The sequence below is a fragment of the Anolis sagrei genome, chromosome 2 (genome assembly GCF_037176765.1).
Source record: "Anolis sagrei isolate rAnoSag1 chromosome 2, rAnoSag1.mat, whole genome shotgun sequence".
NCBI classification, from domain to species: domain Eukaryota; kingdom Metazoa; phylum Chordata; class Lepidosauria; order Squamata; family Dactyloidae; genus Anolis; species Anolis sagrei.
In genome coordinates, this window is record NC_090022.1 from 56,123,071 (window position 1) to 56,195,159 (window position 72,089).

Consider the following 72,089-nt stretch of genomic DNA (forward strand, 5'->3'; position numbering starts at 1 on the left):
TTTTTTTTAAGTGTTAAACAAGCACTTCAGTCCCCGTCCCCATCTTAAAAGATCGACCATTTTCTTCTACTCTTAATCTATTTTCCCCCTGTATTTTGACATCAAACGCTGGCTGTAACCTAATCTTCTAGGTGTTTGATGTGGCCTTAGAGACACGACAATTAAGCACAGCTTAAAACATTAATCCGAACAACAGGATCCAAAGACAAGTAATGTCAGGACTCTCTTCACCAGGAAGGAGAGCCCTCTTTCCCCGCCTTTAATTGCAAAGAAAATGAGTTGAAATAGATTCAAAACTGCAAGACTCTAAACAGCATGGGTCCCAAACATGAGGGCAGGTTTCTCCCATATAAAGCAGATCCCAGCTACCATACACTCTAGTTCAAACTGTTGAGTCAACTAATTTGAGAGCTTTGCACTATCAGCAAAGACATTGTGCTCCACTAACCAAAAGACATGTTTAGTAAGAAGGCTAGGCCAACTACTTCAATTGTTTTAACTAAAGAGTTGTTCCTCCTACCCCATGGACAGAAGTCAACTTGGCGTGCATATAGACAGTAGAAGAAATGCAGCTTGACAACACTTTAACTGGGCTGTTGTAGGTTTTTCAGGCTATAGGTTTTTTGGGCTATATGGCCATTTTCTAGAAGCATTCTCAGATGTCCCCCTTGTAGACACTGGACTGCACATCCCAGCAGCCCTAGCCAATGTAAGTCTTACATCTGCCTTGAGTCCCATGGTGGGACAAAATGCAGGATGTAAACTGAGCAAATAGACACATTATTCATAGCAAGGGATGCTAGGGCTTGCAGATCAACACATGAGGGCCTTATATTTCCCTAAAATAAGTATAGGCCATATTTTACCATGATTCCCATCTCTAGCTTAATGGAAAGGAGAAAGGGCATACATTATTGTTGAGGCAGCTTTGCTGAGAGAATGCTTCTAGAACATGACCATGTAGCCAGAAAAACCTACAACCACCCAGTGATTCCAGCCATGAAAGCATTTGACAAAACACTTTAACTGCCTTTGCTCAAGGCTATGGAATCATGGTGGTTTAGTAAGGCATCAACACTCTTTGGCAAAGAAGGCCATGTAAAAGTACAGTTCCTATGATTATTTCACATTGAACATTCATCCTCAACTACTGACAGCTGAATCTCTCTTTTTAGTAGGCAACAAACAGGGTAGCCTATACCAACCTGAATGCAGCACAATAGTTTGTGGGTAAGATGGCAGGCCAAAGAATACACACTATTCTGACCTCCAATCTCTCTCCAACCGCCCAGGCACAGCCTTTGCTACCTGAGGGCCCTTCCACACACAGCCATATAACCCAGAATATCAAGCCATATAACCCAGAATATCCCACAATATCTGCTTTGAACTGAGTTATCTGCGTCCACACTGCCATATATTCCAGTTCAAAGCAGAAAAAGTGTGATTTTACTCAACTGTGTGGAAAGGCCCTTAGGCAACCACTCATGCTACCCAACAAGAACTAGTCCTGTTAGCAGTAGTCACAAGCCCTATGGAATTGCCTCTTTAAAGAGGTGCTCCCTGTTTTCCCATTTGCAGTTTTGAGATACAAGGGTGGAAGACCTCTCTTCCTTCCTCTACGCTATTTATGACTGATGTGCTTACCTTTCTTATCTCTGTGTTGTTGCTATCAGTTTTATCAATTGTTTCATGAAGTATATGGTGTTTGTTTAGTTTTAGTGTTATATTAGAAGATGTTTTTATTGGCAGGGCTGCTCCTTGGGCATGCAGAAAAACAACTGTAAATTTTAAAAATAAATAATCTAGAGGTGGGTTTGTAAAAATACAACAGTAAAAATAACTAAATGTCATATATTTCCCTTATTTTATTTTTATGATGAAATTTCAGTTGGTATTACCTCCTAGCTTCTGGTTTCCTGATGCTAAATTAAAAAAAAAAACCTTCAGTGGAATAACTATATTCAGGTAACAAAAAGCCAGTTTGGATTTTTGTGGGTGAGGCAGCTGTGCAGATGCTAATATAATGCATATGATATGACATAATGCCTTTTAACTTCATTGAACTGCACTATATGAGTCTACACTGACCATATAGTGCAGTTCCAAACTGCATTATATGGCAGTCTAGATGGGCCCAAAGTCTTACAACAGACCTCACAAATTCCGAGGATACCTGACACAGATGCAGGCAAAATGTCAGGAGATAATGCTTCTAGAACATGGCCATACATCCTGAAAAACTTACAACAACCCAGTGATTCCAGTCATGAAAGCATTGACAATGCATCTTCTAACAATATTGTAGGGCTCACCTGTTAGATTCATCATCAGTCAGACTTCCTCAAGGGCAACTGTCTATTTGGAAGGTTGTCATTTTTTTCAGTGAAATGTACAGGGCCACCTTACCAGTTATATCAGGATGTAAACTTAATGAGTTGTTCTCATAGAGCAGAGAATCAGATCTATTCACATTCCTTTGTTTAGCAAATGGCTGTGGTTATTCAATGGCGCTGGAAAGTTCCTGAGAGTTACCTAAGAACATAGTTTGTATGTTCCAGTTCCAAAGTTGAGCATTTGCAACTGAATCAGGTTCTGGTATTTCTGCCATGGAGAATGTGCCCTGGCTTAAATGTAACCCTTCTTATTACATCAGATCACACTTCTCTTGGCCTATCATGCTAGACCAAAGGTTTTCACATTCTAATAAGAGTAGAGTCAGTCATGGATTTTCCTACAACCAGCTTTCCAAACTAACTGGGGAAACAGATAAAACATTGCAAGGAGCCTGGATATTAATCATCATCTCTAATATAGCAAATTGCTTACTCAAAATGTAATATTTTCCACCTCTTTTTCACTTTTAGCCACAAACAAAAGGCAATTTGACTTCTCTTAGGGCATTGGATTTGAGTTAGAAGGAAGTTGCTAACTATGGCAGAGGATGCTAAAGGAACGGCTCATTTTGACATATTTGCCCAAACCACTGTTTATTTGTGTAGGGAAAGGCTTTTGATGATTTTCCTCAGCAAAGCTACCTCAACAAAAATGCATACCTTTTCTTCTTCCCATTAAGCCAGAGATGAAAATCCTGGTAAAACATTATCTATACTTATTATAGGGAAATATATGGCCCCCACGTATTGATCTGCAATCCCCAGCATCCCTTGCTATGAATAATTTGTCTATTTGCTCAGTTTACACCCTGCATTTTGTCCCACCATGGGACTCAAGGCAGATGGTGAAACTGATATTAGTGAGGGCTGCTGGGATGTGCAGTCCACCATCTACAGGGGGCACATCCTTCCCTTATGTGTCCCATTTCTTGTTCAGCCCTACTACTTTGCAAAGCTATAGCATGTTAATCAACTGAAAATATTTTCATTTACTTAAAAGGGCAATAGCTATTCTGCAGTGTTTAAAGTTACTTTTTATACACACAAACTGAAGCATATAAAAACTGCAAAGGCAATAACAAATTTGTAAATCTTGTCCATCTTTATGATAGCACAGGACTCTGTTGCTTTGCTATATCACACTAAAGCCCCTTCCACACAGCTGAACAAAAAAACCCATTTTCTGCTTTGAACTGGGAGATGTGGCAGTGTGGACTCAGATAACCCAGTTCAAAGCAGATATTGTGGGATATTCTCATTTGATATTCTGGGTTATATGGCTGTATGGAAGGGCCCTAACACGGCAATGTTGCCATAAACATTTTAAAAGGGTCATTCTTTGCTGTGTGAGAGAGGATGAAGAGTACTTCTTCAGAGATTATATTGTCTCCAAACACACCTTTAAAATATGGTTCCAAGCTCACTTTTCCATTATTAGGCTTTTTGACATGCAAATTTCTACAGATTCAATCAGAGAATTAACTAAAACAAAGGTAAAAAGCCTCCTTCCCCACCCAGTCCTGCAGGGCTTCACCATCCTTCTTCTGTTGTCTCCTCCAGTCAGTGATTGGAGACAAAAGATAAGAGGCGATTTGCAAGTCTGGGAAAATGTTGTATGGCATGGAGTTCTGGTTTGTAAGTCCTGAGCAGGCATGCATACAATGGAGCTATTCTCTGCAGGCCTGGAAACTCTTGCCCTGGGGCTTACTCTTGAGTAATCATGCATAGGATTGGTCTGTGGATTGAATACTAGGTGGGGAAATGTGCAAATAGGTAAGAATTGTATCTGGCCCTTGCTTTGGCCCCAGCCTAGCTATACCCTAAAGCACCACACTGACCTGGTATGTAATTCCTGATACTTTTTCCAAATTGGAATGTGGCCTCTGAGGCTGAAAAAAGGAGTCACACCTCATTTTTTTCATGTCAGGAGCAACTTGAGAAACTGCAAGTCAATTCTGGTGTGAGAGAATTGGCTGTCTGCAAGGACGTTGCCAAGGAGATGCCCGGATGTTTGATGTTTACCATCCTTGTGGAAAGCTTCTCTCATGTCCCCGTTTGTGAACCTGGAGCAGACAGTGGGAGCTCAACCTGCTCTCTCCAGATTCGAACGACTGACCTGTCACTCAGCAATCCTGCCAGCACAAGGGTTTAACCCACTGCGCCACCGGTGGCTACACCACACCTCATACAACTGTAGCGTAAGAGTCATTAGCTGAGAGTTTTTGGGTGCTCTGATAGTCCCATAAGGCCCCTTAGAAAATACTTGTAATTCAACCTGATCTGGTCTGCATAATGATATATAGGACTGGATTCAGCACTTGTTGAATAGGGAAGACCTGATTCAGCTTAGTATTCCAGTGAGAAGTGAGCAAAATGCTGGTCCATAATGCTTTCCCCTCCTTTCAGCTTCATGTTGTCCTCATTTTTCTCTGGGGGGTTATGGGGCCATCCAGAAAGGATGTAGAGATGTAATTGAGAGTGGGGAAAATTGGGAAAATTTTAGTCAGTAAAGGTTCTCACTGTTAAAAAAAACTGGAGCCAACTCATTATAATATACAGGAGAAGTATATAGATGAGGCTTCCATAGTATGCCCTGCCTCTATACACTTGCTTTCTGTTATCTTTCTCTAGCAATTCCCTAGTAACATTCATTCCACCATTCCCACCCAGATCACATCTGATCTCATCTGAAATAAAGCAGGGTAGGCTCTGGTTAAGACTGGAGTGAAAAACAAACCAAGATCTTGGAAAGTCACAGCCAGAACTGGGCAAAGACTGTGGATGAATCCTGCCTGAGATCTTGGAAAGCCACAGCTAGAACTTGGCAGTACTAGACCAGAGTGACCAGTCGCCTGATCTTCCTACCTTCCTATTTGTCACTTATAACATTTGTATGGCATCTATTAATCAGATCTGTCGAAAAGAAAAGCAAAAAAAAAAGTAAAACATCAGGGAGTACAACAATAAATACACTGAAAACATTCAGGAGATTTAAAAAACCTCTAAAGCTAGAGAACTGATGCCAGACTCAGTCATCCTTAAAGGAGATAATTTGGAATTAGTGTGGCTGAAGTAAGTTGAAACTAAATTGCCAAGTTGATTTTGGTGATTCAATTCCAAGCCTGGGAATCAATGTGGTGTAGTCATCTATGTGTTGGAGCAGGATTCTGAGAGATCCAGATTCAAATCCTCATTCAGCCATGAAAAACCACTGGGTAACGTTGGGCAGATCACACATTCTTAGCCTTAGAGCAAGACAATGACAAAGCTCTACTAAATAAATCTTGCCAAGAAACAACAGAATCAGAGGTGATTTGAAGGTACATAAAAAAAAAAAAACCTCTGAGAACCCAACCCAGGGAATTCGAAATGCTTGGAAGAGAGCAGTTTTCAATCACTTTACTGAAACTTATTTCAGTGTATTGAACTCTTGAGACCTTCAGAGGAAGGAAGTTTTTGAGGCTTGTTGTTATTGTTGTTTATTCGTTCTGTCACTTCCGACTTTTTGTGACTTCATGGACCAGCCCATGTTAGAGCTCCCTGTCAGCAGCGGCCACCCCCTGTTCCTTCAAAGTGAAGCCAGTCACTTCTAGGATACCATCCATCCATCCATCTTGCCTTTGGTCAGCCCTTCTTCCTTTTTCCTTCCTTTCCCCCCAACATTATTGTCTTCTCCAAGCTTTCATTCCTTCTCATTATGTGGCCAAAGCACTTCATCTTTGCCTCTAATATCATTCTCTCCAGTGAGCAATCAGGGTTTATTTCCCAAAGTGTGGACTGGTTTGATCTTCTTGTGGTCCAAGGCACTCTCAGAACTTTCCTCCAACACTGCAGTTCAAAAGCGTCTATCTTCCTTCTCTCAGTCTTCCTTATGATCCAGCTCTCACATCCATAAGCTACTACGGGGAATACCATTGCTTTAACTATGCAGATTTTTGTTGCCAGTGTGATGTCTGTACTCTTCACTATTTTATCAAGATTGGTCATTGCAATTACATGACCAATCTCATAGCATGACAAAAAGGTATGAGAGGGCCTTTTTTATGGTGTCTCCTAAACTAGGGGACTCCCAGTGAAGGCCAGGCTGATTCCCTTCTTGCTTCATTTCATGAAATGAACAACTTTCTATTCCAGCAAGCAATTAGAAATCCATTGTTTTAGATACAGTCCTCTGCAATTACATGTTGATTTTTGTGGATTTAATCATTTGTGGATTTACTTTTAATGTTATCGCTAGGAATCTCTATCTCTTTCAGTGCGATTCCATAGACAGTGTCCATCAGTAGTTTGCCATAGAGTCATGCTGGAGGACCTAGAGAGATATTCTCTCAGGTTAAAAAATAGCAAAACTGATTTATTTGCAGTTTCCCCATTTTCCCAGGAGTCCTGATTTTGTGAAGGGCTGATTATAACTGGGTTTTCCATGTTAGAGCAGTACCATTTTATTCTATACCTTCAAATTAATGTTTCACCTGGTTTTTAACTCTGTAGGCGGTTGCTATTTTAATTAAGCTAGCTGCAGTATGGCCCCATTATCCATGAACACAATCGCCATGATTCCACTTACATACACTCCGAAAAATAGTCTCCCCTCCCTAGAGAAGTTTGTGGGCCTCTCTAGGTCCTCCACTGCTATTCTATGATACAGGTCCTGATATCATCTGCAGTTTCAAGTATTGACAAGTGGCCTTGGATTGTATTTCTCATGTATACTGGGTTCATATGGTATATGTGGTTGTACTTGTAATATTCCTTGTTGTTGGTTGACTTGGAGACATTTGCCACATTAGTTTATCATGTTAAACCATGGTTTATGTTAACAATGGTTTCTTGATATTGTCACGAATTGTCATGCACATGATCAATTGTCATGAATTGTCATGCACATGATATGAGTTTTTTGCTTTGGTCCAGTATGAGGTGCAATCCTAAGGAAAGGACTGTCCCTTAGTAGTTCGGTTCAGAAAAGATGAGAGGGCTGTGATGGTCATGGATAGCAATCAAGCTCTTGCCACTATGAACTGGAACTGAAAGGTTACATCCAATAACCTATCATATCTAGAAGGTTTTTACAAGGAAGTCCTACACTGGCATTTCATTTGATGCTTGGGACTTTGGGATATTAGATATTTGTTGAATTTAATGTATAATTTATTGTATTATTGTTTTAAAAATGATTTGATCTGTAAATTTCTTAAGTCACTGTGATTATGTTTGCAAGAAAGAAAGTGGCACACAATTTATTTTCTCAATTTTTGGTTTGTTTCTCTTCCAGTCTTTTTATCAGTTCCTATATATTAAGGGACACAACTGGTGAAACAATGAGGCACAAATCATAGGTCATAGTTTAACCTAAGCAATTATAAACAAGCAACATTTCCAGCTGACTAAGAAGCTGTGCTTTATTTGCTGAGGTGAGTTCCAGAAAAAAGAGGACAGAATTTCATTTACCATAGCCTGGCTTACCATTGCGTGAAAGCTGATAACTATGTGCAGAATTGTAAATTACTTTATTTGCAAACCAATGACATAAGAATATAAACAACTGTAGGATATATTTTACAAAAGATGCTGAAATTGCTTGATCTGTATTTGTTGCCTGCTGGAATGTGCATCTGATTTGAGAATACTCATCCTATCCTGCACTAAGACCATTCATACCAAATAAAAATAGTGTAATAAAGGCTTAAAATGCCTTTGTGCTGGATAAATGAAAACAATCTTGCACTGAAATGGTCCAGATGACTGCTGTGGCCTAAGAAAAGAACCACCAACGAATAGCCTTCAGGCTAAATATGTCTCCCAGGGCACTCTTTTTCAAAACACTCAGGCAAATCAACTTGCCCTGTTTAGACACTTTGCTGCTTGCCCTTAACTTATTGGGTACAGCGAAGAATCATAATGTATGTGGTTTCCTTATACATGGGGAAATGCTTGGTTATTTTTCTACCTCAACATCTGTAAATCTTTCATCCGCTTGAGGCCCCCAAAAGCTCCCTTTACAAAGATTTTTAGCCCAAGAATGTCTTCTTACATTAATCATTCTAAAAAATCCCACTGGTCTTTTAAATGTCCTGTTTAGGAGAGTTTCATCATGGGGCTTTCGAGGCAAAGCCATTCAGGAGCTGTTTACCATTATCTTTTTCCAAGCGGTACTAACTCCTTCAGAGTTAGCTCAGGTGCCATTACTAATGTCATCCTCCACTACTGCTTCTGCCCAACAGCTCTTAGGTACATTTAACCTTGTTCTTCAGCAAAAGTCTATCTGGATTTTGGGACCCTACTAGCAACAATCAGCATAAAAACACTAAAGACACCAGATCCCATCTGATCTTGGAAGATAAGTAGGGTGAACCCTGGTTAGTAATGGAATTGGAGACTTCTGATTCATGACAGGAACTTTTGGCTTTGTTTCTTAGGGTGGTTCCAGACAGACCTTTATCCCAGGATAATCCGCATTTTAAAAATGTGGAACTTCCTGGGGGCTTGTTCACACCTATGCCAGAAAGCGCACACTTCCTGGGGTGGGTGTCCCAATGCTCTCGCGGGACTGGCCTGTGAGAACATCTAGAGGCCCTACCCCCGCTTCCCGGAAGCCCCCAGACCCCTTTGAAAAGTAAAATAAACTTTCCCAGGCTCCATTATAGTCTTGTAGCAGTTCTCCCAGTATTTCCACTGTTTTCCAGACTAATTTTAGGAATGGTGTCTGGACTGCAGTCCAGACACTGGAAGTGGTGGATTTATCCCGCACCTTCCAAGAAGGCATGGAATAAATCCACTATCTAATTAATTCACCACAAACTAGGTTTTTCCTGGTTTGTGGTGAATTAATTCAGGTCTGTCCAGAATGTTATCTGGACACCCCCATCTCCCTTCAGGAGTTACCACAATAAAGGTACTGTCTGGATGAGCTCTTAGCCTTGAATTTGGAAAACCTGAGCAATACAGCTGATGACTGAGGTTTGTCACTCTCTCATTCATAGATCATCATATGCCCAAGTTAATATCAAATAACAATGTATTTGAGAAAGGTGTGCTAGTAAAGTCAATTATCAATCACTTTTTAAATGTCCTAACTTTTTTTAAAAAAATATGAACACTAGAACAACTAAGGTCTATCTATATTTCATTTTAAAAATGAATCCCTTAAACATCTAAAATACACCATGCACATAGGACACATTCATATTCTTCAAATTGATGTACGAGAGCTGCTTATACTGGGTTATAAAACAGACCACAGCTTTCCACCACACCTGCACATAGATTATTCACATTTGCCACTGTGTTGCCCCCATGGCAGTATTTATTCGCTTCTTCATTTAGGCTTCAATCTAGAGTTTTGTACCATCTCCCTCAAAACATAGTGCCCTAGTCACTCAGTATATATTTCCTAATCTGGGATCCTTTGAGTACCTGCTTATTGCAGATCAGTGGTTCCCAACCTGTGGTCTGTGGACCAGTAGTGGTCTGCAAGAATGAAAATATGGTCCGTGGCCTCACCATTAACTCGAAACCACACAGCAACAAGAGCAAATGGTCTCATGAAACCCTCTTATAGTGCCAAGGCAACTGGGATGTTGGGAGGGAAGAGGCTGAATACTCATGAAAGATTACTACTGCCGCATCAGCTCCAGATTAATAAACATGATTTTCTGTGGGCGAGCAGATGGTGACTACTGGATGGCATGTGCTCTGTATCAGAAACTAGAGCTGATGTGGTCTATCCAATACAATTTTTGGAATCAGCACCCCAAATAACCAAATCAAATCTACAGTTGAGCAAAAACTAATGTTAGAGAGTGGTCCCTTGTCAAAGTGGTCCCTGTCCAAGTAGTCCCTGATCAAAAAAAAAAAAGGTTGGGAATTACTGTTGCAGATAGATATGGTCACCAGGTGACTGTTATGTGATGGAAAATGTACAGTGGACAATTCAAGTGGAAGCAGTGTTCTGCATCTAAAGAGCCATTTGCATTGAAGCCATTCCTGAGGAATAACATCCTTGCTGCTTCATCTTCATTATGTTATCCAGAAACAACCAGTGCTACTCTAATAAAACATTTTGATACTTGCTGCAGATCAGCAAATAGTGCTCCACCTTTCATATTGTTGTTAGTTGCTGTTAGGTCAGCTTCTGCTTATGGTGATCCTGTGAACAAGGGACTTCCAAGTGCTTTGGTCTTCAAGAGAACTGGTCATGTCTTGCAAACTCAGGACCGTGATTACTTTGATTGAGTCAATCAACCTGTGTTGTGGTCTTCCTTTTTTTCCTACTGCCTTTGTCTGTACAGAGCATTACAATCAAACCCAAAGCCAAACCCGTTATTTCAGCAATAACTGACGCAAGCCTGATTTATGTGACTGTAGGTACACATCATCTAGGAATTACTAACCCCTGTAAAGCAACAGCAACTGGATTGTATATAATGGAGGAAAAACTGCTTTCACAAAAAGGGTTGTTTTTTTATTATTCTTAGCAGTATTCACCTTGAAGGAATATGAGGGAAGCATACACTTTTTTACAGACAATATATAAACATGTTGTACATAATTAACAATAACTTAGTTCACTAATCCAAAAATTAAGCAATTTTAAAAAAAACAACAACAGAAAATACTGCCAAATCCTTATGCTGATACAAGTACAAAATAATTTAAATCCTGACTGCGGTTCTCCTACGCTGCAGTGACTGACAATATATTGCACTTTGACATCTGTGGATCTCACCCAGCAAGCACTTCTGATTGCAGCCCTATTTGTCCAAGTGGGCTTTGCAGAACTCAAGCCACTGAGACAAACAGTCTGTGCATCAGCAATAGCGCTGGGGCCAAGGGTTGCTCCCCAACATCATAAATTTCTTCATTCTCTCACCCAGTCGCTCCCAACCCTTAAGGAATTTGACTTGGTTAGAAATAATATATCACGGTACCATATTTTTAAAAGGTCACCCTTCCCTCTCCCTCTCTCTCACACACACACCTAAATAAAAGAGTAAATAGTTTATCTTGGTCAATTGAAAATAATTTCATTTGCTTATTTTGGAGTGTCTTGTATTTGGGTATCTGATTATTTTTGCTTCTTCACAAAGTGCAGCTATATATGCCTTCACCAGCCTTCCCTAAACTAGTGCCCTGCAGACGTGTTGAATTACAATTGCCTTAATCCCACAACCAGTAGAGCTGGGATTGAGGACAAGAAACTCAGCACATTTGGGAGACACCAAGCTGAAGAAGACTGGCCAGTACAGACCAGAAAATGGAGGAAAGCAATGTTGTTTTGGATGTTTGGTCTTTTGTTCTTTACCAGACAGTTGAATTACATATTTAGGGACAAAAAACAAAACCAACGTACACCTTTGCCTTGGTTTTAAGCAGACTTTTGCAGTTAAGATACAATTGGCTTGATTTAAAAAATTAAAGAAAAACAGAGTTTTTTTAAAAAAAGTTTGTCACAGAGTTAAGCTTATGCGGTTTACATTACCAAACCCCAAGGCTCACAGGGGCTTTTTTTTCATCAGAAATATAGCTAAATATGTACATCATATGTTATACTGGACTTTGTGATCATGAAAGTCATCAGATCATAACAATCAAGAGAATACACATCACACTGGCAAGAGCTTTATTTTTTTTCAGCTTTTAAAAAACGTACAATATGGTTTTAGAATGGGAGATGATGATTATTTTTCTCTCAACACTCATGATTTTCCTTAAAAATAGAAAATGTGTTCTAGGAAACAGCCAAGTACCCCTCGTTCTCCCACTTTCGCAGCCTCTGCTTTGCCAGTGCTGCTGCTTTGCCTGAACCCCTGGAAGGATATGACAATCACCACTGCTCTTTCCCCGTCATGTCTTGTCGGTGCCTTCATCCCTTCCCAAGTAAAAAGACTTGCCACTGACAGAAAGCAAACTCCAGCTTGCGTGGACACATGACAAATATAATAGGACAATAGCTACTAAACATTGCAGGGATCTTAGACAACATCTGCTAAATGAAGGTGGCAAAATCCCAACCATCATGAGGTACCCTTCCAGTTTAAAGAGCCATTCTTTCTTCTGCTCTCAAACAAAACAGGTTAGACCCAAGAATATACTCTGACAGAGCAAGGATGGACCACTATGTTTCACTTTGAAGGCCAAAACGCATTTCAGAGAGGATTTCTGGGTGGGTTGGTAGGTGCAGCCAGAGACTATCCCACTACTACATGCCAGTACATTTCAGGTTAACACTCTTTACCATCGGTCATTTCAGGAGTTCCAGCCTTTTAGCATGGGAGGGGAAAAGACTATACCAAAGCCGGGAGGCCACATGGAAGGACTGCTACATAGAAAGAAGCGAGGCTATTGAGGGGAAGGCTAGAGAGCTAGGCTGGGACCCAGGCAACCCAGACTTGGCAACAGGGCCCCAGGTTCCTCACTTCTTTTTGCTGAAGGAAAGTCTATGGCTGTGTGGCAAGACAAATACTTTGAAGCCAAAGGTATCAGAAGGTTCAAAATTTGGCATCTCCTGCTAAAACAATTATCAGCAAGGCAAGAAAACCTGGTAAACCAGCCACTGTCACCTCCAACATTCAGGATGGGCAGCATGGACCGAAGATCTGGATCCATGTAAAGTGGTGACACGATACAGTATTTTCGATGTCTTCCTAAGAATAGGTCCTGCTGTATTCTATGGACTAACTTCTGAATAGGCAAGCAAAGGAGAGATGGCACCATGAATTGCCTTTGTGTCAGCCAGACAGTTGGCACAAGAGCCAGCAAAAATGGCTAGATGAGAAGGAGTGTTTGCCTGTGTGAGAGTGGTTGTTAAGCTGTGGTTTCCAGGGCAGACTGATAGTGGAGATATTCAGCATCTGTATTACAGAAGGCCGCATGTCAGTGCTCCTATCATATACATGAGAAGGAGGGCTGGGAGAAAACAGAGAAGTGAGCAGAGAAAGAAGTGGAAGGAACCTCTGCATCAATGTGGAGGACCACAAAGCACAGAACACAGAAACTGAGCAAAACAAGGCAGCCAGACAGTGGAGAACCTGCAATGTCATGGAACCTGGCAGAAGGAAAACATATTGCTAGCCTAGTGTATCTCTAGAGGTGTTGTGGCATCATTCCCATCATCCCCAATAAGCCTGCTTATGGGTTGATGGAAACCTTTCTCCAGCACATTTGGAGTGCCCTCAAGTTGGAGAAGCCCGGCTTAAGGCACTGTAGTCCGCTATGGGAGAGCATATGGCACAGCTCTGCCAATGGAAAAGACAGTGGCCAGGGTTATTTGGATAGTTGGCCTAGGAATGCACCTGGAATACATACTGACAGCCTATAAGTTGCCCTTCAGCCAAAGCTAGATTGTTTCCCTAAAGAGAACCCTTGAGCCATTTGTCATGTGTTATCTGTATTCTCTCGGATGGCATACTTTTGACCAACAATCTTCATGTTGATGAAGAGAATGCAGAAGTTATGTCAGGAATAATCCACACCTCAAGCTACTTTAACCTATCTTAGAGCTAAATAGGTCCCATCCTCTCTCACACACACTTCCCCCTGCCAAGCAGATTTATTTAAGTCCAACAGCAATGTAAAGATCCAAAAGTGTGGCCATTAAGCAATAATAATAACACTTTTTAAAAAATAAACTTGTTTTCTACCAGGGTGGATGTTTCTTTAAAAACAAAATAAAAAGATCCACAAATTCATGCAAGAGTTTTGAAGCTCTTTCTAGAACACAAAAGCAAAATAAATAATGATTTTTCTTTTTTTCTGTGTCTGATTTATTTCCTTAAAAAGTAGATTTTATAAAGTTTTTCCCTCCCCCAAGAACACAAGTTTGTGATAGAAATCCAGCACGGATAGCTACCACTGCATTTCCTCTGTTTCAGGAGGTGGCTAATCTCTTTACAATATTCACAGTAATTAACAAAGAGAAAGGAAAGTTGGCTCCAGCTTCTTCTACTGCTTCAGCCATCTTTGCTTTCTGCTGGGACGAGAGCAGGCAACATATCAAACAGGTGAGTTCCTCTTTCTCTTTTTACCTGAGGGGGAAAGTGCATAACAGGCACCATTAAAAAGCATTTCTGCTGAAGATCCATCATTCCCAAGTTTTAGGCTAGCATTAGGAGTTGAACCACACTGGAATGAGGTTTCCCTTTTTTCCTTCCTTCCTTCCCTCTATGTCTCGCTTCTGGGCAGAATCAATCCTTGTTGTCACCTTTAGGCAAAGCCCAGTTTTTGTAGTCTTTGTGAGGATCTCCCAATTCTATCCCATGGCGGTGACCATGCTGGATGGATGCGGATGTCCAAATGAGATGCTGGACGATGGGTGGATGGGGGTAGGCGTCGGGAGGATGTGTCCAGAGTGGCTGAAGGGGGGCAAGTGGCCCATCGGAGCCATGTGGCTGGCAAGGGCGGCCGCACTGAATGGAGAGGACTTCTCCTGCATGCACTTGGATAGTTCCTCAAAGCATTCGGAGCCTTTCTTGCTCTTCTTGGATTTGTTGGACATTTTCCTATTCCTGGTCTGAATTCCTTCCTTCTTCATGGTCAGAGGCCTGTTCACCTGCAAGAAATGAGAAAATCAAGCTCATGCAAGCAAAATGACCTTCTTGTGCAACAGTTTAAATACACACACACACACACACACATAATTGTATTTAAACAGACACTGGATGTTTCCCAAACAGAAACCGTTTTCAAGCCAAGCTCCCTCTTCTCCTTTTGCTCTGCAGATTTTGTTTATAAATTTGATTTGTTTAATGAAACCACGCTGAAAAACCATTAAAAGCAAGTTGGGACAGATTCTGGCAGCTTCCCCTGCTCCTTTTTCTGGCCTTCATCCTTGACCTTCATTCATTTCCGAATTTAAGATATATAAATACATGAATAGTGAATATAACTCTAAATTCCCTCCTCATACTGGTGCAGTTGGAGATTTAACAAAAGGGGGGGAAGTCCTATATGTTAAACTATTTATATACTCAGTAATATCCAAGTTTCTTCCATGGAACTGATCTGGACTTTTTACAAGATTCCCTCCCCTCCACTATTTAAGTTCTAAACTTTTATAAAGAGACCCAACTTTTATATGAACCCATTTGAAACATCCCCTTAATTTTTAGAGAGGCAAGGAACCCCAAATGCTTTCATTATAAACCAAGAGCTGTAACTCTATTTTGCCTAAATTACCCACGCTTTGGAAGCCAAGCTAATACATTGTAATGTCACTGAACCCGGCATCATTATGCCAGCAAAGAATGGCTATGACTTCCCGGGGGAGCCTTAAAGAGCTTTTTTTAAAGAAAAAAGACTCTCTGCAATGAATACAGGGGCTAGCAGACGCCATGCAGTTAAGGCATCAATCCCAGCTCAGTTAAGCAAGCAGAAGGAAGACTCGAGGAAAGCTAATACTCACATTGTGCAATTTATAGTAAAGTCCACAGGCATTACAAACTGGGTCTCCATTTGCATTACGCCGCCATAAGGTAGTAGTGGTGGTCTGGCAATTGGCACAACAAGTTCCTGCTCTCCTAGCTGCCGACTAATTGAGAAGAAAAGAAGAAAATGTATGTGTGTATAAATACATATATATGTGAATAAAGAGTCAGCATGTGATATAACCTGAACATTAAAAAACAATATTTTATATCAAATGAACAAAACTGTCCCTCCAAATGCCTTTCCATTTCCTCACCCTGAGTTTTGCAGGTCTTAAGCATTTTCCTTTTTAATATATTAAGTTGAATATGGTGCTAGCAGACAAAATACACTTAAGAACCAGTCTGTGGCTTTATTTCAGTATACTCTACTCTTCAGATTCATTTGGCCACTAACATGTGATGTTTTCTCTTTCTCTCAACTTGGGCAGAGATCCTGAATATTGAGACTCCTGCCAGGTAGAACTGTGCACTATCTTCCCTTTCACTTCCTGCAAGACTCTCTTTTGCCGCTCTACCCCAACATCACCATTTAATACCAGAGATCTTTAGGAGAGGGAAGTGTCAGGGGAACATCTCCCTATGGCTCTGCTACCAGGCACAAAATGGCAAAGGCATTCATCCTGGGCTGACTGTGGCTCATAGGATACAGTTGTGTACCTGGCTACAGGGACACAGCCAACCATTCTTCAATTGTCCCCTGTTCTCCACTGGCCACTAACGGGCCATGTTGGGGGGAAAGAACATGGAAGGTACATGGATGATGTCATTACATGAAGGAGGTGTTGCAGTCATCTCCCTCACAATGATAAAAAAGACAGTTGCTGGAATTACACTAGCATATGCTGCTCACAGGATATTGGCCCTGATCCATCTCACAGGATTATTGTGAAGATGGAAATGGGCAAGAATGAACTTAAGGCCATCAATGCCAAGAACTGATGGAAGGGAAGGGAAGGTGGGATGCGAGCTTTAACATACAGACTGCACATAAAGCAGACCCTCTAGATACTATTGAACTGTAGTTCCCATGATTCCCAACCAGCATAGCCCAGTAGGGAGGAATGTTGAGTGACAGTCTATCAACAACTAGAGGTCTGCGTTTTCCCACCTCTAATATAAAGCAATGAAAAGAAGTTACTCTTTCCATGAAAAAACTATGAACCGGGAATGCGCACTCCCCTACCCCATTTACACACACACAAGTAGTTTTCCCCAAATCCAGTTTACTTCAGTCACCAGGGCCAGACTGGGATTAAACTGAACAGAAATGCAAACTAGGAGAAACGTGATTTTCATGCTTCACATACCCCTGTACTCTTTTTATTTAAAAAGTTCCCCCAGAAACGCACACCAGGCATTTTTGAGTTCTATGCAAATGTGGTAAACACATAATGATGCCCACCTTGTAATATCCATTTGAATCCTTACACCCAACACACAGACACAGGACTTTGTGATACAGTAAACAGTGCATTGCCTCCAACTTGCCCTTTTTACTGCCCTTTTATAACACTATCAACTTCTATGTATAAAAAACCCAAGAGTTGCTATTGAACACTGTTTTAATGGACACACGCCATTTCTAGCAATCCCTCTTGAAGCACAATGTCACTGCAGCCCTGTACAGATGCCAATTATCCAGGATCCTGATCAACCAGATCATTTGAATAAATGAGTTTGTACTGTTCTCTGGATCATGTGTTAACTGCAGCAAAGGTGCATTTAGTTCTACCCAGGACAACCATGATTTCTTTCATTATAATTTAGCACTTAACAGGTTGTGTGTGTTTAAGCCAGTCATTGTTTTATTTAACACCCTGCCCCAAAAACTCTAACACTGCTGTAATCTCACAATATGTTGTGCTGCACAGAAATAGCACTCAATATAAAAATTGTGAAGTTGTTGGCACATTGTGTCTTTGACATTAAAAGATCAATGCTGTAGCATTTATCATGATTTTCACTAAATATGATTTGGTAAAGAACCCAGCATTTTTCACCTTAAAAGAAGCTTGCCCTCACAATTTACTAAAGCTTCAACATACTGTAACTGCATAATCAGTAAAGTAACCTAAAAGCACTATGAATCTAGGAGTACAAATAATTATATACTGGTTAATAATCTGTGACTAAAACCCAAAGGCAAAACTCCCATGGATTCCAATAGTTTAACTTTGGGTTGCTGTGAGTTTTCCGGGCTGTGTGGCCATGTTCCAGAAGCATTCTCTCCTGACATTTCACCGTCATCTGTGGCAGGCATTCTATGTGAGGACAACCTCTATGCCTGCCATAGATGTGGGTGAAACACCAGGAGAGAATGCTTCTGGAACATGGCCATAAAGTCTGGAAAACTCACAACAACCCAGTGATTCTGGCTATGAAAGCCTTCGACAACCCAGTTTGCTTGGTTTTAAGAGAGCTCCACAACCTGAAATCAAGGAAGGTCTACACTTGGAAGGAAGGAAGCACTTCCCTGAGATTGACACTAGACTGAGTGATCCATACCCCTGAAAACAGGGTCATTCCAGACATTATTAGAAGTAGGATGGAAAGTATTCTCTATTTGAAGGAGAAAAGACTTTATACAAAAGGCTTGAAAGGTATTGCCACTTCAGAACATGCTATTCCTATGGTCCGTTAGGTACAGTTGGGTGAATGAGATAGGTTTGCATCATTGATCTCATTCCCACAGCACTAATATGGACCAAACAGCCTAACTGGGGGAGGCTACCATAAAGCATAAGCAATGTAATTCTCAAAAAGTTCCATTAATGTTCTTCTATCAAAGCAGGATGTGCACATTTATCAGTGTCTCAGGCTGAAGTCAAATTTCTACAGGCTCCATACCAGCCTCTCAAGTCCCAGGAAAATGGTGCAATAAGAAGCCATCACCCACCCCACTTTTTACTACTATGGGGGAGCATAGGACAGACCTGTGTTCATATCTTTTGGATTAGTGAAAGGAGGGAAAGGCCTAAATATCCTAAAGGCACCAGATCCCATTTGAACTTCGAAGCTAAACAGGGAAAACTCTAGTTAGTACTTGGATGGGAGATTGCTACCAAATACAGGTGCTATAGGCTATTCACTTCAGAGGAAGGAACTGGCAAAACCACCTCTGAGTATTCCTAGCCAAAGAAAACTTTATAAAATTCATGGGGTTGCCATTAATTGACAGGTAAATTGAAGGCACACGCAAATGTATGTACACAGAGTGCCAACAGTCTTTTATCTTATTTCAGCTTCAAGATAGGGTAAGGTCAAGTACATCCAAAACACAAATATAGCTCCTAAATAGAAGGATCACTGTCCCAACCAAATTGACTATGCACACGGATTCCCCAAGCCTTTGCTATGCTTCAATGTATACGAAAAAGCTATGCTGTATTTCATAATTTCTACAATTTTATCATGAGTCTTGCAGTCTCTTTCTTTAAGCACATATAGGGACAGAAACCTATTTGTTAATGCACACAATGTCTATTACTAAACTGAAGTGTGACTAACAGCACCAAGATACAACCTGATATAATTGGATAACAAAACTAAAGAAAAAGATTAAGAAATCATTGACACTTTCTGGTAAACAAAGCACCTTCCAAATACTGAATTTTAATATGAGGCGAATCTACCTGCTGCAAAGGGAACCAGCTACTTTATAGGAACATAATGCAAGCACTACGGGAGGAAAAGAGACACATCTGAAGCATAACACATTCCCTCCTTTATGTTTTCTTGTACCAAATGAGCTGAAATGGAACCAAAGTTGTGTACAAGAGCATGGTAGCAAAACCAGGGGTACTGCTTGATTTTTTTTGAAATGTTAATGATGACAGGACAAATCTCATAACAGGATCTATTTTCTGAAGCCTCCATGTAACAGATCAGGCTATGTTTATTGCCCTCCTTTCTTCTGAAAGCTCCTTGCAGTCTTAGACCACAGTGCTTCAGAACATATGGTGCCTAATCCTTACCCTAACCAGCGATGTCAGGGACATACAAATCATAAGCTCTACCACTAACTACAGATCGTCTCATTCAACATATCTAAGTTCTCAGAGTTTGAGCCAATGAATGAAAATACAGTAGAACAGAAACCCAACCACCTGAATCTCCAAGCTTTCAGAATGCAGCAATGACTGGGATGCCCAAGGCCCTCACAACCCCAGCCGCAAGCATTGAGGCTGCTTGGATACAACAACAGGACTCCCTTTCTATACTGGGTCACAAGGTCAAATCACTGGTACCTTTGACTAATACAGGGGAAGGAGACAAGGCCTGCAAAAGAAACTGGAATACAACTCACAAATACCCCCAGATTCTGGGAGTTGGAATCCAAAGAAACGTATTTCAAGTCTCTTCCTCCAAACAGTGCATATCCTTCTCTGACTATCAATTGATTCATGCGATGAAGTCTACCACAGTCTTAAGCAGCTATTGATAGAAGATCTCCAAGATGCTGGGTATTGCAGGTGACTGGCAACTGAACAACTCCATCACCAAAACCCCCAACCACCCAGCTCCTGCAGTGATATCCACTGCAAAAAAGCAGCATGCAAATCCGTATCGCTGGATCAAAATGATAATTTATCTCTTTCTGGATGAAGATTTTTTGGCACAGTTTAAGTTTTTTTATTCTTTACGGGTTTTTTTATTCTTCTCATTGGCCAGAAAGTAGAAGCCAAGTTCTAAACAGCTTGTGCACAAATAAAGAAGACACTGTTTTATTTGCGTTTCCCCATTTTGATTAGGTTTTGGCAGTGCTACTAATTTTTTTTTTTTACAAAATCACATTTTTAAAAAATCCCATTATTGCTAGACAAGAGTGAGGACTTGTCAACATGTAGGGATTATAATAATTTCACTTCTGAAATTTAGATGACCCTCCTGTTTGCATTTCCTGATCCCATAACTTTTGTAAGAAAGCCAAAACTCACCCGAGACTCTTCACCCCAAACCTCACCCGCCCCAACCTCCCGGGGGGTTTAACATCCAGAGTCTCCCATCAAGCATTTGAAAGCAGAGAGCTCTGTTTGCATATTTGAGATGGTTTATTGATACTAGACTCTGCTGCTTAACTCTAACGGCCTGTCCCCATTTAGTCTGGCATGGAGTTCAGCCTGCGAGAGAGACGATAATGTTACACTGTTGTCTTAACATTTTTCTAGACGTGTCAGTCACTTCAGAAGGAAAGAAAGCCATTAAGAAGCTTGCCCCGTTGAAATTCTGACTCACAGCCGAAATCCTTTGTATCCTGTCCTAGCATTAGATCATTTCTGTCTCCCAATTCTTGCTTTGACAAAAAATACCCCCCACAAATAGCAAGATGTTGAGACACCCCAGCCCCCCTTATCAAAATTATGCTGGCCCAAGAAAGAAACAATATTATTATTCACATTTCTTTTTTAACAAGCAAAGGGAGCATATTTGCAGTTTCAAAACAGACAGCCTGACTGGCATGGCTTGCCTATAGAAACTCTTTAAAGCTTTTAGAGTCAGGAAACAGATACACAAAGTTTCCTTATCTTCAGAGGACAGATATCCGGATAGGAAACTACTACCAGGAGCTTAGAATTTTTTTTTAAAAAAAATCAGTCAAATGAAAATACAAAGCATAGGTGACTCCATGGAAAAATAATCAGCGCTTTAAAAGGGCAATTAGAGAATTGCCCAAGAAGAGGACTAATGTTAGTTTTGCCATGGAATCTATGACTACAACCCTGTTTTATCAAAATAGTTATTGAGCAAACAGCAATGGCTCCAACTCAACAGACTTTTATACACACAGAGAGAGAAGTACGTATAGTATACTTTCAGCTTCAGTTCATTTTTAATATATTTTGAAGATGAGAAGGTCTACATGACTAACACTTTCAGTTCCATTGTATTTTTAAAATAGTTCAAGTGGTTAAAAGGATTAAACCTTTCCTCTCTGAATCAAATGAATTAAGCCACAGGAACAAATAGGGAGGGATAATTGGTCATGTAACCCTCAGCTAGATAATATTTTGGAGAAATTACATCCAGGTTTTTTTGTTTGTTTGTTTTTGTTTTGGTGTCAGGAGCGACTTGAGAAACTGCAAGTTGCTTCTAGAGCATGATAATTGATAGTCTACAAGGACATTACCCAAAGGACGCCTAGTTGTTCTACCATCCTGTGGTAGGCTTCTCTCAGGTCCCTCCATGAGAAGCTGGAGCTGACAGATAGGAACTCACCCTGCTCCCTGGATTTGAACTGCCGACCTTTCGGTCAGCAGTCCTGCCAGCACAAGTGTTTACCCCACAGGGGGCTCCTATTACATCTAGCAGCTTGTGTGCCTTCTTAGACATATTACATCCAGTAAATATGTGCGAAAAGGCACACAAGCTACTTAACTGAGCTGCAAGTGAGAAACTCTCTCTGATTTGAAAGTCATTTGGGGTGCATCTATACAGACTGCAATTTGACACTACTTTAACTGCCATGGCTCAATGGTATGCAATTACAAGAACTGTAGTTTTATAAGGTCTTTAGCTGTCTCTATCAAAGAGTGCTGGTGCCTCATGCAACCACAATTCCCATGATTCCACAGCATTGAGCCAGTGGCAATTAAAGTAGTGTCAAACTGCATTCATTCTACATTGTAGATGCACCCCACGACTGTGAACTCACTAGATGGCCATAAACAGCCCTCTGTCTCGGCCTCACTCCCCTTGCCCCCACAACACATTCACTCTTTCATCTACGCAAAGTCCTGACCTACCACATTGTATTCTTGTACAAGTTGTAACAAAATAATAGATTTGACAAAGTTCATACACTCTCAGCATTGTGTGTATGTCTACACGCACACAATTGCAATTGCTCTATATCTTGGCACATACATTGCTTTGGGTGGAGCCCATGAAATCTGTCCCCAGGCTACATTGTGACCCCTGAGTGACACAGATCTTAGGTGCAGCACAACATCGTCTCAATTGCACACAGGCTCTGAAGCACCGAGATGGGTCACGCCGCCCTCGCGCTGTCATTATGCCTGTGTGTGGTCCCATTAAAACATTTAGCCCCGATCCTGGAAAAGGGAGAAAAGACACCTACCAGCCTTCGTTTAGGTTTAATGAGAGGTCGGTTTTGACCGTTCATTTTGTGGTAGAGCCCGCAGGCGTTACACAGGTAATGCCCAGTACCGTCTCTTCTCCAGAGAGGGGTGGCAGTAGCTCCACAGTTGACACACTCTCTGCCTTCTAAATGGAAACACGAAGAAACCGGATTTCTTTCTTTAAAAACAAATTCACAAAAGCTTTTTGCAATGTCCTTTTAGGCAGAGTTCAGAAATCAACACATAACATCATTCAATGTATATTTGGGGAGGGGGGAGACATCAGAAACAAACATCAGCAGAGCATGCAGTAAGAGGTCTAAATTCCCCCAAAAGAGCAACACATATTTCTTATACGATGATCAGATAATAACCTCCAGCAGAATTAATAGTTCTTGAGCCGGAAATGTGGCACAAAATATTATGCTCCATTTCTCAAAAGAAAAACCTGTAATTTAAGCTGTTCTTCCCTCTCTTTGCCCCCCAACATCTCCTTAAAAAAAAACAGGAGCAGAAGAGCTCTACACATTGCCAATTGAGAATTGTTAAGACAGATAAAATGTCAACTTCCCTAGCGATGGCCCCCCACTTTTTCTTTGTGAATGCTAAACTGCTCTAGAAATAAAGCAGAGTATTTGACAAAGGATAAGGGTCCTGAACAAGGAATTTGAAGGCGCGGAGGAAACATGTTTTTAAAAGTCTTCCAGAAATTTATTAACTTTATTTATTTACAGTATTTATACACTGCTTTTCTCACCCCTGGGGGGACTCAAAGCGGTTTATTACGCAATTCTCATTTATTAATTAACATACTCTTCACATCTGTCTGAATGTGGTCATTTATGCTGTATTTTCTCTATGACTGGCTTGATCGCATTACCCAGTTATACTGACTAAATATTCTTGGTTATTCTGACTCTACAGTCTGTGATATACGGCCACTGCTTCTCTCCTTTCTTTTTTAAAGGAAGGTGAACGGGTGGGTGGATGAGGGGCGAGAGGATATTTACTAGAAGTTTATTAGTTTGAGGGAAAGTCTGGTTAACAGAGGAAATTCTTCTAACATAGTTTATGCAAATCATACAGTATTTAATGCAGCGGAAACGCACTTTGGCCAGTAATTCAAGCAGGCCATGCTGAGTTCAGCTGCGCGGTGTCTCCTTTAATGTATGGAGTGGGTGGTTTTAAAGCAGTACAGGGCTGGAGTGAAAAATGAGGGAGCTCTGCTGTGAAGGCGAGCTCCTCGCTTTTGTCCCTCCTTAGGCAGGAAGCTGCAGGAGTCGCCTTGTCGTGAGCCTCGCTTTTCCTACAAAAACATAAAATGGTCACGAACTCTGCCCAGTCCCATCGGCAGGACAGGGTCTCCATTACAAAACGTAGGGAAACTCAGATCTCATAAAAAGCTTTATACTGTGGGAAAAAGAGGGCAGGGGTTGGGGAGCTCACTCACTTCCAAAGGTAATTGTTTATCCACTCTGGGGCCTTTTTAAAAACTAGCGCAAGGGGTTTTGTTTTGGATTTACAAAAACAGACTTTGTTTCCAGCACAACAGCAGTGTTTCAGGTACTGAGCAAAGTGTAAAATTTCGTTTTCTCTCCCCCCCCCCCCTTTCCTTAAGAAACCAATTTGAGCTGGAGATCATAAGATAGTAAGAACATGTGATATTTTCATTGCAGCGCTCATAAAAGGGATGGGAATTACTAGTCGCTTTGAAAAGAGATGTGTGTAATGTGTATATCCTGTTTTATTTTTCTTTCTAGCCACATTAAATTCCATGCACAAGAGATACACAAACATTATTTACGCCCTGAGTCCCTTCAGGGAAAGAGGGTGGCTTATAAATTTATTATTATTATTATTATTATTATTAAAATACTTTAAAACATGGAATATGAATGTTATAAAAAGTATATGAATGCAAAAAAGTGCTGTACATTGCTATGAATGTATTTAAAAAGGGACTGAAGTAAAAAAAAGAACCTCGCTGTTTTTGAGATTTTATACGTAAGGACAGATAGGCAAATACTGCATTTAAAAATTCTTAGTTAACAAGGAAGGTGAAGGAGTATGAATTAAGATAAGTGGCCCTTATTTCCCTCCCTCCAGTTTTATTGAATTCATTGAAAGGAGTATTTACAAGGTACCTTAATGGTTGGCGCTAGAACGTAAACTATATTTGAACTTTTGCTCTTTGTGCAATGTGAAGGAAATAAGGCCCTCTGGAAGTTTTGAGAAACAGCCCTTGTAAATTTCTCCCCTAAACAGTGCCGCGGCAGGCGCTGCTTCATAAAGATGAACTTGAGTGCAAGTTAACAAAAGCAACTGAGTAGAGAAACCCCCCAAAAGGAGGCAAAGGAAAAACAGGATCTTGCCAGGCATTTCCACTGAATACAGCTGGCCTAGGCCTTTATGTGGCTGCGTTAAGAGATTTTCCAATATAAACCCTGATTTGCATAATTCAAATCTGCCAGGTTTTTTTTTTCCGGGGGATTACTACCTCCCTTGGGCCCAGCGGTGACCAAATACTGCAGAGACCAGGGGCTGGGGCTTGAAGAGAGAGAGAGAGACATCTTGCGAACAACCAATTAGCAATGACAAACTAAACTTTTGAAAGCTGGAGATGCCCCTGCTGTTTCGGGCTGCTCCTCTGTCTCATAAAACAGTGCAAATTAGTTCAATTTGGGACATATTCTCATTGAAACTTGAATCCATTCAAGTCGGAGGAAAGCATTTTTAAAAAATAAATGTCCTATGACACTCAAGATCACTTAATCCAGATTATTGACTTACTCCTTCACACATTTAACTACAGCCACTTTACACACAAGATCAGGGGACTTAAAGAGGTTTCTTTAATTGTCCCAGCTTTCAATGTATGTTCCTACATGGAGCAGTAATTCTCATCTGGTTTGATGATTGCAATTAGAAAATCAAAGGGCTGGTAAATTTAGTTGGAATTAATAACTTGAGTTGGAGAAAAAACACATTTCCTGCATTCATTTAACTTTTAAAACAATTAAATTTAAATTAATCAGCATACTGTACACTTTTTAGAATTTGTAATTTAGCCTCTGTAAACCGAAAAAGAGAATATAGAACAAGCAAATATTGGTTAAGTATCAATGGGACCAGAAGAGTTTTGGATTTTGGAATATATACATGAGATATTTCTCTGATATATAATAATAATAATAATAATAATAATAATAATAATAATAATGCCACCCTACTCGGATCTACATGCATTATTCGCCGATACATCACACAGTCCTAGACACTTGGGAAGTGTCCAACATGTGATTGAATGCAAAAGCCATTCTTATATATATTCTTATAACTACATGAGATACCTTAAAGTTGGAACCCAAGTCAAAGCACACAATTCATTTCATACACATATTCCCAAAGTCATTTTATCAAGAATATTTTAAAATAATGTGTGCACGAGACATAGTTTATGTATATTGAACTCTCACAAAGCAAAGGTGCTGCTACCTCAGGGTGTGGACAATTTCAGATTTCAGCATTTTGGAGAAGGGATGTTTGACTTGTTGCCATTGTTATTATTGAGGATATGGAATTATTTTAGATTTTAGAATTCCAAAAAAGGGATCTTAACCTGCATCATCATCATCATTATTATTATTATTATTATTATACACACAAAATGATTAGTACTGTGCTGGCTTTTGTATTTGATCACGTCGGACACTTCCCAAGTGTCTAGGACTGTGTGATGTATCGAGAAATAATGCATGCAGATCCGAGTAGGGTGGCATTATTATTATTATTATTATTATTATTATTATTATTATTAAGGATTGAGGACCTGGGAATATTTTGGATTTCAGATGCTCAACCTGTACTTCACTTGTTGTTGCTGTTGTCATTATTACTATTGAGGATATGTGATTATTTTAGCATTCCAAACAAAGGAATCTTAACCATTATTATTATTATTATTATTATTATTATTAGAAACACCACAAGATGACTCCACAGCAGACACTCTGCTGGCTGTTGTATTGGATCACACGTCAGAATGTTGTTGTTGCTATTATTATTATTATTATTATTATTATTATTATTATTATTATTATTATTATTATTTGAAACACCACAAGATGAGTCCACAGCAGACAAGATCATTCTGCTGGCTGTTGTATTGGATCACGAGTCAGACACTTCCCAAGTGTCTAGGACTGTGTGATGTATCAGCGAATAATGCGTGCAAATCCCAGTAAGGTGGCCTTTTGCAATTATTATTATTATTATTATTATTATTATTATTATTATTGACTTAAGGAGTATTTTGGATTTTAGAATTTCAATTATGGAATGTTCAACCTGTACTTCAGTTACTACTATTATTGCTATTGTTATTATTATCTGTCTGCAATTCTGTTGGCACTGTGACCTATCAGAATTATTTCATTAACAACTCCATGGCAAAAATCCTAACAGTTGCATTTCAGAATGAAAACAGTAACCCAGCACATTCCTCCACCTCCCTCCTAATCCCCTGGCATCCTCATTTATAAGACTCCAATTAAAATGAATTTCTCTACACATTATACCCTTTGACCATGGAATATGCTGTCTCGGACTGTGGGGGAGTCTCCTTCTCTGAAGGTTTTAAACAGAGGCTGGATGGCCATCTGTGGGGATTGCTTTGATGGTGTATTCCTGCATAGTGGAATGGGGTTGGACTGGATGGCCCTTGTGGTCTTTTCCACCTCTAGGATTCTATTATTCTAACCTCTGCTTAACTATTATTATTGGGGATTTGGGGGTATTTTGAACTTCAGGATTATGGACAAGGGATGCTCAACCTGTACTTGAGTTATTACTATGGAGGGCTTACTGAGATTCAGTTGGCACAGTGACCTATTGCAATTATTTCATGGCATAAATCCCACTTCAAAATGAAACTGTAACCCAACACATTCCTCCAGCTCCCTCCTAATCCCTTGGCATCCTCCTTTATAAGGCGCCGGTTAAAATTAATTTCACTTTATGTATAACCAGCCTTTGCAAGAAGTCTACCCAAAGAGGGTGACAAGTGAAATAGCCTTGTAGCCAATGGATTATAGAATCATAGACTGGAAAGAGACCTGAAGGGTGATCCAGTCCATGTGGGGATGTACAATCAAAGCCCTCCCAACAGATGGCCATCTCGCTATGATCTCACATTTAGATGCAAGACAGTATAAAACCAGGCTTTATAAAAGGGGCCAAAATACTCCTATGATGGATAGTATGTAATATAATTTTGGTTTCTGAGTTATATGCGTCATTTCCGAATTGGTTCTATCATAAGAACATGGAAAAGTTTTAATAAACTGCAAAAACTTTTGTTTTCGTGGACATCCTGCAGCACACTTTGCAAAAGTTTTTCAATTAGTATCTCATTGAATCTCAACTAGTTTGTAGCAGACACAAATAAATGAGGGGATTTCAATGTTGGTGCTTTTGCAAGGGGCATCTCGCCCTCCAAAAGACACTAAAGCAGGCCTGGGCCAACTTAGGCCCTATGGGTCTTTAGACTTCAACTCCCACCATTCCTAACAGCCTCAGGCCCTTTCCTTTTCCCCCTCAGCCGCTTAAGCGGCTGAGGGGGAAAAGGAAGGGGCCTGAGGCTGTTAGGAATGGTAGGAGTTGAAGTCCAAAAGACCCATAGGGCCTAAGTTGGCCCAGGCCTGTGATATGGGATAACAACACTATTATTTTTCCTGTGAAGTCATAGAATCCTAGACTTTGAAGAGACCCCAAGGGCGCTGCAGGAAGACACAGTCAAAGCCCTCCCGACAGATGGCCACCCAGCCTCTGCTTGAGAGCCTCCAGAGCTGTGAGGAGGGCAGGAGGGGGTGGGATTCCTTAACAAGGCTTTCCTAAATCCCAGAAAGGTTGTTGCCTCACCTGAGCAGGAGCGGGCCTTGCTGCGCTGCTTGGGCGTGAAGCTGGAGGCGGGCCCGCCGAGGAAGCTTCCCGGGTGGAAGAGGCTTCCTCCGTAGTCGTGGGCGGCGGGCACGTAGGGCGGGTAGGTGGGGATGGGGTGGTGGGTGGCCGGCTGGGCGCCCATGGAGGCGGCCAGGCTGCTCCGGAGCGGGCTGGCGCTCTCCATCTTCATGCCCTCGGCCAAGGAGACCTGGTACTTGAGCGCCGGCTCCTTCTCGTCCTGCCGCCCTCCTCCTCCTCCTCCGCCGGCCGAGGCGGGCGAGGCGGCGCTGCTGCTTCCCCCGGCGTTGGGGTCGGGAGAGACCTCCTTGGGCGGCGTGGGAGGGAAGCCGAAGAGGTGCGGGGGCCCCGCGTGCGAGGCCGGAGAGGAGCCGTTGCCGCCCCCGCCGGCCCCGCCGCCCGAGTACAGCGCCGAGCCCGGCGGAGCCCCGGCCGCGGAAGGGTGGAGCGGAGGCGCCTTAGCGAAGGGGCTCACCGCCCAGGGGTTGTGGTGGTGGGCCGCCGAGAGGGCCGCCTTGCCGCTGTCCAGCCACGGAAGGCCCGGGCTGTGAAGCAAGTGCGGGCGGCACATCTGGCCCCCCGTCAGGCGCGCTGCGGAGGGAGAGAAAGAAGAAGGGGCCAAGAGAAGGAAGGAAGGAGGAAAAGGAGAAGGGAGGAAAAGGGAAGGAAAGGAAGCAGGAAAGGAACGAAGAGAAGGAGGGAGGGAAGGGAAAGAAGAGAAGGGAAGGGAGGAAGGAAAGAAGGAAAGAAGAAGGGGAGGAAAGAGAAGGAAGGCAGAAGGAGAAGGAAGGAAGTAAGAAGGAGGGAGAAGGGGAGGGAAGGAATGGAAGGGGGACAGGACAGGAAGGAAAGGAAAAGAAGGAGGAAAGGAAAGGAAGAGAAAGGAGGGAAGTAAACGAAGGAGGGAAAGAAACGAAGGGAAGGGAAGGAAGGAGGGAAGGGGAAGAAAGGGAAGAAAAGGAAAGGAGGGAAGGTAAAAAGGGAAGGAAGGACACCATTAGACAAGGCACAGAGGTTGGAAATACACAGTTACAGAATATATGGGGCCCATCTACTATGTCATGTCTAGAATACAGTTTAAACTGCATGATATGGGGCCCCGTCTGCACTGCCATGTAGTGTGCAAGTATTATGCAGTTCAAACTGCATTAGAGTCCCATCTGCACTGCCATGTCATATGTAGAATGCAGTTCAGACTGTGCACTATGGGGTCCCATTTGCCCTGTGTATAATACAATTCAAACTGCATTATATAGTGTCTCATCTGCCCTGCCATATCTTGCATATTATGCTGTTCAAACTACATTATGTAGAGCCCATCTAAACTACCATGCCATGTGTAGAATACAGTTCAAACTGCATGATATGGGGTTCCATCTGCACTGCCATGCCATGCATATGATGCAGTTCAAACTGTATTATGTGTAGCCACATCTGCACTGCCATGCCATGCATCTAATGCAGTTTAAACTACATTGTAGAATAATAATAATAATAATAATAATAATAATAATAATAACAATATTTATTTATACCCACCCCCATCTCCCAAAGGGACTCGGGGAGGCTTACAAGGCACTTACAAGGTGCAGAACAAATACAAAGAATGCAGAAACTGTAAACAGCCAACATAAATACCTCACTTCTGAAAAGCCCCTGGTTAAAATAAGTAAAATACATCCATAGCTTCAAGTGTAAAACAGTAATAGTCTATCTTAGTGCTTGGTGAAATCTATGGAGAGCCCCATCTACCCTGCCATGTAAAGTGCTATGGTGAAATCTTTTATATAGAGTCTTATCTACACTGCCAGGTCATGCATTCAGTGAGGTTCAATTCAGTTTGAACTGCATTATATGGGGTCCCATCTAAACTGCCATACAATGCAACTGAACTGCATTCTACAAGTCTGCAATGAGTTCCAAACTGCATTATGTTGCAGTGTAGATCTAGCCTTAGAGAAACTAGAGAAGGTGACTGTTAGGGAAGGCAGAGAGAGCAACTATTTGGGAAGCCAGGGAGCCACAGGGCTTGAGGCCTTGCCCAATGGGTCACACAGCCCTAACCTGTAACACAGCCCCAAAGGCTGACACCACTTTAACTGCCAAGGTTCAATGCTATGGAATCCCTGGAGTTCGTTGTTTTGTGAGGCACCATCGCTCTTTGGCAGAGGCCATGGAAAACTACAGTTCCCATTACTCTATAGCACTGAACCATAAAAGTTCAAGCTGCACTCATTTTGCACTGCATTCATTTTCCCAAGCCTTGAGGTCCATACACCCAACCCTTCACACAGAAAGGCCCTTAAAACTTCTCCAATATTGCCATGCCAAGCAGTTGCCATTTGCGTGCATTTCCGAGGCCTCAGGAAAAGCCATTTTGTGTGACTGATGGGAGCCTGAAAATGGGTGAATCTTGGCAAACCAAAGATGGACAGGCCTGCTTTGGGAGCAGAAGAGGCCTCAGCTGCCTGGTCCCAAATTTGACTGTTTTAATAGGGTTCAAAGACTGAAAGTGTCCCTCTTTGGTAACCTTGCTTTAGTGCAGGAATGAGCCAACTTGGGCCCTCCTGATGTTTTGGACTTCAACTCCCATCATTCCTAACAGCCTCAGACCTTTTCCTTTTAGGGAAAAGGTCTGAGGCTGTTAGGGATGATAGGAGTTGAAGTCCAAAACCCAGGAGGGCTCAAGCTGGCCCCTGCCTGCTTGAGTGCCTTTTGGAGGGCGAGATGCCCCTCGCAAAGGCTCCCAAGCCCGAAGTCCCCTCGTGGCGTGGACCTACCGTGGGCCTGGCTGTAGGAGACGCGGGCGGCGGCGCGGGCGTGGGCGGAATTGGCGTAGTAGGGGTTGCCCTGCGAGTCCAGGTGGTTGAAGAAGACGTCCACCTCGTCCGGAGGCAGGAGCTGCGCCGGCTCCATGTAGTTGTGGGCCAGGCCCGGGTGGTGGGCCTCCGGGTGCTGCCCGTTCAGTACGGCGGCGTGGTGGGCCATCCAGCGGGGCTGGTCCGTGGCCACCTCCATGGCGGAGGCGGGTCGGCCTCCGAAAGGAGGCAAGGAAGCAGACGCACGACGAAAGCGCCTTCCTTCGTTGGAAGGGCCGAGCCCGAGATACCTGCAAGAAGGGAGAAAGGGTTAGCACATACCTTGGGGAGGAAAGAAGGGCTGGGAAGCCAAGGAAGAGCCTGCTCCTTCCACTTCTTAGTTGGGCCAAAGTTTATTCTCAGAAAGGGAGGAAGGAGAAGCCAAGAAGACTCCTGTTCCTTTTTCCACTTGCAGTTTGGCAAAAGTTATTCTCAGAAGCCTTAAGAAAAGGGGGAATGAGAAGCCAAGAAGAGTCTTCTTTTTCCCCCTTCCACTCTGCAAAAGTTACTCCCAAAAACCTTAAGAAAAGGGGGAATGAAGAGTCGTCTTTTGCCCCCTTCCACTCTGCAAAAGTTACTCTCAGGGCCTTTCCACACAGCCCTATTTGCCAGAATATCAAAGCAGAGAATCCCACATTATCTGAGTGTGAGATGAGTTTTGAGTGTGGACTTATCTGAGTGTAGACTCAGATAACCCAGTTCAAAGGAGATATTGTGGAATTTTCTGCCTTGATATTCTAGGGTATAGAGCTGTGTGGAAGGACCTTCGGAAATCTTAAGAAAAGGGGGGATGAGAAGTCAATAAGAGGCCTCTTTTGTCCCCTTCCACTTTGCAAAAGTTACTCCCGGAAACCTGAAGGGTAAGGGAGGATGAGAAGCTCCTGTTTTGCCCATGGTATCCCCCCCTTTCCACTTATTATTATTTTGCAAAATTAGAGAAGCCCCGAAAAGTCCTGTTTTGCCCAATGCATCCCCCCATTTCCACTCGTTCTCTCTTTCCCTCGTCTATTTCCTCTCCCCACAATTTTCCTACCAATGCTAATTTCAAACAGTAAGGCAAAAGGGAACAGAAAAACAGTCCTGTGATTGACATTTGTTTATAAAAGAAGTTCAAACTGAGATCATTTTAAAACAACAAGTTGCAAAATTATATATATATATATATATATATATATATATCTCCAACCACGATAAATCCTTTGTTTCTTGCAGGTAAGAAGCCAAGGGGGCTCCTACTTTGCCCCCCATTTCCACTAATTTTCCCCTTCCTCTGTCTATTTCCTTTGCCCAAAAAAGTACCAACATGTCAACAAATGCCAGGCTCTAAGGGTAAGGAAAGAGGGGGCATGGAAACAGTCCTTTGATCTATTTTTGTTAAGAATGGAGTACAAGTCGAGATTTTTCTAACTAAATCTTTTCAAAAAATATTAAAATACCCAATTATTCGAAAGCATTGCAAACCCTTAGCCGTGCTTCCCTTTCCTCCTCCTCCTCCTCCCGCCTTGTCCGCTTCACAAACATACTTACGGAGGGGCTCTTCCGAGCGGACTGAACCAAAACTCCCCAAATGTTTGAAAAGTTTCTTTATGGGGCTGTTAAAAGTGGGGGCGGCGTCGGCGGGAGATTGTTTGGAAAGAGAGAGAGATGGGGAGGGAGGGGAAGGGCGGCGGAGTCTTTCTGTGTCTCCTCCGAGGGCGAGCTCCACTTAGAAGGCTGGCCTCCTTTTTTGCAACATCCCCAAAGCATCCTATGTCAGCCCTGGCGCCAGCTGGACTCAGTTCAGTAGACAAGGGGCGAGGGGCGTCGCGCGGGCTAAGAACCTCCGCCCAGCCAATCAGCGCCGCCGCCTCCAGCCTCGCCTCGCCATTGGCCCAGCCGGGCTCACGGGCCCCTCACTTACTCCTCCGCGCGAAGGAGCCGCCAAAGGCAGGCAAGGCAGAGAGATTGAGAGAGAGAGAGTGCGCGAGAGAGAGGCGCGCGCCCGGCCCCGCCCGCGGACGCGCGCGCTCTTCTCCTCCTCCTCTCCCTTCCCCCCCCCCCCACACTTTTGTATTTCCTACTTTCATTCCCTTCCTACAACTTCTTCTTCTTCTTCCTTTCACACAAGTTGTCTCGTTTCTAATCCAGTTGCTTGTGGGCTGTCCGAGGGAGCAGCGCCTGCTTCTCGTGCTTCAAAGAAGACGAGGAAAAAACTCCCTGTATTCATCGCACTAGAGAATGAACCCCACAACCTCTGGGGATGCTTGCCACAGATGCAGGCGAAACGTCAGGAGAGAATGCTTCTAAGAACATGGTCATACAACCCGAAAAACCTACAACAACCCAGTGATTCCGGCCATAAAAGCATTCGACAATAAATCCACTTTAAATCCGGTTTCTGCCTCCTGCAGAATTCTGGGGTTTGTAGTTTAGTGAGACTGTCAAAGGCTCCTCCCTAAACTACAAATCCCCAAAATTCTGCAGGAGGCAGCAACCGGATTTAAAGTGGATTCATTTTTTAGTGTGATGAGGTCCCATGAAGCACAAATTGGGCAGAGGCGAATTCAAACAGCTTTGGGAGGGCATATTTTGTTTTGTTTTATTGTGATATAATTATTTATATGTAAATAGATTATATTTTATACCGAGACCGAGTAAAGAAGCCCAGGATGGTCCTCCTTGGGAAGACCAAGGCTCCACTTGGGAAACAGGAGAGGCGCTTTTTCAAAAAATCGGAGCCAAGAGTGGCTGGACTTTGATTTGGCTCATTGAGTACTTCAAGGGGTTCGATTTTAGCAGCCCGGGGGGGGGGGGGGCTTGACAAGACCCCTCGACCTCAGGAGAGAATGCTTCTAGAACATGGCCATACAGCTCGGAAAACTCACAGCAACCCAATTGACAGGAAAATTAAAAGTGGGAGCTAATGCGAGAGTCTGTGGGCCTTTCCACACATAATGTGGGATTTTCTTCCTTTATATTCTGGGATATAGGGCGGTGTGGAAGGGCCCTTAGATAACCCAGATATTGTGGGATTTTCTGCCATGGTATTTTGGGATATAGGGCTGTGTGGAAGGGCCCTGATAATCCAGACGCAAACGTTTTGTCCCTCCTTGGATGAAGTGCTTTTTTCCCCTCTCATTGAAACTCCTCTGAAACGACCTCCTGCGTCCATTCCCTTCGCAGAGGTTAGTTAAGCACAAATCAATTGTACTCATTTAGAAGCAAATGTCTTCCAAACTGGAACCGATCCGGTATTTTTTCTTCCCCGAACATGTAAACCAAGGCAGATTATCAATAATAACCAAAGCAGTGCTTCACATTACTTTCCAATGGGGAAAAAAGAGAAAAGAAACATGTCTTTGTATTCAACATTTGAAACGTCAGACTAGTTCAAAATAGGGAAAAGAGTTTTTTGTTTTCATTTCAATAGCTTCTGAACAAGTCGTCTTGGAAAGAACCAGAGGAACATGCGAGCGAAAAAGACACATCATAGAATTATGAAGGGTCCTAAAGCTGGTTGAAACAGGAAAAGTGAATATTGGGTCCTGAAGCATTAACTAGAAGTCCTGGAGACTGAGGGCCCTTCCACACAGCCATATAATCTAGCATATCAAGGCAGAAAATCCCACAATATCTGCCTTGAACTGGGTTATCTGTGGGTCCTTCCACACAGCCCTTTATCCCAGAATATCAAGGCAGAAAACTCCATAATATCTGCTTTGAACTGTGTTATCTGAGCCCACACTGCCATATATCCCAGTTCAAAGCAGATAATATAGGGTTTTATTCAGCTGTGTGGAAGGGGCCTGAGAGGAGGCCTCGTTTTCCTGGGTGCTTTTCGAGGGGAGAAGGCAAAAGATCCTTTGAATCCGGAGCGAGAATACCGGGTGCCATCCCAGCATCAATGAAGGGAGGGAGCCTCTTCCCAGCCCAGCTCCATCTCCAGAAAAACCCAAGCAGGGCTGCATCCCATTTTCATTCCTTCCTTACACTCAGCCCACAGTCATAATTCTCAGCCTCGACGCGTGCTTCGCTTTGTGTCGAAAACCACAACCCGGGCGCTGTGCTGTTTTCTCCCTTCCCTTCCCAACCCTGTTTCTGAGAGAAGGCGATTTCTCTCCTTCTGAACCTACCAAAGGCTTTCAAGTCTCGGGCTGAAAAGGCTTGAGCCGCTTGCTCAGCACTTCTCCCTCCCTGGAGAAGAAAGGAAAAGGGGGGGATTCTCCCTTCGGGCCAGCAGATTGAAATCCCCTGCTTCCCTTACCAAAAATTACATTTAAAAATATCCAAACCCCACAATTTAGGAAGACAACTGTGTGTCCTTCCTTCTGCCATTCCTCCTTGCCGCCTTTCTTGACTTGGGCGACATTTGTTGCCCTTTCTTTGGGCCTGTTTTCCACGCGGGGAACGAAGTCCCCTTTCTCTGGAAGTGCTGGGCTTCTGAGCCTGGCTAATATCCCCCACCGACAGCTTTGGCGCCTTGCTTGATTCCGGATCAGAGCTTCTCTGCTCCCCTTTTGGAAATCCAACCCTGAAATCAACTACTCTCTCTCTCTTTCTCTCCCTCGACGGCGGCTCTTTCAAATCTCTTTTTTCTCCAGAGATCCTCGAGCTTGTATTGGATTGTGAAGCGCCCTTTCTGGGAGTGTTCAATCTCCAACGATGAAATGAGCCGCCGCCCGTCCTTCTTCCATCCCCAAGTTTTGGGATTGTTTCCTCCTTCCTCGCCTTCTCTTCCCTGAATTCTCCGTCTGGACGCCCTCCTCCGCTTTGACTGATTTGCTTGCTTCTCGCTTCTAAAGTGAGAATGCCAGTGGACGTTTAGATTGAAAGATAACCCCCCCCCCCCCGGATTTATCTCTGACACGACAAGGCCGCTTGAGTTGGGAAAAAGTTTTGCTCTCGCTGTTTTTAATTCTTCACATTTTAACGCGGATCATTTTATTCCTGGTGTGTCAATGTGCCTCCAAGCCCCCTTCCACACAGCGGAATAAAATCCCACATTATCTGCTTTGAACTGGAATATATGGCAGCGTGGACTCAGATAAGCCAGGGCCCTTCCACACAGCCCTATATCCCAGCATATCAAGGTAGAAAATCCCACATTATCTGAGACCCCTTCCGCACAGCTGAAAAAAAATCCCACATTATCTGCTTTGAACTGGGATATATGGCAGCGTGGACTCAAATATTCCAGTTCAAAGTAGATGTTGTGGGATTTTCTGCCTTGATATGATGGATTATATGGCTGAGTGGAAGGACTCTGAGTGTGGACTCAGATAACCCAGTTCAAAAAAGATATTGTGGGTTTTTCTGCCTTGATATTTTGGGTTATTCGACTGTGTGGAAGGGCACCAAGTCTTGTTGATTTAGGGCGACCCCGTGCATTTCAGAGGGTTTTCTTAGGCAAGGGGTCGAGGTGGCTTGGCCAGTTCCTTCCTCCGAAATGTAACCTGAAGTGCCCCAGAGATTATGTTTAATCTCTTCATTTTAATGCCCGCCCGCCCGCCCGGTAGAAATAATTCTACTTAATGTGTTTGTGTATCAATATGCCTTCAAGTCTCCTCTGGATTGGTGGACCCCATGAATTTCATAGGTTTATCTTAGGCAAGGAAGACTCCGAGGGGGCTGGCCAGTTCCTTCCTCTGAAATATATCCTAGGCCCTGTCTACACTCCCATACACAATCCAGGTAATCTGCTTTGAACTGGTTTATATGGCAGTGTAGACTAATATAACCCAGTTCAAATCAGATAATCTGGATTTTATATGGCAGTGTAGAGGGAGCCCTACACTATTTGGGATTCGTTGATCGTTTGACTCTGCTCACTTTCCAAGATCAGAAATCCAGCGCTTTTAAGGTATTTTAGACCCCCAATTTAATACAGTTTCTCTTCTTCCCCCCCCCCCCCCATCTCTTTTTCCTTCCAATTCTGTTCTCGAAAAGAGGGCTCTCCTTGACCCCTTCCACATAGCTGAATACAATCTCATATTCTCTGTTTCGAACTGGGATGTGTGACAATGTCGACTCAGCTAACCCAGTTCAAAGCAGATATTGTGGGATTTTCTGACTTGATCTTTCTGGGTTATATGTTTGTATGGAAGGGCTCCTTGATTCGGAATTTAGTTCTCTTTAATCTACCAGACAGGAGATGCCATACTTGTGAAAGACTTCTTCCACCCATAAATTAATCTGGGTTCAGTTTGAGTCAGCTTGTGGAAACAAAACCAGGAGAGGGCCCCAACTACACTGTCATATATTGCAGTTTCAGAATGTATCTTAACTACATTGAACTGGTTTATATGAGTCCACATTGCCTTCCATTGCTGTGCCAGCGTGACCTAGTGGCTTAAGTGCTGGACTACAACTATACCTGCTTTGAGTACCCTTGTGGAGAGAAAAGAGGGGTATAAATATAATAATAATAATAATAATAAACAACTGTGTTGTGGAAGGTTTTCATAGATGGAAGCACTGATCCCTCAACCTCTGTATCTATCTCTGAATCTACAGACCCTTCAACCCCCAAGGATGCGAAACATCAGGAGAGAATGCTTCTGAAACATGGCCATGGGGCCCGGGAAAACTCACAGCAACCCAACCACAATGTCTACACTCAGCCCTGGACGATCGGCCTCAGAGGAAAGGCAGGCACACATTCTCATAAGAACTCTGACCAAGAAAATCCTCAAATAAAGTCACCTTTATTGGAAACCATGTTTACAACAAGGCGGAAAAGACCCTTATTTCCACATCTCTACTCTGCGGCCACGGACACCACAAGATATGGGACAGAGGGGTTACAATAGGGCACATTGTGGTGAGACCCTACCTTTTGCTCCTCTTCTCAAGAAGCACTTCAGCCCTGAAGCAGCCCAACCCTCTCAATGAGGGCTCTTCCACCCAGCCATATAACCCAGAATATCAAGGCAGGAAATCCCACAATATCTGCTTTGAACTAGAATTTATAGCAGTGTGGACTCAGATATCAAAGATTTCCTGCTTTGATATTCTGGGTTATATGGTTGTGTGGGGAAGGTTCCCAAGTTTGGCAGGAAATCACTCTCTGAGGCTCTTCGACACTGTTTTTATATTCCAGGATCTGATCCCAGGTTAGCTACTTTGAATTGGATTATATGAGTCTCCACTGCCTTGTAATCTGGGGCCCCTTCCACAGAGCGGAATAAAATCCCACATTATCTGTTTTGAACTGGGATATGTGGCAGTGTGGACTCAGGTAACCCATTTCAAAGCAGATATTGTGAGATTCTCCTGCCTTGATATATTCAGAGTTATATGGCTGTGTGGAAGGGCCCTGGGACAAAGAGATAACCTGGAACTAGATCTTGGGATAGAAGGGAGAGTGTGGAAGGGGCCTGGGTGAATCTACACTGCAGATTTGTGAGACACCAAAACTCCTGGGCAGAGGGAGAAGACTTCAGGAAACCATGGAGCAATGACAGGCAAAGGGGTGTCAATTACTGCATTCATTCCACAGCATAGATCAAGTATGGGCAAACTTGGGGCTTCGAGGTGTTTTGGACTTCAACTCCCACCATTCCTAACAGCCTCAGGTCCCTTCCTTTTTCCCGTCAGCCGCTTAAGCTTAAGTTTGCCCATGCCTGGTGTAGATGCACCCCGCTTTCTCAAGGATCCTAAGTAGCCTCCTCACTCCCGCCTTTCCCTCCTTTTTATGCCGTCCTAAAATCAAAATACTCCAAACCCGTCATTTCAGTGCGAATCGGGCTCTGTTTCCTTTCCCCTTTGGTCACCGCACCAGTGGGAAAGTGACGCCTGGCCCCATGGAAGGAGCAGAAAGCGTCATTTTCCGTCTCCCTCTAAGCAAGGGCCGGTTAATGAGAAACTCGCCTCGCGCCCGCTCTCCTCGCGCTGAAGCCCCTTTCCTCTCTGGGGCCGCAATGTGGCCATCATCCACCACGCGGGCAGAAATGTCCCAGATATCTCGGCTGCAAAGGACCCCCTGATCGATTTGATATCTCGACGCCTAGAATGATTTTTCCTTCCTTCTCAAAGGCACCAAAGCCAGGTTTATTTTACTTTTCTCCCTCACCCCCCCCCCCGCGCCCTCCTATTTATGTCCTTGTTTACTGATGGCTCCTTTCAAGTGGCCCGGCCACCTTTTGATCTGATACAACAGAAGAGACGGGCTTCTTCACAGCCGCAGATAAGAGAGCGTGACAGGCAAACTTGGGAGGAAAAGACACCGAATGTTGTTTATTTCCAGGTAAATGTGTGCATAGAACGGCAGATCTAGTTCAAAATCCGAACAAGCGCCCCCCTTGCCTAATATTTGTTCCCCAGCCCATAAAATTCTCGTTCAATCCCCAAATTTCTATTGTGACCCGTTGTCACCCATTGGTTTCCCTGGTCGAGCGAGGACTCAAGCCTTGGACTGCATCTACACTGCAGAATTAATGCAGTTTGACACCACTTTAACTGCCATGGCTGAATGTTTTGGAATCCTCTGAGGCCCCTTCAACACTGCTGAATAAAATTATCTGCTTTGAACTGGGCTTTATGTTAGTGTGGACTCTGATATTCCAGTTCAGAGTAGATATTCAGCCTTGATATTCTGGGTTATATAGTTGCATGGAAGGGCCCTGAGTTGTAGTTTTACAAGGTCTTGAGGCTTCTCTGTCAAAGACTCCTGGTGCCACACCAAACTACTGCCCCTTCTACACAGCCCTATATCCCAGAATATCGAGGTAGAAAATCCCACAATTTTTTTTATTATCTGAGTCCACACTCAGATAATGTGGGATATTATACCTTGATATTCTGGGTTATATGGTTGCACGAAAGGGCCCTGAGTTGTAGTTTTACAAGGCCTTGAGCCTTCTCTGCCAAAGATTGCTGGTGCCAAACTACGGGCCCTTCCACACAGCCCTATATCCCAGAATATCAAGGAAGAAAATCCCACAATACCTGCTTTGAAATGGGTTATCTGAGTCCACACTCAGATAATGTGGGATATTCTGCCTTGATATTCAGGGATACAGAGCTGCGTGGAAGGGCCCTTTAACTCCCAAGATTGCCTACCACTCCGCCATGACAGTAAAACAATGTCAAACTGAATTAATTTTACAGTATAGATACACCCCTGGTCTCGAGTTATGGGCCAACTTTCAAACAACTATTTCAAACAACTATATCACGCTATATCACGCGCTCTCACGGTATACATTCTGCCGAAAAATTCCAATATAAATCAACTTTGTCACTGCTATTTAGGGACGCTGAGGCCCTTTCACATAGTTGTATAAAATCCCCATTGAATGGTATTATTATATGGCAATGTGGACCCAGGCTCCTTTCATACAGCTGAATCAAATCTCACATCTGCTTTGAACTGGAATACATGGCAATGTGGACTCAGATGATCCAGTTCAAAGCAGAGATTGTAGGATTTTGTGCCTTGATATTCTGGGTTATGCGGATGTGTGTAAGGCCCCTCAGATAACCCAGTTCAAAGCAGATATGGTGGATTATTTGCCTTGATATTCCGGGTTATATGGCTATGTGGAAGGGTCCTTTTTTAAACTCCAGGTTTGTTTGTTTTTAATGCCATTCTAAAGTCATTGACTAAGATATTCCATTCTTTGTCAACTCAAACAAAACCTCCCAGGCTGACTGGAAGTTGGCAAAGGTGTGACTGGTTTATTTCAAACTATCTTTCTTTCTTTTGTCACTGAGCATCAGCCAAGAAAAATAAAATAAAAGCCTTTGGCCCCAGGGCAAGTTTGGGAGGAGAAGTGAGCCCACCCTCCTGTTTCTCTCCCTCCCCAATGGCCTTCAAGAACTGAAGGTCTTGGGACAGGGAGGGAGAAGATGACCAATGCCCCTGTCCTACCTTGTAGTTTCTCAATATTCATATATTCCCGCTCTTTCTCTCCTCCATTCTCTGTTTATCAGCAATGATGTGCCTCCCAAAAGCTCCCACAGACCTTTCAACCCTCCTGTTTTAAGAATGGACTACCCTCCTGTTTTAAGAATTAGCACCAATGTTTACATTTGGAAAGCCCCACCTCCAGGGCCTTGTGTGACCATCAGGCAGGAGAAGAAGAAAGATTCAGAAGGTTTTAAAAGGATGTGTAGGATGTCTATTAAGTGGCACCAAGGCACATAAATGTAAGCCTCCATTTTAAATTAAGTATTACATCTCTACTGCCCCCTTCTTGACAGGATTTTGGAGCTTGGCTCATGCCATCACCTTCCTCTGGAACTGGGAGAGTGTAGGTGCATCTACACTGCAAAATAAATGCAGTTTGAAATCACTGTAACTGCCATGGCTCAAAGCTATGGGAAAATGGGGGTTGTTGTTTTCCAAGGCCTTTTGCCTTCTCTGCCAAAGAGTGCTGTTGCCTCACCAAACTACAATGCTCATTATTCCATAGCAGTGAGCCCATGGCAGTTGAACATACTGCATTAATTCTACAGTACAGATCAGGCATGGGCAAACTTGGGCCCTCCAGGTGTTTTGGACTTCACAGTTTATAAGTCTCAGGCCCCTTCCTTTCCAGCTGAGGGGGGAAAGGAAAGGGTCAGAGGCTGTTAGGCATTGTGGGAGTTGAAGTCCAAAACACCTGGAGGGCCCACGTTTGTCCATGCCTAGTGTAGATTCAACCTATGACAGCTGGGGACCCACAGGTTGAGAACCATCGCTCTAGACCGGGGTCTACAAACTTTTTAAACAGAGGTCCAGGTCACAGTCCCTCAAACTGTTGGAGGGCCGATTTTAATTTGGGGAAAAAAACCAAACATGGATGAATTCCTATGCACACTGCACATATTTTATTTGTCCTGCAAAAAACACTTAATGCAATACAATAATTGAAATGAATAACAATTTTAACAAATATAAACTTATTAGTATTTCAATGGGAAGTGTGGGCCTGATGAGATAGGTTTGTTGTGTGCTTTCAAGTCATTTCAGACTTAGGTTGACCCTGAGCGAGGGCCTGGCAAATGACCTTATAGGGCCATATCCAGCACTTGGGCCTTAGTTTGAGGACCCCTGCTCTAGACCATGAAACCAGGTGGGCTATCAATTTGAAAGATGGCTTCAAAATAATATCCTGATTTGATTTTATTTGTAAATCCTTCCATATTATGTAGAAATTGACACCAACAACACAAATAAGAGAAAGAAGCCACCTTCTCTCTAGTTACAAATGTGAACTCCAGCATTAGCAGAATATAGCTGGGGGTTGGGAAGGAAGGAAATACTCAACAAGTGGGCCTGCGATTGACCCGGAAGTTATTATGCTCCAGACATGTAGGGTGATTTTGTGCTTTTATTGACAAGGAGTTTTCTGGGATGCCATTTGGTGGAAGGAGAACATTTAGTAAGACTGGTCATAGCCCCTTGCTAAGCAGCCACAGTTATAACATGCAGATGGTGTCTGCATGGATGAATCTATGCAAATTGACACCACTTTAACTGCAAGTGCTCAAAACTATAAATAATGGAAATTGTAGTTTTGCAAGGGCCTGAACCCTTCCTGCCAAATAGTCCTGCTGCTTCACCAAACTTCAACTCCCAGGAATCCATAACATTGAGCCAGAGCAATTAAAGTGGTGTCTAATTGCAGTGTAGATGCATCCCATGCAATCCATGACAGCAAAGACACAGCCTTTCAAACATCCCAGACAGTTGGCTTTCAAAGTGCAAGCTTTTTAAATATGCAGAAACTATACCATCCTTCTTTCTTTCTGCTTCCAGAAACGGACAAGGGTTCTGTGTGATCAGAAAGTCTGTTGCTTTATAGATTTGGGGCAGAAGTATCTTTCCGCCTTATCACTCTGAAGGATCTATGCTGCATTATATGGCTGCAATACTATACTGCATTATATAGAGCCATATAATTCAGATTGAACTATGTCAGTTATGCACAAACTTCATCCCTCCAGGTGTTTGGACTTCAACTCCCACAATTCCAAACATCCAGGATGCTGTTAGGAATTGTGGGAGCTGAGGTCCAAAACATTTGGTAGGGTCGAAGTTTGCCCATGGCTGACCCTGACCATAGAATGCAATTTAAACTGCCTTATATGGCAGTGTAGATCCAGCCCCAGTCTTCAGATACTTTCCAAAGCGCCTCTTGAAGTGGAACAAGATTTATGGATTGGCACCAACTTTTGATGACCATACAGTGGTGTAGGCCTACACACAGAGTTTAAGGTAATGCAATTTAAACTGTCCTCGGTTTTGTGTGTATGTAAATGAGTGCGTGAGAGAGTTGACCATATGATACTTGGAGATATACTGTGCAAATATGCAGTCCAATTAATGCAGTCTGACACCACTTCAGCTGAGGCACTGAGGCACCAGGACTCTTTGGCAGAGAAGGCTCCAGGCCTTGTGAACCCATCAACTCAACTCCCCCAATCCATGGAAATTGAAATGAATTCATTCTACAGCAGGCATGGGCCAACTTGGGCCCTCCAGGTGTTTTGGACTTCAACTCCCACCATTCCTAACAGCCTCAGGCCCATTACTTTCCCCCCTCAGCCACTTAAGTGGAAAGGGCCTGAGGTTGTTTGGGATGATGGGAGTTGAAGTCCAAAACACTGGGAGGGTCCAAGTTTGCCCATGCCTGTGATAAAGGATAAAAACACTATTATTTTTCTTGTGAAGTCATAGAATCCTAAACTTGGAAGAGACCCCAAGGGCCCTGCAGGAAGACACAATCAAAGCCCTCCCGACAGATGGCCACCCAGCCACTGTTTGACAGCCTCCAGAGATGCTTAAGCGGCTGAGGGGGGAAAGGAAGGGGCCTGAGGCTGTTAGGAATGTTGGGAGTTGAAATCCAAAATACCTGGAGGGCCCAAGTTGGCCCATGCCTGTTTTACAGTGTTAAGGCCACAAGGGTTGTATGTGCAAATCCCGCCAGTGCTGGTTGTGTCCTGGGTATCTTGGGGGTCTCCTATCCCCCTTGCCTGCTTCTCCCCTTTGGGGAAAGGGCAGGGGCGGCTTGACAGCCGGTAATTGGGCGAGGGGGGCTGCTTTCTCCCCAGCCGGGCGGGCGGGCGGCCCCAGCCTCTGAGACGCCGGGCCTCTGACGTCACCCGCCGCGGCCAAATTCGCCAGGAAATGAACTTTTTAATCAGAAGCCTTTCCCGGCTCGGCTCCCGCGCGCCCTCCTCCTCCTCCTCCTCCTCCTCCTCCTCCTCCTCTCCCAGGCAGGCAGCCCACTCCAACCCCCGCCAGTGCCATTGCCTCCCAGTCAACTCCCCGAGCAGACCAGACAAAACAATCCCGCCTTCCACAACTGCGAGGCAGAGCGGGTCTTCGTTGCGGGTCTTCTAGGCCCCCCTCTCCCTCTCCAACTGCGCTGCATGGATCTCTACACTGGCCATGTCGTGCCAGTTCAAAGGGCATCATTTAGCAGTCTGTCTAGATCCAGGCGTACGCCACAAGGCACTGGGGCGCATCAAGGGCTCGTGGGAACGTGTTGCCTGGCCGGCCGCAGCTGGAAGGAAGCTAGCTTCCAATGGCATCAGAGAGGGGGGGGGATTGGGAAGAGGAGAAGGGAAGGAGAAGGAGAAGAGATGAGACGAGGAAGCGGAAGGAGGATAGGAGGAGAGGGAGAGGAAGGAGAAGAAGAGAAGGAGGAAGAGGAAGACAGATGGAGGAGGACAGGGAGAAGAAGGAAAAGCGACAGAAGAAGGTGGAAGAGGAGCAGAGGAAGACCAAAAGCAGGAGGAGAAAGGATAGAAAAAGGCGAAAGACAGAAAAAAAAAGAAGAAGGGGAAGGAAGAAGAAGAGGAGAAGGACAGCGACGGAGGAGAAGTGGAAGAAGAGGAAATAACGATGGAGAAGGATGACAGGGAGAGGAAGGAGAAGATATAGAAGATGAAAGAGGAGAAGAGGAAGAAGAGCAGGAGGAGAAGGAGAAGAACGGAGAAGAGGAAGAAGGGATAGAAGCAGGTGAGATGAGAAGAGGAGAAGGGGAAGAAGAGGAGGAGGAAGAGCGATGGAGGAAGACAGGGGGAAGAAGGAAAAGGGATAGAAGAAAGTGAAAGAGGAAAAGAGGAAGACGAAAAGAAGGAGGGGGAAAAGGAGAGGGATAGAAGGTGAAGAGGAAGACGAAGTGGAAGAAGAGGTGAAGAAGAGGAGGAGGCCAGCGACTGAGGAGGAGGAGATGAAGGAGAAGGGGAAGTAGAGGAGGAGGAAGAACGATGGAGGAGGACAGGGAGAGGAAGAAGAGATAGAAGAATGTGAAAAAGGACAGGAGGGAGAAGAAAAGCAGGAGAAGAAGGACGGAGAAGAGGAAGAATGGATAGAAGCAGGTGAGATGAGGAAGAAGAAGGGGTAGAAACAAGAAGGGGGGAAAGGAGGAGAAGGAAGAGAAGAGGAGGAGAGCGTCGGAGGAGGAGGGGAAGAAGAAGGGATAGAAGGTGAAAGAGAGGAGAAGAGGAAGAAAAAGAGGAAGGAGGAGGGGGGAGAAAAAGAGCAGGAGGAGAAAGAGAACAGCGACGGAGGAGAGGAAGGAGAAGGGATAAAAGGTGAAAGGGAGGAGGAGCAGCAGCAGAAGAAAAAGAAGAGGAGGAGGAGGAAGGAGGAGGAGGAGAGGGACGAAGGAGGAGAAGCAGTGGCGGCGGCTTGGGCCCGTTTCCTCGGCCTCTGAGCCTTCTTCCCTCCTGCCTTGCTTCAGGCCTCCTGGGTGGGATGGGGGAGACGAGCTCCTGAGGCCACAACCCCCCCCCCCCCCCCACACACACACACACACGTACACAGACACACACCCAGCTGAGAGGCGACCTCGACGGAGGCCCGGGCCTGGCAGGCGCCTCTCTCTCTCTCTCGTCCTTGGGGGCCAGTAGCCGCCTGCGGACAAGGGAGGTGGGATCCCGGCGCAGCCCCGGACAGACCCGTCTCTGTGTGCGGTGCGGACATGCTTCTTCTCCCAGGCCTTTGGGGATCCCCTTTCCGACCCCAGGTTTGTGTTTGTGTTTTCAAGAAATCCGCCGCGCCTCCTCCAGACACACAAAGGGCTTCCAATAACACAAAGTAATAGAATGAGAAAGCGGGGGATGTGCGGCTGAAGGGACGGGGATAGAAGGCTCCCAGGACCGAGATTGCAACTTGGCCAAGGGAAGGAAATTGGGGGGAGCCCTTCTGCTCTTCACAAGCCGGGGACAGAGTGGCAAAATCGCCCGCCTCGAAAGGGTGGGAGCCCCCTCCCTCCCTCCAAGACACCAGAGGTCAAGGGGACAAGAGAGCCGCGGAAAGAAAAGGAGAGGAAACGTCCTTTTGTTTTCCATTCCAGTCTTTTCTTTTCGGGGGAAGCGGTCGCCTTTACAACGGAAGGGCATTTCCACGCGTGAAGCTTTCGCGGGAGGCAGAAAGCGAGCTCGTTTTGTGGCTCAGGATTCAAGCTCAGCACATTGCAGACTTTCCGCGTTAAACCGCAGTGATAAATAAATACATATATAATCTGAAAGAGGCCTTGGCAACGATCAATCCAAGAGGAAAAAGAAGGGAGGCGGATTTCTGTGTTCCACGAAGCCGGGAACCAAATAGAAATTTCCTCCCGAGTGGTCATGAATTATGCTTCGCATCAGGGCTTCACCCCCCCCCCCCCGCTTTTAGGGGGTGAGGTGGGGATGGGGGGGGGAGGCGTTTGCTTAAAAACCGGTGATAAAATCGCAGTTAACGAGCTGATAATTCGCCCTTGTTTGTTTTAAAAGACAAATGGTAAAGATTAATCAAAGCGGCTTGATTTATGGGCCGAGAGAAAGAGAGACCCTCCAAAGGAAGGAAGGAAATTCCCCCCAAAGCCTCCCTCGTCAGGTTAGCCGGAGACAAAACCACGGAACTGCCTGCCTTAGGGGGACCTCCACTCCTATAAGGCGGTTTAAACAGTATTACATGGCACTGTAGATCCAGCCTAGGTCCTTCTTTGTCATCTCGCATTATTATTATTATTATTATTATTATTATTATTATTAGAAACACAACAAGATGAGTCCACAGCAGACAAGATCACTCTGTTGGCTGTATTATTATTATTATTATTATTATACAGCCCAACAACAAACAATTCTTTTGATATTTTTAGTTTTTAGGCCCCTTCCTGGGGCGCTGAATCAGAAAAATGCATTGGATAGACCACATCAGTTCTAATTTCATAGGGACCTTCCACACAGCACTATATCCCGGAATATCAAGGCAGAAAATCTCACAATATCTGCTTTGAAGTGCGTTATCTGAGTCCACATTCTGCTCACTTCACCTCACAACCTCTGAGGATGCCTGCCATAGATGCAGGCGAAACGTCAGGAGAGAATGCTTCTGGAACATGGCCATACAGCCCGGAAAAATCACAACCCACTGAGTCCACACTGCCATATATTCCAGTTCAAAGCAGATAATTTTATTCAGCTGTGTGGAGGGGGCATTAGATATGGTTAGCACGGGTTTTCTATGAGCAAATTAGTAAATAGTATCTATCTATTTATACACAAACACATATATGTATGTATATCAAAAATTAGAGCTGATAGGAGGAAACCGGTTATATTTTTGGAATCAGCAGGTCAACTATACCCAGAAACAGGGCTAACATTTGATGCACCAAAATGTGTGTGTCAACCAGTGTTACGATTCAAGAACAACCTTCTTCCAAACCTTCCACCCCTCACAACCTCTGAGGATGCCTGTCATAGATGCAGGCGAAACGTCAGGAGAGAATGCTTCTGGAGCATGGCCACATAGCCCGGAAAACTCACAACAACCCAGTAATTCCGGCCACGAAAGCCTTCGACAATATTTCCACCTCTTCTTTTCCTGCTTTTGTTTGAAAACCTTCCGTTTCTTAGCATTCTGGGGAAGAAGAGCCCTGTGTGAGTGCGTGGACACGTGTCTGTCCCGGGCCTTCTTTCTCCGCCATTCTTCCCTAGCTCTCCTACCCATCCTTCCTTCCTTCCTCGGGGGGGGGGGGGGGGCGGGATCTGCAACTCTTTCGCCTTCTCCGGGAAGCCTGTTTCCCGGCTTTCCTCTCCTTTGGTTTAATAGATTCCTCCTCGGGAGCCCGGCCCAGGCGTGTGTGTCCCCTTTTCCCCGTGACTGAGTTTCAAGCCGTTTCACACATAGCTGGTTAAACACGGAGAGGGCCCATTGCCCGCCAAGTCCTCCCCGGGGAGCCCTCGGAAGTGGCTCCTGGTCGGACGAGGAGGAGCAGGAGGAGGGTTGTTTATTTGCAGGAGAAAGATTTGGGTCAAGGGGAGGCCGAGGGGGGGGGGGGGGCTCCAAACACACTGTCTTCCTACGAGGAAAAAACTCGGCAGGCTTTGTAGTCTTGGGACAAATGTAACCGAAGGGCATTGAACAGCGGGCGCTTAGGGTGCATCTACACAGGGCAATTAATTCAGTGAACTACCAGGGCTCCGTGCTATAGTATCCTAGAAGTTGTAGTGTCATGAGGTAGAGAAAGATCAATAACACAATTTTTGTTCCCGGGTTATAAATGCCATTTCCTAATTGGTTGTATCATAAACACATGGATGAAGTTGATTAAACTGCAAAAATCTTTGTTTTGGCGGGACACCCTGCAGCACATTTTGCTCTAGTTTTTCAATGAATATCTAATAAAGTCTCAACCAATTCAACATAGTTCATGGCAGCCACAAAAACGAAATTTCTGGAGTAAAACAACTACTTTCAAAGTAAGTCCCGCACAATTAAACAGGAAATAACACTTTCAAAACAGGAACAGATTTTTTTTCAAATTTTGTTACATAGTGTAATGTATTATTATTATTATTGTGTTGCCAAAGGTTTTCATGGCTGGAATCACTGGGTTGCTGAGAGTTTTTCGGGCTGTATGGCCATGTTCCACAGATGTATAAACCTCACTTGCCTAGTTTCTAACAGATCTCACAATCACTGAGGATACCTGCCATAGATGTGGGCAAAACGTCAGGAGAGAATGCTTCTGGAACATGGCCAGACAGACTGGAAAACTCACAACAACCCAGTGATTCCCGACACGAGAGCCTTCGACTCGCAGCATCCTATTATTATTATTATTATTATTATTATTGTTATTATTATTTGAAACACAACAAGATGAGTCCACAGCAGACAAGATCACTCTGCTGGCTGTTGCATTGGATCACACGTCGGACCCTTCCCAAGTGTCTAGGACTGTGTGATGTATCAGCGAATAATGCGTGTAAATCCCAGTAAGGTGGCCTTTTGCAGCTGGCAGATGGTAATTTTGTCAGCGCCGATTGTGTTTAAGTGCAGGCCAAGGTCTTTAGGCACTGCACCCAGTGTGCCGATCACCACTGGGACCACCTTTACTGGCTTGTGCCAGAGTCTTTACAGTTCGAATAATAATAATAATTATTATTATTATTATTATTATTATTATTATTATTATAACACAAGATGAGTCCATAGCAGACACTCTGCTGGCTGTTGTATTGGATCACACGTCGGACTATTATTATTATTATTATTATTATTATTATTATTATTATTATTTCTTAACCGCCTCTCTTTCCTCTTGTGAAATTATAACTTCCATTCTTTCAAGGCAGTGAAAGGGGAGTCAAACTGCATTCAATCCCCAGTGTCAATACACCCACCGAGGCGGTTAGGAAGGAATTATAGTTTGTCCCACCACTTGCGTGTCTCCTGCCTCCTGCCAGACAGGCTGATTGACGGATGTTATCGTCTGAAGGAAAGGGAACGAGATACACAGGCGGGTTTACCCTCCTTTTTCTTTACTCCGAGTTGCAAAAGTGATGTTCCTAATAAATTCAAGACTTGGTGAGGGGGACGGGACCCGTGTCACCTTTTCAAATGCACTTTGCGTGACGCACTTCCAGAAAGAGCATCTTGAGCAACCTCCACCCAAAGAGCCCTTCGGCGCCTGGCATGCTCGGCGATTTTCTTTGTTTGTTTGCTTGATGGGCACGTGATGCCCTCCCGGTGAGTTGAAACCCCCCCCCCCCCCGTCTCCGTGTTTGCACGGAGAATACACGCAGGGAAACACACTCACACAAACACACAGGAAGAGCACACTCGCGGCTTGTGACTGGGACCTATGGAGCTCTCAAAACACCTGCGGTGGGAGGGACACCAAACCCAGGCAAAGGAGGTGAGCTCCCCTTTCTCTTCCCAGCCTCAGAGAGGTAGATATATCCTTACAATCTAGCTCAGGCCTGGGCAAACTTGGGTCCTCCCTCCAGGTGTTTTGGACTTCAACTCCCAGCATTCCTCACAGCCTCAGGCCCCTTCCTTTCCCTCTTTCCCTCTCCTCACAGGGGCCTGAGGCTGTGAGGAATGCTGGGAGGTGAAGTCCAAAACACCTGGAGGGAGGACCCAAGTTTGCCCAGACCTGGTCTACAGTGACCGCACACTACAGTTCAAACTGCATTTGAGCCTCCTTGTGGAGAGAAAAAATATAATAATAATAATAATAATAATAATAATAATAAGTCAGTGTAGATACAGCCTGAGTCTATAGAGACGTGCCTTCAGTTTTAGAGACTTTGCCAATCATTCCTGGGCAGGAAGATAGACATATCCTGGAGCCATCCTTCAAAGTCTGGTCCAAGAGAGTGCTCCTTGCCTGGGCTATTCTTCCAGCAAATACTAGCTCCATGTATTTGCAGATATGTCAAGCTATGCAGGGTACAGACGGCTGTGGGTCTTATGCCTTGTCTCCCTCCCCCAAATCCGCCTCGGAGAGGATAGTGTTGGAGAGAAAGAGAGGCCTCCCCCATGAATCTCCCTCCAGCCAGGCTTTGGAGACTTCTCTCTTCCTTGCCCTGGAAAAGGATATCCTTTCGCCTCGTGCCAAGACAAACAAACAAAACCCCCCAACCCCCCAACCAAGATTCAGCTCTCCAAGAAGAGACCAACACCGAGGCAGCTCCCTTGGCCGTTTCTCCTGCTTCGGGAGCCACTTATTCAATCCCCAGACGCAGCCCCACTTCCACGCTTTTGTTTCGGCCATCCTGGATCCGCATTGCCGACTGGAGCCTCGAGAAAGAGAGGCGAAAGGGAAGAGATCCCTCTTGTGTGTGTATGTACGAGGGAGAGAGAGGGAGGGAGGGAGGGAGCAAGAGAGAGAGAGAGAAAGGGGGGGAGAGAAAGAGGGAGCAAGAAAGAGAGAGAGAAAGAGGAGGAGAGAGAAAGGGGGAGAATGAGGGGGAAAGAGGGAGAGGGAGAGAGAGGGAACAAGAAAGAGAGAGAAGGAGAGAGGGGAGAGAGAGGGTGCAAGAAAGAGAGAAAAGGGGAGAGAGGGAGAGAGAGGAAGCAAGAAAGAGAGAGAGAGGAGGAAAGAAAAAGAAAGAAAGGAGGCAAGGAGCCAAGCAGCAGCCCCCCCCCCCCAAGAGTGCCTTATCCCGACTCCTTAAGCGCCTCAACAAGAACCCGAACTCGACTTCAGCAAAGGTGATGCCTTCAATGCGTATTGTTATAAATCGCTCAATGTACTCACGGCGCCCGAGGGTGGTCTCCCCTGAAGCGGCAGCACCAGGCGGTTCCTCAATGCCAGGGCGAAGAAAAGAGACGGAGAGGAAGGGCAAGAGAGGGAGGGAGAGCGAGCGAGGCGGGGGGGGGGGGCTGGCTGGCTGAGGGAAGGGCCAAAGCCGTGGCTGTTCCGTCCGCCTCCCCTTCTCCTGCTGCGCTCCAGCCCAGAAGCCCGCGAAGGCAGGTACAGGAAAGAGAGGCACGCAGAGGTGGCGTCAGAAACACGCACGGCGCTCCCCCCTTCTCCCCCCTCCCTTTGCCTTCCGGGTGAGGACTGCTGTCGGGGCGACCGAGAGGGACACTCGGCCCCTTTAGGTCTCCAATGTATTGGCTTGGAAGTAAAGATTTGCCCCCTCCCAGTCCACCAGGCTATGACCACTTCGCGGTCGCTCGTGGGACCTTCTCTGCTATAAAGAAAACACACAGAATAACCCGTCTCTCCCCACACTCCCTATTTAAACGCTTGCAAGTAAAGATCTTCCTTCACCCATTCCACCAGGCTATGCCCACTTCGCGGTCGCTCGTGGGACTTTCTATTCTATAAAGAAAACGCAGAGAATAACAGGTCTCTCCCCGCACTACCTATTTAAACGCTTGGAAGTAAACACTCCCACCACCATCAGCACTCCACCAGGCTATGCCCACTTCGCGGTCGCTCGTGGGACCTCCTCTCCTATACAGAAAACGCACAGAAGAATCTGTCTCTTCCACACCCCCACACCCCATGTAAACTTTAGCGTTGGCTTTGCTTATTCGCCTCTGGACCCCGCTTCAGATTCATACTAGGCCAGGCGCGAATTATTTTGGAGTGTAAGGCTGGATCTACACGGCCATGAACATGATGCAGTTTGAATGGCACCTTATGGTAAATGGAGAGACCCGTATCATGCCATTCGAACAGCGGAATAAAATCCCACATTTTCTGCTTATAGGGCAGTGTGGACTCAGATTATCCAGCTCAAAACAGATATTGTGGGATTTTCTGCCTAAGGCTGTGTGGAAGGGCTGAGAAGGGAAAGGAAGGGGCCTGAGGCTGTTAGGAATTGGGGAGTTGAAGTCCAAAACACCTGGAGGGCCCAAGTTGGAGTGTAGCAGTGTAGATCCAACCTAGGATACAGGTATTTCCGAGAGCCCATTCGGCCCATCCCATCTCTCAAGGCGCCCAAAGGATGCCTGTGTCTCAGCACAACTCTCTTGACCTTGGGGAGTGGGGTTTGTGTACGTGATGGGTGGCACGTCGCTGGAGCTGATTGATAGGGCTCCTGGTTGTCGAAAGGAGGGAGGACACATTTTCAGGGGACACCCCTCCCTTCATCCCATGACATTCAGGGGACCCTCTCGCCAGCCCTCTGCCACTCATCCCATCAGTTTCTTCCCTTCCTTGCAAAACCTAAGACGGAGCTCCCTTTGGCCTTCACGTGATGGAAATGAACCTGTGCCTTGCCTTTCTTTTTTTTGGGGGGGGGCATGACAAAGCCTCCCCAAGAAAAGAAAAAAGGCGGCTCAAGACGTCAAGACGTGGCCTCCGTCTTAGGTTTTGGAAGGAAGAAGGAAGGAAAGGAAAGGAAAGGAAAGGAAAGGAAAGGAAAGGAAGAAGGGTAGAGTAGGGAAGGGAAGGGAGAAAGGGAGAGAGGAAGGAAGGCTCTTCTGCATTCGTGGGTCGCCCTGCCTTTTGGGCTTGATCTCCCCCCCCCCCCCCGCATTGCATTGCACCTGACGGCTTGTAAATAAATAAATACCCATGTGCTGCTCTGTTCACTCCGGCAAAGGGTTAGTACATCTATAGGGGAGACTGGGTGCAGCTTGACCCCGCTTTAACTCTCTTGGCTCAAAGGCTATGGAATCCTGGGAGCTGTAGTTCGGCTCCAGACCTTGCAAACTACAACTCCCACGGTTCCCTAGCCTTAAGCCATGGCAGTTCCAGTAGGGTCAAGCTGCACCCCAAGGCTCTCCTCCTCCCGTCCTATTCCTCCTTCGAGGGACCTGATGCACCATTCTGGTCGCTTTTCTCCCGGCTAGCTTTGAAATGTCAAGTTTAAAAGGCGCAAGGCAGCAGAGAAGGTTGAGCAAGGAACAGGACCCGAAGGGTTGGGAGGTCCTCAACAGACCCTGGCGCCCCGCGGAGATGGAAAACGACATTAGACGTGTGTAGTACCATCATCACAAATGAATCACGAACCTTTAGGAGGGTGAGAAGGATTTGTTTATGTCGTTGGGCCCAATGACGACGTTTAGATTCTATTTTATGTATTTATTTGACAGAGTCCAGTCTTCAATGTGTCACTTGAGATGACACTGGGGGGGGGGGTATTTGGGCTCCTCTCTGCGCCCGTGTTGGTGTCGCTTCCCCGTGGGTTTGGAGAGGCGGGCTTCGCTGAGCGGAGTGCGGAATGTCTGGATGGGGACCGGTGAGCCCCGAGACAAAAGAGCGACTCTGCTCCATGTCCAGCCTTTTCATTATTGGCGAGTCTTCCTGACTTGCATTTCCTGCCTCGGTGACTTTTTTGTATTTACAGAACGACATTTATTGTGAGCATGGCTCACAATACACACACACACCATTATATACTTACACACACAGTATATATCCCCTCTAGGAATGTATATTGTATATGACGATATGTGTCCATCGTCATCCAAGCAGCCATTGCATATTTATACCTACCTACCTATGTACATAACCATATTCGTGTGTGTCTCTGTGTGTGCGTTTAGTAGCTGCTTGGATAATTATGGATACACATTCATATATATATGTGTGTATGTGTATTCCTAGAGGAAAAGATATATGCAGTGGCCACTTGGACAAATATGGATACACATTCTCTCTCTCTCTCTCTATATATATATATATTCCTAGAGGAAAATATAAACACATCCGTATAGTGTCTATATTTTCCATTAGCAATATATATATATATGAGAATGTGTGTCTAATGTCTATTTTTCTCTAGGGATGTATGTGTGTGTGAATGAGAAAATGTGTGCCCATAGTTATCCAAGCAACTATTGCATGCATATTTTCATCTAGGAAAATATATGAATGTTTGTTTTATATACATTTCTCTAGAGATATGTATCTTCTAGGAAAATGTAGACACACATTCTTATATATGTGTGTGTGTGTGTGTATCTATATTTTCATATATATATATATATATATATATATATATATATGAATGTGTGTGTTATATACATTCCTCTAGAGATATAAATCTAGGAAAATGTAGACACACATTCTCTCTCTCTCTTATATATATATATATATATATATATATATATGAAAATATAGACACACGTACACACACACACATATATATATGAGAATGTGTGTCTACATTTTCCCATATGTGTGTGTGTGTGTAAGAAAATGTAGACACACATATATATACACATATGTGTGTGTGTATGTATACACACATATACACCTAGAGGAAAATATAGACGCTCATTCTTATGTTTATATATTCTTATTGGAAAAATAAACAGTATATGCAGCAGTGGCTTGGATAAAGATGGACAGGACACACACTCTTGCCTTAACTTCTCCCCTCCTTCTCTTAGGAAATGGCGATGGAGGATCTCTCCGCGGTTCTGTTTAAGGAAATCATCCCTCTGGTTTGGTTTCCTAATCGGACTCCCCACCCGAAATCTCCCTGAAACCCCGTCCAAGTGACCTAGGCAGCCCTTGCCTCTCATGGATGGCGTTTTACCCCCCCCCCCCCAATCCCTGCCTCCCATAACAGGAGAGGGGGATAATAATAATAATAATAATAATAATAATAATAATAATAATAATACCTGGAGAGCTGGTGCTGTAAGAAGAGGAAGAAGGGAAGAAGAGAAGGAGGGGGAAAGGGGTTCGGGAGGGGGGCGGGAGGCGAGTGGGGGGCGGCTTAAATCATGCAAAGCCCTGCAAATCTGGGGCACGGGACTGGGGCGGCCAGGCTCCCCGGGCAGGCAGGTGCAAGAGCGGCCCGGACCCAGAGAGAGAGGGAGCTCTTTAGGGAGGAAACCCGCAGAAAACCCGCACGCCTTGTCCCCCTTTTCAAAGGCACAAATCTCAGAACAATGGGGAAGTGTGTCTGTGTTCGGGAAAGGGAAAAGGAGAGAGCGAACCGAGGGAGAAAGCCCAGGGACGAGGGAAATGCTTTATGTCTTTCTGAAAGACCGGATTCTGAATCTCTCTAGATGTGTGTGCGCTCAGATACACACGAACTTGTAGGAACAACCTTTCAAAGGACCGATCGCTTGGTCAACCATTCAGATGTCTTGTTTTTTCCCCAATGGGAGACGTCGCTTTGTTAAAGTACAGTCCCAACCTTGCTTGGCTTTGTTTTCAAAATCTCGACTGTAAAGCCAATGTGTGGGGAAGTGCGGGGGGGGGGGGTGCGGGGGTTTTCCTCCCATTTAGAAGGTATGCTTTCAGAGCAGCATGTACATGGATATATATATACAAGTTCATATACATATATATATATAGAGAGAGAGAGAGAGAATATGTGTGTGCTCACGAATACATGATAGAGAATGAATATATGTAAGGGTGTAAATAGAAAGAGAGAATATAAGTGTGCGTGCGAATATATAGATACAAATATAGATACAGATATATAGAGAGAAAGAGAATAATACGTGTGTGTAAATATATGTGTGTGCGCGCGCGCGTGCGTGAATACAGATATATATATATATATATAGAGAGAGAGAGAGAGAGAATGACTATATGCGTGTGTAAATAGGGAATATGTTTGTGTCTGTGAGTGAATATATATGCATATCTATATACAGAGAGAGAGAGAATGAATATATGCATGTGTAAATAGGGAATATATGTGTGTGTGCGCGTGAATATAGATATACCGGTGTATATATAGAGAGACTGATATATGTATCTATAGAGAGAGGACGAATGTGTGTGTGTGTAAATAGGGAATATATATATATATAAATAGGGAATATCTCTAGAGGTATGTATATAAAACAGATATATGAATATGTGTTTTATATACATACCTCTAGAGATATATATCTTCTAGGAAAATACATTCTCTCTCTATATATATATATATAGAGAGAGAGAGAGAGAGAATAAATATATGCGTGTGAATAGGGAATATATATATATATATATATATAGCGCGAATATAGATGCATGTATAGAGAGAGAGAATGATATGTGTAAATATATGTGTGATAAATAAATAAATAAATGATATGTGTAAATATAGAGTCTGTGTGTGTAAATAGAAAAAATATGTGTGTGAGTGCGAATATATATATATATATTATATCTACAGAGAGAATGATATATGTGTGTGTAAATATGTATATATATATAGAGAGAGAGAATGAATATATGTGTGTAAATACAGAGAGAATATATCTGCGTGTATATACACATATATAGGAGGGATGCTTAGATATATGTGGAGGGTGTAATAAATACCTATGTGTGTCTGTCTCCGGCTGGGAAAAGAATATTTACGGTATTTCTTGCCTGTCCTTGAGTCCCCTTTCTGATTTCTTGCAAAAGCTGCTCCTGAGAGAAACTCGCTTCTGGCCGCTCTCTGGCTGAAAAAGCCACTCTCACCTTTGTCTCTATTCTGAATTTATGTAAACACAACGCTCCCCTTGACAACCAGAAACTACCTGGTGGGTTTCTCCCCTCTTCTCCCCAGCCTTTTTGGCTCACTGTCACCATCACCAACACTGACAGGAGGAGGATAAAAATAGAGACACATACATACTCATCGAAAACATGGCATCGTTTCCTATAGATTTTTTTAAAAATCAAGAGAGAGAGAGAGAGAGCATCTTAGCAGACACCAACACGTGGAGAGTCACCTTTACAGGGTAAAGAGAGAGAAAAAGTCCAAGTTCCATCACCTTTAAAGGCTCAATGCCTGCCGTCTCCCTGCAAACCTGAAAACACGGGTGGGTAGAAGAATGGGGAAAAAAGGGCAAGGACTCCTGTAAAATGATCCTTTATTTAGAATCTCCTTTAGAGACACACAAGCATGCAAGGAAGGTGTTGTCTAAGGCTTTCGTGGCCGGAATCGCTGTGAGTTTTCCTGGCTGTAGGATCACGTTCCAGAAGCATTCTGCAATCAGGGCCAGCTAACACCTCCCAACAAAGGATTCCCCCAGGCAGGAAACAACCAGATCTTGAAGCTGCAAGGCCGTTCAACGCTAATCAAGGTGGCCAGTTGCAACAGTCACACCTGCCTCAAGCAGACAAGAGTTCTTTCTCCACAGATATATAAACCCCACTTGCCTAGTTTCCAACAGAGCTCTGCCATAGCTGCAGGCGAAACGTCAGGAGAGAATGCTTCTAGAACATGGCCATACAGCCCGGAAAACTCACCGCAACCACAGAAGGATGCGCTGGGGAGGGACGGATATTCTTCCCCTTGGACTGGGCCCCTGAAGTGCCCCTTTGCCAACGTATCATGAGTCTTTGAGTGAGAGAGAGAATGGGAAAGGAACAAAGAGGTTGCTGCTGGGTCTCCCTCCTTGGAAGCGCTTCAGGTGGCAATGCCAGGCAGGTGCCTTTGGGGCGAACCTCAAGCGGACTTCCCGCATACACACACACCTCGCCCACCCCAAAGAGCCCCACAAGACTCCGCTTCATGACCCCCCCCCTCCCCGCCCCATTTCCGCGCAGTTCTTACCTTGGCTCTGAGTCCCCTTTTGCCCCTTGCTGGCGCCTCCTCTTCTCCTCTTCCTACCCCCTTCTCCGTGCGCCCCAAACCAGTTCCAGCGGGGAGGTCTGGCCGTGGGGCAGGAGGGCTCGATCCCGGCCTTTCCTCCTCTCCCTTCCGCGGAGGAGGACTGGAGCCAGGGGCGGGCAGCGAGCGAGGAAGAAGGGCTGCCAGGAGAGGAGAGGAGAAGAGAGGAGAGGAGAGGAGGGCGGGTGGGTTTGGTGGGTGGCTGGCTGGCTGGCTGTCGGGCTGGTGGGGGGAGCCTCCTTAAACCTGGCAGCGCCTTCTCCCTCTCCCCTCCCCTTCCCCCGCCACGCAGAGATGGCACAGGAGAGCCCTCCCTCCTTCTCTCTCTCTCTCTCTCTCTCTGTCTTCTCTCTGTATTTGTGTACCTCGTCCGCTCGCCTTCATTTGCATCATTACAATATCTCGACAAGCCCCGCGCATTGTCTGCGCCTTGCACCTTTTGTTGCCTCCCCTGTCACGGGCGACGCGACTTGACTTTCATATTTTCCAAGGAACTGATATGACACCCGCGCCAGGAAGAAAGGGAGGGAGGGAGGACGAAAAAGAGAAAGAAAGGAAGGAAGAAAGGAAGAAAGAAAGACAAAAGCCCCCCCCCCCCCAAGACAACTCCCAAGTTCGTCCAGGCCTCTCTTTCTCCCCCCAGGACTTAAATTGGGGGGAAGATGAGAGCCACCCCCCTCACAGTTTCTTAAAAGTCTCCCCCAGTCTTATAGCTCTCCTTCTCAGCCAAGAGTTCTGCTTTGAACTTCTTCTTCTTCTGTCCCAAAAGGCTGATATCTTTTGGTCATGATCATCAGAAAAAGCCAGCCATGGTTCCCTTAAAGAAAGAAGGGAGGAGAGGGAGGAATCTGGAGATTCATAAATTTTTGGTCCATTAGGCCAGTCAGCCGGAACTAATAGCTTGGTTGGGAAAAGGGGTTGGCAAGCTACTGCTTCCACTTTCTGGCCAAAGCAAGGTAGATCTCGGAACAACAACAACAACAACAATGTGTTGTGAAGGCTTTCATGGCCGGAATCTCTGGGTTGCTATGAGTTTTCCGGGCTGTATGGCAATGTTCTAGAAGCATTCTCTCTTAATGCTTCTCTTACAGCCCGGAAAACTCAGAGCAGCCCAACAACAGTAACAAAATAATAATAATAATAATAATAATACAAGACTCCCACCACCAGCCCAGATTCATAATACTACTACTACTAATAATAATACAAGACTCCCACTATATAATAATAATAATAATAATAATAATAATAATAATACAAGACTCCACTACCAGCCAAGATTCAAAATAATAATAATAATAATAATAATAATAATAATAATAATAATAATAATACAAGACTCCCACCACCAGCCCAGATTGCACATAATCCAATAATGGTTTTAGTCCTTTTGACATTAGCAATACTGACCAGGCACTTGTCGATTTTCATCCTATTTTATTTTTGATGCAAGGAGGAGGAGGAGGATGGAAAGCGCAACTTTAGGAAGGTGGACCTGTGAACTTTAATATCCACGGGTTCATCCCAGAGGCACGAAAAGACCCCCAAATCCTCCAAACCTTCTTGGTTCTTTTGGCTCAGAAAGGTAAGAAATAGGATGTATCTACACTTCCATGTAATGCAGTTTGGAACCGCGTTATATGGTCCGTGGAGATCCATGTGATGCAGTTAAAAGGGCCTTATATGGGTCTACACTAGGCCTGGGCAAACTTGGGCCTTCCAGGTGTTTTGGACTCCAATTCCCACCATTCCTAGCACCCTCAGGCCTTTCCCTTCCCCCCCCCCCCCCTCAGCCGCTTAAGCGGGAAAGGGGAAAGGAAAAGGGGAAAGGAAGGGGCTTGTGGCTATTAGGAATTGTGGAAGTCCAAAACACCTGGAGGGAGGGCCTAAGTTTGACCATGCCTGGTCTACACTGACCATATAATGCAGTTGCAATCTGCATTATATGTCAGTCTAGATCACGCACTTCATCAGTTTGCAGCCCACGTCTCACTGAGTTCCATGGGTTCCGTCCTCCTGTTTTGAATATGAAGTCCCCATAAGCGTGTATATGTATGTGTATATTCCTAACATCGAACAGGGAAACTTCACAAACATGATGAAAAAAAGAGGGAAAGACGGGGGAAGGGAGCAACGTTTCACTGGAAAAGAATTATCATCATAATGGTATGTTGGGGTTTTCTTTTTTAAAAAAAATAATAACAAAAACACCCGAGAGCAATAGCAACGAGAGAGAGAGAGAGAGAGAGCAAGCAATCCTATTTTGCTGGCATTTTCTGTCTGCCTTTGTGATCCGGTTCAGGAGGGGAAAGGGCCCCTTGATATGCTGCAGATAATTCTTATCAGTCCGAAGCAGCCCATTGCCAAAGTAACTGGTTTAATTACCCTCCTGTATCACTCTCTTCATTCGGGGAGATGAGATACATAACCAGATTTATTCAAGGAGGGTTTAAATCCACCCCATCTTCCCCATCTTCCCTCCCTTTGGCCAGTCCAGGTACAGGAATCTGAAGGGAAAGAGCAACGCACTCTCTCCTTTGAACAATTGGGAGAGAAGGGAATTATTTGCTAGGCTTTTTTTTTATTTGGAGGGGGGAGGGTGTTAGGAAAGGGGTCGAAAATGTGTACACTTGAATCTAGAAACCTTGGAGGAAATATGCTTGCCTCTGGAAGTGGTTCAGGTGTGTTAGGGCTCTATTATTATTATTATTGCCCTATTATTATATTATAATTATTATAATTATTATTACAATATATGATTATATTATATTCTTATTATATTAATTATATTATTATAATATTTATATATTATTATATTATTATGATTATTACATTATATTATATTATTATGGCCTTATTATATTATATTTATTATTATTATATATTATATTATATGATTATGGCCCTATTATTATATTACTATAATAATTATATATTATTATATTATATTATATTATTTATTAAATATTATTGTATGATATTATTATAGCCCTACATTATTATTATTATTATTATTATTATTATTGCTATTATTTTGCACTTCCTGATGAGATTAGAAATGCCTGGAATATTTCTCATCCTCTACCTTCCGAATCCCAAAATCACCCAACTTTTGATTCTTTGCCCACCTTACCTTTAATTTCCCACCTTGGAATTCTCCCATTATAGAATAATGATATTTTACTCTCCTTGGATGCTTGGGTTAGATTTCCCACTAAATATGTCATCCTTTAAAAAAAAAAAAGATGAAAATTGGGGAAAAGGCAGAGAGAGAATGAGAGAGAGAGAGACTCAAGCCCACCTCCCCCTTCCTCTCTTTCCTGCAGCTCGCCATCCCATTCTGCATAATATTGAGAGATGTGGGAGAGACTAAGGTTTCCTTCTTCTTCTTATTGGCTTTTAAAGGCAGAGCAACCTTTCCCAATCCCGGTTTTATTTTATTTTATAAAAGACGATATTGGGGAGGCTTAGGTGATGAATATATATATATATATATATATATATATATATATATATATATATATTCCTCCCGAAGCCTGGAGACTCTGGGCTCAGCAGCAGCTCCCGAGGTTCTCTGCCTTATTATTACTATCCAGGAGTAATTTTTCATCTCTGCTAGCTAATCTTTGTTCCTTGTGAAGATAATGAATAGTCCAATCCTTATCTCCCGGGCTCCTGGAGGCTGCAGGAGAATGGGGTTGAACAGGGTTGAAAATTGGTTCCAAAGTGCTGCTGAATAAATGCTGTTCCTTATCTCTCGCTTCCAGATTATCGGGACCCTTTCAAAACTCGCACAACAAATACAGGCACCGCATCTAATGCATCATTTACCAGAGCAGATCCCCGCGCGTTTGATCGGCAGATAGGCACATGCCGGGTGGGTGGGAGGGTGGGGAGGAACGGGGGGTGAATTAGAGAGGGGAGGGCGTCAGCAGAAAGAAGGATAACATTATTATTATAAAATTATTATTATTATTACTACTAATAATAATACTAATAATACTATTAATAATAATATATCATCTTTTTCTACTAAGGACAGAGGCACGTTGGCGTGTTTTGCGCCGGAGACGTGTGACATCGCATGCACACGTGCACATGGAATCCGTGGAAGCGCCCACGCGTGTCGGCGCCTTTGCGTGGGTCTGGTCAGGCTCAGCGGCTATTCGGGGAATGCTTCTTCTCCCTCGAAGACACCCAATTTTACCTCCAACACCATTCCAATCATCATCATCATCATCATCATCATCATCTCCCCCACCTCCTCCTCCTCTTCACCAGAGATCTTGACCAGAAATACATAAGCATTTGGAGCACTGTTGTATGAATGCTGCTTTGACACCGCTTTCATTGCCCGAGCTCAATTCTATGGAATCAAGGGAGTTGTGGTTTCTTGAAGCACCCTATATCCCTATCAGAGAAGGCGAAAAATCTCGAGAAAGTATAACACTCCTGATTCCAGAGCATGGGCAACCAAGTTCAAGTGGTGCCAAGCTGGATTCAGTGTGGACGCACCTTACGTGTCTTTCCCACTTCGCCCTCAAAGGTCGCTTTGCCAGGAGGGAATTTGGCCAAAAAACATGGATCCGGAGCCACTCCTGGGTGTCCAAAGAAATTCAAGGAGTGATAGATATAGCCAAGAGGGAGGGAATCTGGGCTGGCTTGGCTTGGAAGGAAAGAAAGGAAGACAGGCAGGCCAGGCCAGAAGGCATCATCCTTTCTACTCCTCCAAAAGTCCAGCCTGTATCCAATTCTGTGTTAATTAAGGAAAGAAAGAGAGAGATGGGGGTCCCTTACTAGGAAAAGCAGAATTGATTCCAGGATTGTTGTGAGTTGTTGTGAACAATTTTCTCCTGAGGTCTCCAGAGGACCTCACAATCTCTGAAGATGCCTGCCATAAATGCAGGCGAAATTTCAGGAGAGAATGCTTCTGGAACATGGCCATACAACCCTGAAAACTCAGAACAACCCAGTGATTCCTGCCACGAAAGCCTTCAACAATAGAATTGGTTCCCTTCTGCTTTTTGGAGCTTCTGAATCCCTTGGATAGACTTGGAGTGGCTTTGAATGACTCCTTCCCTATTTGTCACTTTGAACTGTCATAGTCCAATAATATGGGGTTGGACTGGTGGCCTTTGTGGTTTCTCCCAACTCTGTGATTCTAGGCATCATGAGAGGTATAGTTTTACAAAGGCATTTCTGCCAAAGAGTGTAGGTACCCCACCAAATTACCATGCCCAGGATTCCATAGCATTGAGCCATTGCATCATAGCATTGAGCCATCTACATCAGGCATGGACAAATTGTGGACCTCCAGGTGTTTTGGACTCTAACTCCCACAATTCCTAACAGCCTCAGGCCATTTCCTTAAGCTTAAGCAGCTGAAGGGGAAAAGGAAGGGGCCTGTTAGGAATTGTGGGAGTTGGAGTCCAAAACATTTGCAGGACCCAAGTTCGCCCAATAAGCACTTTATATGTATAGCCCGAAGGGAATTGTATACAGAATATTTTAATGATTTTGTGCAGGAGACCAAATTTATGTATACTGAGCCTTCAGAAAGGAACAGTGTCACTCTCTCAGCCACTTTAATAGCAAAGGAAAAGGGGGAAAGGAAAAGGAAAGGGCCGGAGGCTGTTAGGAATAGTAGGAGTTGGAGAAAGGAAAGGTGTCACTCTCTCAGCCACTCATGTAAAAATTGCTCCAGTCATGTAGGAGTATTTCTACAGGTAAAGCATGCCCAAGGTGTTTGGGGAAAATAGATCTTGGCATTTGGGAATTGTAGTTGCTGAGATTTATTGTTCACTTACAATTAAAGAGCCCCTTGAACCCCACCAACAATATAATTGGGTCAAACTTCCCACACAGACCTCCATGACCAACAGAAAATACTGGAGGAATTTGGAAGGAATTGACAGTGATTTAGGAGAGATGTAGTTCACCTGACTCTGAAGGAATCCTTTGTTGGGAGGTGTTAGCTAATGTTAGCTGGCCCTGAGCTAATACCTCCCAACAAAGGATCCATCCAGGCAGCAACCAGCCAAGCTTTGAAGCTGCAAGACCATTGAATGCTAATCAAGGTGGCCAATTGCAACATTCACACTTCCCTCAAACAGATAAAGCATGCCCAAGGTGTACTGATATAGCAAAAGATGAGGAGGAAAGAGAAAGTGGGTTACTAAGCAATGACACATTACAGTTATATACATATTTATTTATTTATTTATTTATTTTATTTGGAGTGCTTCTACCCCGCCCTTCTCAACCCCCTAGGGGGGACTCAGGGTGGCTTACAAAAGGCACAATTCGATGCCCAACAATTCACAAAATACAATATACAATTTACAATATAACAACAACAGTTGTAACTAATTAAAACAGTCAAATTAAAACAACAGCAGCAATAAAATCATCTTGTGGTCAACATCCGTCAATTCATAAATCCATAATCCATCCAGCATTGTCATTGTCCTTTCCTACTCTGGTCGTCATTGTACATAAGCTCTTTCAGAACAAAGGTGAAATAAAACCCTATACAACACAGGGCTCTCCAAGTGTGTGACCATCTCTTTGTAAGAAGAGACAGAAAATGTATTGTTGAAGGCTTTCATGACTGGAATCAGTGGGTTGTTCTGAGTTCTCCAGGCTGCATGGCCATGTTCAGGAAGCATTCTCTCCTGATGTTCCACCTGCATCTATGGCAAGCATCCTCAGAGGAAGGTTATTGCTATAGATGATAACAGCAGCAAGAATGATCTATGCTCAAAGATGGAAAGACTCAATGATTCCGACAGAAGATGATTTGCTTATGAAAATAAGTGAACTTGCAGAGATGGGAAAACTTTCTGTGTTAATTAAGGAAAGATATCTAACTCACTTTAAGAAAGACTGCGACATTCCAGAGATATGTAAACCCCACTTGCCTAGTTTCCAACAAACCTCACACCTCTGAGGGTGCCTGTCATAGATGCAGGAGAAACATCAGGAGAGAATGTTTCTGGAATATGGCCAGACAGCCCAGAAATCTCACAATAACCCAGAGACAGAAAAATTGGCCTTAGCTTCTGTCTCCTACACCAGGAAAAGGAGGCATGTTTGCTTTACCTTAAATTATATTTTAGTCTGTACTTTAATTACAGGAAAAGATTGGAGGGGAAAACTTATGGGAGAAAGAGCATAACTGCAGTTAAGAAAGAATGAAAGAAAGAGAAAGAAAAGAAGAAAGAAAGAAAGAAAGAAAGAAAGAAAGAAAGAAAAGGAGGGGGCCTAAACACCTTTCATTCCCTATTAAAAGAGTTTGCAAATGTTCAACTTGAACTAATTTTTTTACAGCTAAATTCGCCCGTTGTTCCCTCTGAAAATGGACCTGTGTTCGTTTATTAATAACCTAAACATTACGTATTAAAGACCTATGAGTGACACAGGATGACAAAAAGCTGTATTTTTCCAATATACACAAGCACACATTTAATAACCTTCTATTGCATCTCGGCTAGGCCAGCTCCCTGATGGTTCCCATGGCAACAGAGATAAAAAAGCAGCCATTTTCCATATCTCTATGAAAGTCTATTATATTGCAGGATTAGTTCATCTTCTGCTAAGGTCAAACACAAAGTCATACAACCTGAAATATTTAGAATCCATGTACATTCATTTTTTGTAATGCCCTTTCATTTGCTACAAAGGAGTGGGCTCCCCTGAGGTTTTATTCCCCAGAAAATGCAAAGCAAAGCATTAAAAAAAACCATGATTAGCAGCTGATGAAAAGTTCAATTTTTTTTGAAAAAAAACTATTGTTACATAGGTAGTGTGTTACCCATTTATCTCTATCAACAGCAATGATTTCTAGTGATATTGAACATGTAATGGAGTTCAGTCTGATTTGCGGGTGGGGAGTGCCACCTACTGGTCAGTCTGGGAAAAATGATGCCATTTCCAAAAGAAAAGGGGGGGGGGGTCTGGAGCCCCCCCCCCCCCCCAATCTCCAAATTGTTTTAGTTTTACTATGGAGCAATCAGGTTATAACAGTGGTTCTCAACCTTCTTAATGCCGCGATCCCTTAATACAGTTCCTCATGTTGTGGTGACCCCTAACCATAACATTATTTTCATTGCCACTTCATAAGTGTAATTTTGCAACTGCTATAAATCATAATGTAAATATCTGATATGCAAGATGTATTTTCCTTCACTGGACCAAATTTGGCACAAATACCCGACATGCCCAAATTTGAATATTGGTAGGGTAATAATAATAATAATAATAATAATAATAATAACTTTATTTTTGTACTCCTCCTCCATCTCACCAAGGGGACTTGGGGCAGCTTACATGGGGTTGGAGTGGGGATTGATTTTTTCATTTGGGAGTTGTAGTTGCTGGGATTTATAGTTCACCTACAATCAAAGAGCATTCTGAATTCCACCAACGATGGAACTCCCATGACCAACAGAAAATACTGGAAGGGTTTGGTGGGCATTGACCTTGAGTTTTGAAGTTGTACTTCACCTACATCCCCAGAGATGTATCTGAAGCCAACATGGCTCAAGTACTCAATATGCCCACATGTGAACACTGGTGAAGTTTGGGGGAAAATAGATCATGATATTTGAGAGTTGTAGTTCTTGGGATTTATAGTTCACCTACAATTGAAGACCCCCTTGAATCCCACCAACTATACCATTGGGCCAAACTTCCCACACAGAACCTCCATGACCAACAGAAAATACTGGAGGAATTTGGGAGGAATTGACAGTGATTTAGGAGAGATGTAGTTCATCTGACTCTGGGGGAATCCTTTGTTGGGAGGTGTTAGCTGGTGTTAGCTGGCCCTGATTGATTGAGCTGGCCCTGAGCTAATAACTCCCAACAAAGGAGCTGTCCAGGCAGCAACCAGCCAAACTTTGAAGCTGCAAAGCCATTAAATGCTAATCAAGGTGGCCAATTACAACATTCACATTTCCTTCAAACAGACAAGAGTTCCTTCTCCCACTCTGGACATTCCACATATATATGAGGGTTGAATGAAAAGTAATGCCTCCACCTTCGTTACTTGGGTTTGGATGGGAATATTTTAATAACTCAAATGCAGACATAATCATTAGAATGTGCTCTTTAACTACCACTATTCACTTTTCCACATAATCACCAGACAATTGGATATATTTCTGCCAACAATGAACAAATTTTCTGAAGCCGTCACGGAAGAAGTCGACACTCTGTTTCCGCAACCAGTGTCTCACAGTTCTCTCATCCTGGGTACCCATTGTGCACAGATCTTCCAATAGCCAATCAAAGAAATAATGTGACCTACATGTTCTTGTGAAATGCCAATTATGCTTGAAATTTCTCTCTGAGTTATACGACGGACCATCCTAAATCAATCTGTCAACCTTTTGCTTGTAAAACTTGGTGGTTGCTGTCACATGATGTCCAACTCTTTGTTTGTCATGCAAATCAAATGTTCCCATCTTTAAACTTACTCACCGAACGACATGCAGTACTCACATCAACACAATCACCATAAACAGCTTGCATTTTCGGATGAATCTCCTTTGGGGTAACACCTTCTGCTGTCAAGAATTCAATCACTGCCAGTTGCTTAAGTCGCATTGACTGACCATCTGTGCAGGGTTCCATACTTTGCACTTTAACAACACAACTGTTCAATGCTAAGGCTTCCCACCAAAATGGAACTGTAGAGGAGAGTCTATTGAATAAGCCAGTACCTGCCACGTACCAGTACTGCCATCGGAGGAGGAGTTATGAAGGTGGAGGCATTACTTTTCATTCAACCCTCATATAAACCTCACTTGCCTATTTTCCAACAGATCTCACACAACCTCTGACAGTGCCTGCCATAGATGTGGGTGAAATATCAGAAGAGAATGCTTCTGGAACATGGCCATATAGCCCAGAAATCTCACAGCAATCCAGTGATTCTGGCCATGAAAGCCTTCAGCAACACAATAATTGGTCTTCTGCATCAGAGAAACACTTAGAGTGTCTTTGTGACTTTACAGAGTTTTATAGGAGCCAACCTTTGCTAAATCCCACCAAAGAATAAGATTTACAAAATTCCACCAAAGATAAATCTAGGCTAGAATTTCACAAAAGGGCCAACCATTTGAGCAGGGGGCAATCATTTGCCTTCTGAACAGGATGTGAATACCACTGCGTAATATCACTTGTGTTGTCCAGCAGCTGGCATTCAGGAACAGACTACAGTTGAAGTTAAAGGCAGAATATCTCTACTGGCTAGTCTCATCCTTCCTAGAGTTTGCTAAAAGTCAGCTTAGCTATTGGCCAGAAAGCCAGTATGGGGTAGTGGTTTAAGTGTTGAACTATAACTCTGGAGACCAGGATTGAGACTCCCACTTCGCCATGACATCTACTTTTCATATGATTTCCACAATGGTGGCCAAATGTATATATCTACATTTTTTAAAAGCATACTGGAAGTAGTTGATGAAACAGGCTATTGATTCTCCTCTTTTTCTGCTGATTTCACATGCCCTGTAAGGGATTCTGGTGCTGGCTACAGTTTACCTTGAATTTTGGACACAGACACATCCTGAAACTGTAGGATTGGCCAAGAGTACATTCCTATTCTCTTTCAGCTCATTCTATATTGCATTATTTACTGTGGACAAAATGTTGCTAGCCAACACTGAAAGTTTGTTTCTTCACCGCTCCTTCATACTACTACTAATGCCAATGCTGCAAAGAAACTTATAGCTAGACAGAGGATGAAAGGGAAGTTATGTGTAGATGCAAATAAGAGCTTCACTGTCAGAAGTTTTAGTAACTGAGGTGTGTGTGCATATATAGGTGCAAGGTTAGCAATTTTGGCTTTAAGCTATATAGAAATGGAATCCACTTCACCATAAGAGAGAAAACTGTGACCAGGTGATATGACCTGAGTGCCTGCTCAGTCCAGGAACTCAATGATAACAGCCAGCTTCAAGATCTTTCTCTCCATTCTTCTGGTGCTTGATCATTCAACAAAATTTGGAGCTGACAATACTACAAACTGAGAGTGCACTGATAAAAAGGACATAGGGCTATGCTGTTAAATATGGGAAGCCTCCATTAGTCTGTATGATATTGATTGAGCTTTGCTACCTTAGATTATTTCACTGGAGTTGCCAGAAATCCAGGCAAAGCACTAGTCCTTAAGTGTTGGCAACTGTTAATTGCTACCCCACATCCCAGTTACCAGGATAATTGAGTGGGGATTGGATTATTTCATCCAGTTCAAACTGGCTTTGATGTATAATGGAATGAGGCAGGAAGAAATAGAAATGGCAGAACATGGGCCCTTTGCACACATTTATATAAGTAGATAATATGCCCCAAAATACATTTATATGAAGTGGGCATCTATACGGACACACATCCATATGTGGCTAAAGATGTCAGATCTTCTAGCCATAAAATGATGAGTGGTGAACATTTTTCTTTCCATCTTGGGAGTATGAGGTTTTTAGCTACACCAAAAACACATAGGAGCTAACCATGTTAACCAACACTTAAGTTGCAAGCTGCAGAAATATAGTTTAAAAGCATTCCATGTGTCTACATATATTAAAGGTTTTTCTGATGTAAAAGCTTGGGGCATGTGTTGCAAAACCTCCAGCCAAACATAGCCTAAGATTTTAGTTTTAAAAGAGGAATGTGAGAAAAGCAAAACTGATACAGCTATCCATCAAATCAGAGGGATCCAAGAGATTTGTTTTGTTTTTGTTTTTTAATCTGCAGTTGAATTCTATTCAGATATGTTTGTGATGCTGAACTGGGGTTTCAGTTTCCTTTTTTCCTGACAAACTCTTCATCTTCTATAGTCATTTTGGCAGATAGACTCAGTATAGTCTGTTGGAGCATACAAAAAATCAGTGTCAACTGTAAAATAAGATGCATGAAGCTGATTGGTCAGACTATACCCAGGGAGCTAGCTGAGCCTGGGACATTTGGATACTATTATATTTTTATTCAGGTTTGAGCTGTTCAGTGCTTGCAGAGAAGCAGAGAGAGACAGAGTTTGGAGTGTACTCTTGCTTCATAAGCTGCTCAAAAGAGTTTCTCTGCATGGACAAAGAAAGACCATTTTAAATCTCTCTTAAAAGGATATGTGAGTCGATGCAACTGATCACATGGTTGTAATTATGTTGTTTTGAATTACGAAGAGTGAACTACTTGTTCTTTATTGATCATCTGTGTGGCATGTTTTCTTTCTCTGGCAAGGCAGTGTGTGGACTGATCAAAAGTGACCTACACTTGATTTATTTAACATTACGCCACATAGTCTCCTCTGTGCTGGGAATAGTTAGACCTATTAAATTTGGCGAAGGCAAATAACTGTTAATCTTTTTCATTATTGATTAGGAGAACTGAAAAATCTGGTCAACGAAATAGATTAATTGATTGGACTTTACTGAAACTTACATGTTCTTTCATATTTGCATTGCAAAGTAATTATTATTTAAAAGAAATGCAATTGTGGGTGACATTGATGTTGGTTAGCCAATTAATATTGAATAGTCAAAGGCTGACCAATCGGCTTTACCCACAATGGCATAAACAACTGCTAAACACAACATACTAGCCATAAATAAAAATACAAATTATTTTGGAAAAAGGAACCCATACCAGCACATTTTACATTCCATTAATACAAACTATAATAGCTTTATAGTTACACTCCACCTCCAACTCCCTGAAAGGATTCATGGCACCTTACATATGGGACAAAATGTCCACAAATAATCAAAGCAAGACAATCAATTGAAAAAAAATGATTAAAATAAAACATAGTAAAGCATAACAATCAGATAAAAATACAATTAAGCAAAACATAAGGGTATAAAACAACAGTATCAAGACTTGCTCAAACAATGCACAACAAAAAACCAACAACCAGAAATACTTATATGGGCACGATCAGGTTATAAAAAGGACCAGGAATGGGATAGTGTAAAACAGCATAGCATGGGGCTGGGAGACTGGAAGAAGTGCAGAGAACAGAATACTATCTAGAGAACTAGGGACCGGGCATTTATAAGTAGGGACTAGTCATTCTCAAATGCTTGTTGGAACTTCCAGGTTTTCAGATCCCTACAAAAGGAAGTCAAAGTAGGGGCTTGTCTAATCTCC

The 72,089-nt window shown here is 43.7% G+C and overlaps 1 protein-coding gene across 2 annotated transcripts; it reads right to left on the bottom strand.

The window, feature by feature from the left end:
* Positions 1 to 10,994: 10,994 nt before the first annotated feature.
* Positions 10,995 to 31,946, bottom strand: GATA2 (GATA binding protein 2). 2 transcript variants are annotated; one of them, XM_067463510.1, is made up of 5 exons: positions 31,641 to 31,946; positions 28,822 to 29,451; positions 22,902 to 23,047; positions 15,799 to 15,924; positions 10,995 to 14,946 (listed from the first exon to the last, which is right to left on the bottom strand). In XM_067463510.1, exons 1-5 carry the CDS (start codon positions 31,876 to 31,878, stop codon positions 14,647 to 14,649), a joined length of 1,440 nt encoding a protein of 479 aa, XP_067319611.1. In that variant the 5' UTR covers positions 31,879 to 31,946; the 3' UTR covers positions 10,995 to 14,646. The 2 variants fall into 2 exon arrangements, with proteins under 2 accessions (XP_067319611.1, XP_067319610.1); XM_067463509.1 differs by having other exon boundaries at positions 22,902 to 23,080.
* Between the last annotated feature and the right edge of the window lie 40,143 nt (positions 31,947 to 72,089).

What these genes read in the sequence shown, in the direction of transcription:
- GATA2 (XM_067463509.1), bottom strand. Translation starts at nt 31,878, where the DNA reads ATGGAGGTGGCCACGGACCAGCCCCGCTGGATGGCCCACCACGCCGCC. An exon ending in CTCCTACAGCCAGGCCCACG is followed by an intron (nt 29,452 to 31,640) that starts GTAGGTCCACGC and finishes CTCCCTCCGCAG; the next exon opens with CGCGCCTGACGGGGGGCCAG. An exon ending in TTAAACCTAAACGAAGGCTG is followed by an intron (nt 15,925 to 22,901) that starts GTAGGTGTCTTT and finishes CTTCTCAATTAG; the next exon opens with TCGGCAGCTAGGAGAGCAGG.